At 41.2% G+C, this 72,089-nt stretch overlaps 2 protein-coding genes across 3 annotated transcripts in view; one reads left to right on the forward strand and one right to left on the reverse strand.

Moving 5' to 3' along the window:
• The first annotated feature begins 4,569 nt into the window (after positions 1 to 4,569).
• On the forward strand, positions 4,570 to 47,908 carry ccm2 (CCM2 scaffold protein). The gene is made up of 10 exons (XM_007904457.2): positions 4,570 to 4,754; positions 29,437 to 29,613; positions 30,582 to 30,665; positions 31,724 to 31,907; positions 35,898 to 36,031; positions 38,972 to 39,107; positions 41,529 to 41,586; positions 41,896 to 42,028; positions 42,701 to 42,839; positions 45,366 to 47,908. Exons 1-10 carry the CDS (start codon positions 4,725 to 4,727, stop codon positions 45,644 to 45,646), a joined length of 1,356 nt encoding a protein of 451 aa, XP_007902648.1. The 5' UTR covers positions 4,570 to 4,724; the 3' UTR covers positions 45,647 to 47,908.
• Positions 47,909 to 71,349: 23,441 nt separating this feature from the next.
• The window catches only part of LOC103185781 (protein FAM167A), a 15,504-nt gene continuing 14,764 nt past the window's right edge, over positions 71,350 to 72,089 (reverse strand). For both annotated transcript variants that reach the window (XM_007904455.2, XM_007904454.2), the window contains exon 3: positions 71,350 to 72,089. This exon is cut by the window's right edge and continues 1,740 nt beyond it. The gene's annotated coding sequence lies outside the window, so the exon portion shown is untranslated.

Consider the following 72,089-nt stretch of genomic DNA (forward strand, 5'->3'; position numbering starts at 1 on the left):
GATGGCGCCAAAGTGAAAGAGCTGGATGCATTTGACATTTTTGTTTCCTTCAAGGGGTTGACAACCATCCAACAGTAGCTCTATTGGCCTCTATCTACCAGGACGATAAAGGATCATCCCTCTATCACCTTCTATACAGCAGATCAGTCACTGGGGGTAGGGACTTTTCCCACTAAGCTCCTGTTAACTCTGCAAGCTACAGCCCTTATGGCAGGATGGTCCTAGCTGAACAAGCAGTGAAAAAGCTTGCCAGACAGTGATATCAATGACAAGCCATGTAATTTTAACTGCTGGATTCTAGTACCCCAACCCACACTCTAGGATCTCCAAACCTTGGGTCTTGCCAACCTGTGCCTACTATCTTCCGGATTAGGTAAGCAGGATCCATCTTTCCAGGGAAAGAGTGCACATTCTAGTCCAATAAAATCTTGTAGATTTCCATGTATAGGTGGGGTGCATGGAACTCAGTTTGGTTTGGTCACCATCCAAGGATGTACACTCCACGTTTCTAAGCCAGTCAGGAACCTTGGTGTCTTGTTTTACCCTCAAATATCCTTCCCACCCCACATCCGTGCCATAATCCACTCTGCCTTCCCCCACTTCTGCAACATTGCTGGGCTCCATCACTGTCTCACATCGCAGGCCCCCGAGACCCTCGTACATGCCTTCATAACATCTAGGTTTGACTACGCAAACTCCCTGCTTGTTGGCCTCACCACCTCCCACCTCCATAGGCTGCATTTCATTCAGAACTCTGCAGCCCATGTCCTCTCCCGCACTAGGCTCCGCGACTCTATCACCCCCATCCTCACCCCACTCCACTGACTTCCCATCACACAGAAGTTACAGTTCAAGATCCTGGTCCTCACTTTCAAAGCCCTCCATGGCCTTGCTCCCCGCTACTCATGTGACCTTCTAACCCCCTACCAACCTACCTGCACCCTCCACTCAGTGGACTCCAGCCTGCTTCACATCCCCCACCTCGCCTGCCCCACGATTGGTGGGCAGGCCTTCTGCCACTCTTCCCCCACCCTCTGGAACTCCATCCCGCAGTCCCTCCGCCTCGCTCCCTCTCTTGCTTCGTTCAACCATCTCCACTGTTTCTACGCCTTGCCCATCCTCTCCTCAAACTCCAACTGTAGGAGATGCTGGACTTCCTCAAATCCAAAATCGAGGGGATACGTTCAGCCACCTCTGCCCCATCCACCGCCAGCCCCACATCACCTCTCCCTCATGATCCACCTCCCACCCATCCCTCTCTATACTCCTTTGACCCTATCTCTCTCTCCTCCCTCACCGCGATTGTTAGCAAACTCAAACCCACCATCTGCTCCCTGGATTCCATCCCCACCTCTCTCCTCATCTCTCAGCTCCACGTTCTGGCCCCTCTCCTGTCCGATGTCATCAATCTCTCCTTGTCCATCGGTTCAGTACCCACCAGCCGTTATCACCCCCATCCTGAAAAAACCTTCCCTGGACCCATTTCTCCTCTCCAGCTACCGCCCCATCTCTAACCTCCCATTCCTCTCCAAGGTCCTGGAATGAGTCATCCGGTCCCAGCTCCACTTCTTTCTCTCTCGCCATTCCCTCTTTGAACCCCTCCAATCCGGCTTCCGCGCTGCCTACAGCACAGAAACAGCCCTGGTCAAAGTCACTAATGACATTCTGAACATCTGTAATCAAGGCTCCCTCTGCCTCCTTGTCCTTCTCGACCTCTCTGCCGCCTTTGACATACTCCATCCCCATACATCGCCTCTCCTCTTTACTTAATCTTCGCGGATCTGCCCTTGCCTGGTTTGATTCCTATCTCTCTCACCGTCTCCACTTTGTTGCCTCTAACGGTTTCTCCTCCAGCCCCCTCACTGTCACGTCTGGCGTCCCCCAGCTCTGCCCTTGGCCCTCTCCTCTTTAATATCTACATGCTCCCCCTTGGTGCTCTGAGATGCCATCCGGTGTGGAGGGTGTTATATAAATCCAAGTTGTTGTTGTTGTTGGTGGTGACATCATCTGCAGATATGGGGTCAACTTCTATAGGTATGACATCCAACTCTATCTTTCTGCCTCCATCCTCAACTCCAGGACGATTGCTGTCCTGACAGACTGCCTGTTGGACATCAAGTCCTGGATGAGGGCAAATTTCCTACAGTTGAATGTGAACAAGACTGAGGGCCTCCTGATTGGCTCGCCTCAGTGCCTCAGCACCTCAGGCTCCGGCAACATCAACCTCCACAGTTGCACACTTCAACTCACCAAACCAGTCAGGAACCTAGGTGTCTTGTCTGACCCTCAACTATCTTTTCTTCCCCACATCCAAGCCATGACCTGCTCTGCCTTCCCTAACCTCCGTAACATCGCCCGACTCCGCCACTACCTCACCCCTCAGGCCACTGAAACTCTTGGTCATGTCTTCATCACCTCCTGGCTCGACTATGCAAACACCCTGCTTGTCGGCCTTCCCAACTCTTCCCTCCACCGGCTGCAGATAATCCAGAACTCTGCGGCCCATGTCCTCTCTCGCACCAAACTCCGTGACCCCATCTCCCCCATTATTGTCTGACTCCATTGGCTCCCTATCCTTCAGAGGATCCAGTTCAAGATCCTGGTCCTCACCTACAAAGCCCTCCATGGCCTCGCCCCACCCTACCTCTGTGACCTCCTAACCCCCTACCAACCCGCCCGCTCCCTCTGCTCAGCCAGCTCTGGCCTGCTCCACGTCCTCCGACCCACCTGCCGCACCATTGGCGGGAGAGCCTTCAGCCATTCTGCCCCAACCTCTGGAATTCCATCCCCCAATCACTCTGCATTGCCTCCTCTACACAACCCTCCTCTTCGACTATGCCAACGGGCCCCCACACCCTTCCTCTCCCCTCCCTCTCCCCACTGACCCCAGCTTGGGTCTGAAATGCTGTACACTGTCCAGCGCCTTGGAAGGTCCTCCCGAAGTGAAAGGCGCTATACAAATGTAATCTTGCTGTTGTTGTTGTTCAAGTCCCGCCTCAAGACTCTCCTCTTTGACTGTGCCTTCGGTCTCCCTCCTTCCCCCCCACCCTCCCTGATCCCGACCCCCAGCTAGGATCTGAAATACTGATGGTCCAGCTCCTTGGGACGTCCTCCCAATGTGAAAGGCACTATTTCAATGTAAATTTGTTGTTGTTGGTTTGGATACTCCTAAGCATGGTGATGATTTTCCGCATGTGTCAGCTGACTTAAATAAAGTCATTCCCTGTACCCCAGGAGGATAACGATCTATTTGGCCTTTATAGAATAAGATGAAAATCACTTTCCTGTATCGCCCTTGAAAGACTGAAATGCGAATCAGTCCTCTCTTTTGCAAATGACAGATTATTTGTCTTGTCATATAAACTGAGAATCATTCCCCTCTGTCACCTTCTGTAGACTGGGATGAGAATCAGTTGCCACTGAAATCCACTTGATAATCCCCTCTCTTATCTTTATCACCCCCATAGACTGAGATGATAATCACCCCCTCTATTGCCTCCTATAGAGTGAGATGATAATACCCCTTCTACAGAATATTTTCTTTATGGGAAGAAATTAAGAACTGTGGAGATCAAAGAGATTTGGGTGTCCAAATCCACAAATCACTAAAAACTAGTTCCCAGGTGCAAAAAGTAATCAAAAAGGTGATTGGGATGTTGGCCTTTACCTGAAGGGGCCTGGAATACAAAGGGGAGGAAATGATGCTTCAGCTGTAAAGAGCATTAGTCAGACCCCATCTGGAGACTGCGTTCAGTTTTGGGCACCACACCTCAGGGAAGATATATTGGCCCTGAAGGGGGTACTGCGCAGGTTCACCATAATGTTACCAGGCCTAAAAGGGTTAAGTTACGAGGAAAGGCTGTGTAAACTTGGATTGTATTCCCTTGAGTTTAAAAAATTGAGGGGTGATTTGATTGAGGTATTTAAGATGATAAAGGGATTTGATAGGGTAGATACAGAGAAGCTATTTTCTCTGGTGGGGGAATCCAAATCAAGGGGCATAGTCTTAAAATTAGAACCAGGCCATTTAAGAGTGAAATCAGGAAGCATTATTTTCACTCAGAGTGTGGTAGAAATCTGGAATTCTCTCCCTCAAAAGGCCGTGGATCCATCCATACCTTCAAGAGTAAGGTTGATAGGTTTTTGGTAAGTCAGGGTATTAAGGGATATGGGGAGAAAGCAGGAAATTGGAATTGAAGGGATTAGTTGAGGTACAGATCAGCCATGATCTAATTAAATGGCGGAACAGGCTCGAAGGGCTGAATGGCCTCCTCCTGTTGCTATTGCCCCTCTAGACTGAGGTGATAATCACCCCCTCTATTGCCCCCTATAGACTGGGATGAGAAGCGCTGTCCTCTGTCGCCCCCTGGTGTTCGGATGGCGGAGTTCCCCCCCCCCCCCCCGGGGGGTTGGCTGGTCAGCGCAGGCGCGGTACAGGCTGGGTAGACACGCCCAAGATGGCGGCGGGATTGAATGGTGTCGCAGAGCGGGCGGCGCTCTGAGCAGAGAGACTCAGCGTGTGGTGAAGAGCGAGAGAGAGAGAGAGAGACGCTACCGTGAGGCTGGGCTGTGAGCGGAGAGAGAGAGGGGGGGAGGGAGAGAGAGCCGCCGCCGCCGCCTGGCCGCAGGACACCCTGAGCCCGTGAAGCGCGGGCGCTGATGTCGCCGCCGTGAGATGCCCCGGGGGCCGGGAGTCGGGGGCTCGGCCCGTCACTGAGCCGACGATGGAGGAGGATGTGAAGAAAGGCAAAAAGGTGAGAGGACCAAACCCGCGCCCACTTCCCCTCCGGAGGCTGGGGGTGGGGGTGGGGGGGGAGGCAGCCCGTGACCGTTACTCCGGGGAGGAGGGGGTAGTGTCAGAGAGACCGGAGAAGGGACTGGAACTCCCCGTGAACCTGAGGTGAAGGGGAGGCAGAGTCGGGGCCGACGTTTGGTTTCCGAGGGAGAGGGTGAGGGTGAGAGGGTGGGGCGGCCCTGCGCTGCCGTTGTTGACATCCCTCAGCTCTCGCTGTGAGGGGTGGGCACCGCACACGGGCTTCACTGTGACCCCCCCCCAGAGGGTGGCCAGAAATGACTCTGGGTTATATATAGCTTATATATATATATACATATATATAATATAGGTTATATATAGCCCAAAGGCCACCAAACGCGAGTCCCCAAAGTCGCCCACTGTTACCCGTTGCCTCCAACGGGTAACGGAGTGGCCAATTTAGGTTAGTTTTTTTTTAAAAAAAACCTGTTAAGAAAGAGCCTTCAAAGGGGGGGGGAAGAATTTTTTAAAAAAAAACACGATTTGCAGGTTTAAATTTAACCTCCGCCCAAAGTCGTTTCCCTTTCCAACTCCCAACCCCCCCACCCCCACCCCCAACCCCCCCCAACCCCCACCACACAGCACAACAAAAAACACGCCCCATCGGGGCGGATGGCCGTCTGCTGTGCCCACATTGCTGGGGCAGGAGAGGAGGAGCAGTGCGAGTGCGAGTGTTTGCGGTGAGAGAGAGCGAGTGAAGAGCCAGTCAGTTGCTTATGTCGATCTGTGACCTTACTGGGGCACAGGTTATATCCTGAACTCTTCATTTCCCTCCAGGGCCAAAGTAAAGGAGGCGATGGCTGGGCTGGGCATTACCATTTCCAAGCGTACGTTTGAAAACTTTCACAGCGGCGGTAGTTTTTCGTGAATGGTTTTCTAATTTAGGCGGATGACTTAGTTGAGGCGAACATTGTTGCCCATCCTCTTTTCTGTCAAGCAGCTGTCTACGGTAGCAGGGCATGGCTGTTGAAGCTGCATTTCGGGGTCTGGGAATATTTACGTCAGTTCGGTTTTGTAACTTATTGAAGTACAGTTCTAAGATTGGAAATTTTACTCCGATCTGTTAGTCACGACATTCACCTACGATTAGTCATTACATTTTACCACAATTACTTGTGCAGCACGATGAGCTATTTCAACAGCAGGCACTATATTGAATGCAAAGATATGTCACCTATCAGCTCAGTCTGCCACGCAGCTTTTGAAACATTTCAGCGACCAGGAAAAATTGCTGCTAGGTTCATTCTCGCTTGCAGTGCACAAGAACAAATTACATTTGTTTAGTGCCTCAAATCAGGAGAACGTCCCAAGGCGCTGGACAGTCAGGGATAATAATAATAATAATCCTTGCATTTGATATAGCGCTTTTCACGTCGGGAGGACGTCCCAAAGCGCTTCACAGAACACACTGTAAAGTGAATTGACTGTATATTTGTGGGCGAACGCGGCAGCCAATTGCGCACAGCAATGTCCCACAAACAGTCATATGGATTGAAAATGACCAATTTATTATTATTTTTTTTTTGGTTTTGGAGGGATTATTATTAGGCGTGTGGAGTAAGGAAACTTGCCCAAGGTTTCGCCCTGCCTGGAATTGAACTCAGGTCTCTCACTTGCAAAGCGAGTGCTCTAACCACTGAGCTACAGGACTCCCAACCTGAGTAGGTGGTTGGGATCAGGCGGGGTAGAGGGCGCGGAGGGTAGGGCTAAGAGGGTGACCGAAGGTGCGGTCGAAGTGGTGGGTCTTGAGATGGGCCTTGAAGGAGGCAACGGAGGGTGCGAGGCGGAGGGACAGTGGGGTGGAGTTCCAGAGGATGAGGCTGAAGGCCCGCCTGTCAATGGTCACAGAGGTAGGGAGGAGCGAAGACATGGAGTGCTTTGAAGTTGACGACCAAAATCTTGAACTGTATCCTCTGCGTGATGGGGAGCCAGTGGAGCTGGGCAAAGATGGGGGTGATAAGGTCGCCGAGTCTGGTGCGGGAGAGGACACGAGCTGCAGAGTTCTGGATGATCTGCAGCTTGTGGAGGGAGGAGTTGAGGACGCCGACAAGCAGGGAATTTGCGTACTCGAGCCTGGATGTGATGAATGAGTGGATGAGGGTCTTGGTGGCCTGCGGTGAAAGACAGTGGCGGAGCTGAGCAATGTTGCAGAGGTGGGGAAAGGTGGAGCGAGTCATATAACAAATGTGGGGGGTGAAGGATAGTTGAAGGTTCGAACAGGACATTGAGGTTCTGTATTGGCTCCATAAGATGTAGAGTGCATCCATGAAGGGTGATGTTGTTAGCGTCCGAGGTATGGAGGTGTTGATGGAAGACAAGCGTGCTTTGCTGAGTCTCAGTCTGAGCGGCTTTGATCAGGGCTGTTTCCGTGCTGTGGGCAGCACAGAAACCCGATTGGGAGGGTTCATAGAGGGAATGGTGGGAGAGGAAAGAGCAAAGCTGGGATGCAACGACTCGTACCAGGGCCTTTTTTGAGGATGGGGTGATGAAGCTGTTGAGGCTCATCCTGTACCTTCTGCCCTTCTCTGGGGAGAAGCCACGTAAATAGTGGAGCAGCTCCATTTATTTTGTTGGTGGCAATTTATTTGTCTGAATGTGCTGTATTATGCTACTTGTATGTGCTTTTTTTGAGTTGGGCAGTTCTGACTCGTCTGGTTCAGCATTCACCCACAAAATAACCAGTCACCAATCTTTACAGTGTATCTTGTGAAGCACTTTGAATATAAAAATTATTAGTTTTGCCTATCTCTAGTATTACACGGTTAGGCTGTGTGATTTGCCATGTTTGTGAGTTAGTGTATTTCCCCAAGGAGCCTGATAACAGTAATAATAATCCTTCTCTTCGACATGATATCATGTCATCAAGTCGTCTCAAAGTGCTTCATAAGGTTATACTGTAAAGTAGATTACGCTGTGTATTTGTGGGTGAAACATTGCAGCCAATTTGCGCACAACAATGTCCCACAAACAACCATGGGGTGAGTGGCCAATTTTATTGTTGGATTTGTTGGCCAGATCACTGGGAGAAACTCCCTTCTCTTTTCAAATAGTGCCATGGGATTTTTAAAATCTTGTTTTCATGTCTCAACTGAAGAATGGCACCCCTAATGATGCAAAATATCCCCAGAACTGCATTGGATGTTAGACTGTGATTCTAAGTCCTGACGTGGGGCTTGAACTCGCAACCTTCTGACTCAGGCAAGAGTGTTACCACTGCGCCAGGCTCACACTTATATTATGAAAGGGAAGTGCACTCCAAAGCAAAGGAAATCAAATAATTTTAATGAATACACCATAACTTTAAAGCTGTACTGACAGTAACATTTTCACTATTAGAGAACTAACTTTGTTGAAGTTCTTTTTTTACTTTTGTGAATCACATCATTTTACAGTTTGCAGGCAAAATATGTTTACACACTTAAATATTGTGGCCTTTAGTTGTTCTATCTCTACACTGTATAATTTGATGCCTCAAATTATCAGTCCTATTTAATCAAACCTTCTACATTAGGTTATCTTTGCCGTGCACAAGGTGAAAGAATAAAGCTTCCTGTTCTCTAGAGATCTTCATGGGTGTGGTCAAATGCTAAAACTGCATAGCATCTGCCACATTGCAAAAAAAAGTATTGCTTTTTATAGTTCTTTGGAATTTCCCTTGCCAAAGGAAGGGAATCAATTATTTTAAGTATGGGAGTAATTCCCCACCCATCCTTGAATCCTCCCTCATTCAAGATATAACCAATTGTTCATTTTCTCTGGTAGGGGACTGTTTAAAATTCTAGCAATATAAAGTAACCGAATACATAAAAAGAGACATTTTTACATTTATAAAGGAAACGTTATTGCAGCCTCAAAAATGTCTGTATCTCAGACTATTTTTCCATATTATCATAACTTGACCTTAACTGTCCTTCACCTCGCAATGCGCCAGTGGATCTTTATCAATCAGGAAATGATTTGAGATCGCTCACTCATCACCTAAAAATCTTATTGTCAGAGAGAACTTTTTTTTATTTACCCGACTGGATTCAAATTCGGCTCTTCTAAGATTGTAGCCTACTTTACCACTTCATCCATTTTTTGAACAGGGGAATGCCAATTATCTTCTCCGCTTTCAAAACTTTTCGGTTTGTATTTTTAAGTATAGTGTTTATCGTTTTGTGACCTACATAACTTTAAAAGTTTATAGCTTTAACTTCCTGGGAAGTGTTTGATTTGTTATTTTCAAAAAAATATACCAACATTGCATAGATCTACAGTGGAACCTTGATTATCCACCAGGTATTCTCCATTTTGGCTAATTATTTACATTCCACTGTACTATGTTACATAGAATTACTTAGACAGCATAGCACAGAAACACAGGCCATTTGGCCATACTAGTCGTACTGATATTTATGCTCCACATGTGCCTTCATTTCTCTCAGCTCATTCTCCCAAACGCCTCTATTCCCTTCCCACTCATGCATTAAAAATTATGAACCGTTGGAAAAAAAATGGGTTATTTGTTTGCAATGATGATGTTTTCTATTCACATTTAAACACTTTTAAAAATGATTCCCAAAGCACATTTGTTGATACAGCTGCCTTGGGGATTTTTTTCTAGTTTACCCTGTAATACTCTTGGATCAAAATGTATTGCAAATGAGATTTTGGTCTTAACAGGGATATCCTGTTTAAATCTTTGAAAAAATACAATTAATGAGACCACATTTCATTATTTGGCTATCAAGAGCTTACAGGATCTGAATCAGTCACTTTACAAGTACATTTGGACTAGTCAAGTGTACATTATTCCTGGTGAAACTGTAGGCCAAAGGTGCTGTTAAAATTTAATCTCACTGGGAGACTAAATTTTCTGACCAGCTAAGACAGGGAGTTTCTGACCAGCTAAGACTTCTAGTAATAAACTGCATAATGGAAACTGACAACTGTACATCAGAACACAGATACGTTTCTTTTTTGTGGCAGGGAATCAGCACCAGATATTATAGGTAATATTACTACTCGGTATATTCCTTCTTTAAAGGCTGGCAGTTTTTCTTATGCAAAGTGGTAAGGATAGGATTTTGGTTTCGTGGGAACAGCAGCAAATTGTTAGCTTTACAATGTATGAAAGTGTTTCATCATATATAATTTGGAACAATCTTGCCTCTGGATCAAAATATTGAGTTCAAGCCATATATTTGGACTTTGAGCTCTGATTCCATTGCAGAACTGGGCATAAGTGCTGCATTGTTGGTGATTTCCTTCAGGTGAGACTGTATACTGAGATCCTGTCTGTCTATTCAGAATCCATTAAAGATCCACAAAACTATTCGAAAAGGGAGGTTCTCCTGATGTATAACAGTCCTCCAAATAAATTGGTAATTTGCTTCATGATCTGTTTATAGGACATTACTATATGCAAATTTAGTTGCTTTTTGCCCACAAATACACAGTTGCTATGTTTTATAGCAATTGATTACCTGTGAAGTATTTTGTTATGTTTCAACGTTATAGGTGCTATATTGAATTCAAGAATTAGTATTCAAAAAGGGGCAAAGTACTATATTGTAAAAAATCGATATCTGTATGATGATCGTAGGATTCTTATACTCCCATTTATATTTGTAAGGATATTTCATGTTGAAGAAGCTCTGGAATACCAAGCAGTACTGATCTTTTTGGAAAAATCTGTAAAAGTTCAATAGCCAGATTGCGTGTCTGAATTGGCAGATTGAGGCTGTTTGAAAAAACAGTGAACATCGTGCCAGAAGCAGCATGATGCATCCTATGCTAAATACACACGTGTGGTATTCAGTTATATAAATCATAAAAGTCTCATATTTGGTCCTTGACCTGTGCTGAATAATTGATGCGGTACAATGGTTGGGTGCCACATTCCTGTGCTTTTTTTCCCCATGTCCTTCACTATGGGATGGAACAGTGTCAATATTGTTCCTCCTGATCAAATGCTACAGGAAACCTGATGGAAACTGCATAGTTTGGCCATGGTCAAGGTCAGTACTATGCTTGTTTCTGATGGTTCTCTTGCAGTTGAATACTTGCTTATCCATAAACGTGGAGGGCTGCTGGGGTCAGGGCATGACTTTAGGAAAGGAGTGAGAAGAGAAGAATTTTTGGGCTAAAAAAAATTATTTTCTCAATTTGTAATTCTATAAAGCTTAACACTATTTAAGATTTGATAAGGTTGCCATGTGTGAGGAGCTTCTTCTAACACTTCTCTTATACTTCTGCACAGGATACAACATACTTATTAAATTACTGTAATGATTGATCATTCTCTCACTTCCAACATTGTTTCTGTGGGTCTTTCTCTGGCTTTCTTAAGGGGGTTTTTTCGTACGTTTTGTTTTCAGTTTCATAAATACTACTGTCATTGCTCTTCTGAAGTTACTTCTGGTTCTTCATAATACACCATCTTGCATTTTCCTTGGTGCATCCTTAAGACTTAGAATCAACTATGATACATTTCCTAGAATCTCAATATTATGTTGCTTACTTTTTTGAATGAAATTTCATTTGAAATTATATGTAATGGAATTGACTGAAAGATTTTCTCATTGTAATGGAATTTCTCCATTATCATACATTTCCAAAGTTGTTACACATAACACTGATTTCAGACCATTAGTTGACCTTTCCTCCTCCAACTACAGGCTCTTAAAATCCACATTTGAAATACTTGATCAGTTATCTCAGTTTTCTTTGTTACTATGCACCGTGAACCTCAGCCTTTCATTTGAATTTTTCAGAAAATACTTTGTCAGACACAGGTTTTAGACGGTTTAGAACTATGAGAAGTCTCTGTCAAAAATCTGATTGAAGGCTATGAGGCAAGAAAACAAGATTCTATCTGCTTTGAAGGTTGTGCATTACGGGTAATTCACTAAACAAACTTTATTCATTCCGTTGAATGGGTTGGGGGCTAAATAGACACTTTATTTCCTGTCAGAGTATTCTGCGACAACTACCAATTAAATCCTTTGGTTTAGATCAAATAAAGGTCCTTTTTTTAAAAAAAAAGGAGTCTATGGGTATGGATCTGATGTCAGAATTGGGGTGTAACAGTGAAGAAAAGTACTGGGGTAATTTCTGGGAGCAGTGGAACAGTAATAAAGTAATCTTCGCTGCAGGTGGTCATTTGCTGAGGTTACTAACTGAGAATTGCCAAGAATTTTATAGATTGCTGGGATTCAGTACTTATTTCTATTTTGAGAGATGAACCTGTAAAGATCAAAAGTTGCTAAAATTTACGCCAAACATTTTTTTAGCATTGCAAGTAATGTAAAGAAAATGCATATCTTTCAAAGCCAATAGGTGAAAATTCCTGAAACTCGTTTGAATATTGGTGTGAATTGTAGGGCATTGTAGAACATATTTATAGCAAGTTATTTTAAATAGGGAATAGTATGAGCTCTGGTGTTATGGATTAGCTCAACAGATTAGCTCTGAACAGAACTAATTACATGTTTTGAAGATGTAATTTCAATTGGGCTGTTGGGAGTGGCTGACTTGCACATTGAGCATTCAGTGAATTAGTTACAGAAACATATTGTGGAAACGTCATATTATAGATTTTAGAAAAATAGAACATAGTGTTCTATGTATGTTTTAAGAAGTGAGAAATGTTTTTTGTTTGCAGCTGTCAGATAGGAGCACTCCAGTCGAGACTTTACTTTAACTTCTGATAGTTGTCTAAAGTGTTTATTTTATTTATTTTGATTGTTTAAATTCTGTCTATCATTTTAGAAAAAGAGTTGTGTAGAAAAAGCTAGATCCCTTGGTCAGAAGATAGAATAGCAGAATAATAATCTTTACAATTGATATAGCAGCCCCTTAGATTGTCAAGGCATCTCAAAGCTCTTCACAAGATTTGTAAAAGTGTATTCACTGCGTATTTTGTGGGTAAATGTACACCTGAATAGACAGGTAGAACCTTGGTTTAATGTCTCGTCCAAAGGATGAATTAAGTTGGACCTACCAGCATATTTTTGTAATAAACTTAAATCCAGTTTAGATAGTTCTCGCTCAATTGAATAGCAGTATTGAAAATCAGGTAAAAGATCAAAATGTTTAGTGGAGAATAAAGCCAAGGCAAGTTTTTTTTGTGGAAAGCTTTTTAAAAAAATCTGTTCTATGTTTTTGGTTTGAATCTGTATGGATGAGAATTCCTTGCTCCTTTATTTAATTCAGGAAACAAACCTTGTAAAGTTTTCAGAAGTCACAAAAAAGAGATTGATTTGTTGGTACTAATCTGTTTTGTGATCCGCTTATACCCAGATATCTCTCAATCTTTATAAACTATTGTGACAAAAGGCAAACATTGTGGATGCAAACATTGTGGTGCTTCAGTGCATAACGTGTGGCACTTCAGTGGTTAATATAGATCACTGTGAAATGCAATTTAATAAGTCCCAGTAAATTAGCAGACTAATGTGGTAAATAAAAGGTAAATTTGTGAGGGACCAGAAAATGAGAAGTTCTGCATATATCTGAGCAAGAACATATTGATAATGAATAAAATTACAGTAGTAGGAAATTAATTTCCTGGTTGTCCAAAATCCCTTCTTTTTTTGAATGTTGCCTCCTGCCAGTGCGAAAGCTGGTATGTGTGTGTGGGGAGGGGGGCTTAACAACAAGAATAGCTTGCACTTATATAGCTCCCTCCACGCAAGGTAGAGTCTCAGAGTGCTTAACAGTGGTGGAGCCTGGCTCTGAGCCGCAGAAAGGAGAAAGCACTCAAAACAGGAAAGTCTTCAGGCGGGCCTTCAAAGAGGGGAGAGGGGGGGCAAGGCAGAGGGATTGAGGAAGAGTGTTCCAGAGTTTTGGGGTGTAGTGGCTGAAAGTACGACCTCCGATGGTGGGGCAGAGGATGCGAGGGACGAGCAGGAGGCCAGTGCCTGTCGAGCGGCGGCGCCGGGTGGTGGATTGGGGATTGAGGAGGTCGGAGAGGTAGGGAGGTGCCAGAGAGTGAATGGATTTGAACACGAGAGTGAGGATCTTGAAGTCGATCTGTTTGGTGATGGGAAGCCAGTGAAACCTGGCCAGACCTGGTGAGATGTGGGTATGGAGTTTGGTTCGGGTCAGTATGCAGGCTTAGTTTTGAATGAGCTAGATCTTGTGAATGGTGGAGCTGGGGAGACCGGCGAGGAGTGTGTTGGAGTAATCCAAGCGGGAGGTGACAAACGCATGCACGAGGGTTTCGGCTGCATTTGGGGTAAGGTACGGTTGGAGGCGGGCAATGTAGAGGAGTTGGAGGAAGGTGGTCCTGGTCAGGGACTGGACGTGGGGGAGGAAGGACAGTTGGGGGTTGAACCGGATGCCTAGATTGCGCACTGGTTTGGTGAGTTCTGAGGGAGAGCCCAGCGAGGTTGAGGAGTTTAGATCTGCAGGAGTGAAGACGTTGACGGGAGCCAAGGAGTATGGCTTCTGTCTTGTCCATGTTCAGCTTATGCAAGCTTTTCCCATGTTGTTGCTCCTGTCCATCGTGAAGGACTGAAAGACTATGATGAAAAGCTTGCAATGCCTGTGCCAGCATATCGATGATCCAGCGTGCCAAAGACCTTTTCCAAACAGCAGGAGTTGTGCCTACTTAATTGTAAGCAATTGAACCATTTGTATGCGACTACACTTGCTGCATATTCAGTATCTTGGAGAAAAGATTCCGTTTATGTGCTGTTTAGATTTGAACAGTACAGTTGGCCATATACGCTATATTCATGACATAATTTCTGGATGCACTTTGCTGGCTTTATCGTTGAGACCTTTGCTGCTTCTTGGCAAAATAACTTATCCAATGGCTAACTGTTATTGGTTAGTAATGATGTCACCACCATTATAATGTATTGCATTATTTATGAGATTTTTCATTGAATTTCAGGATTTTGCTGCAGTTTGAATGTTGGAAGTTGTATTAATAACATTGGCAGGAAAAATGCTTGCATCATAAACAAATGATGTTTGGGAACTTAAGTTTGGGACACATGGGCAGCAGTGAGAGACTGAGAATATAAGATATTCCCCAGAGGAATATGATGTTTAGTGTTTAAGAAAATTGTTGCAATGGTCCCTTTCCATTTTCGTTGAAAATGATGTTTTCATCAACTTCAACAATTATGAAGCTCAGTGAAGTAAACTTGAAGGGTACAAACTGATCTTTTGGTGCTGCATTTCTTTCAACATGCTGTCCTGAAGCACAGCAATCCCAGGGAAAAGTAACTAAAAATCACTGGCCTCATTTGTTATAAGTGAACAAAAGAAACGACAAGCTTGAGTTTGCTGAAGTCATGTTTGGTGGCGGGGGAGGGATGGAACATCCCAAGGCGTTGGTCAGTTGGATGTGGACCCGAGCAGGGGTTGGGATCAGGAGGGGTGGGGGGCAGAGGTACGAGGGCAGCTGAAGGTGTGGTCGAATAAGAGTCTTGAAGGAGGCCAGGGAGGGAGCAAGGCGAAGGGCCTGTGGGATGGGGGCAGAGAGGCTGAATGCTTGACTGCTGATCATGGGCAGCGTGGGGGACGTGCAACAGGCTGGAACCTGCTCAGCGGAAGCAACAATAACAAAATGACATTTATATTGCGCCTTTCACATTGGGAAGTTGTCCCAAGGCGGTGGACAGTTTTAGACCCGAGCTAGGGGTCGGGATTGGGGAGGATGGAGGGCAGAGGGGGAAGCAGGGTGGATCAAAAGCAAGGTTGAAGAGGAAGGTCTTGAGATGGATCTTGAAGGAGGCAAGGGAGGGGTGAGGCAGAGGGACTGGGGGGCAGAGGTACGAGGGCAGCTGAAGGTGTGGTCGATGGAGTTCCAGAAGGTGGGGGCAGAGTGGCAGAAGGCCCACCTGCCAATAGTGGGGCGAGCAAGGTGGCGGACGTGAAGCAGGCAGAGCCCGCTGAGCGGAGGGGCGAGCAGGATGGTAGTGGGTTAGCAGGTCACAGAGTTGGGAGGAGCAAGGCCGTGGAGGGCTTTCAAGGTGAGGACGAGGATTTTGAACTGTATCTTTTGAGGAATGGAGAGCCCGTGGAGCCGGGCGAGGATTGGGGTGATCAGGTCATGGAACCTAGTGCAGGAGAGGACACAAGAAGGCCCTTTGGTCCATCTGATGTCATTTTTTCAGAACACCCACCCTACCATCTATCTGACGTAGCAGCAGACAATTTATTAAATGAGTCCAGTGTCCTGGCCTCAACCACTGTTCCTGACAATCTGCTCCAGTTGTTAACAACCCTCTGGGTAAATAAAACCTTCTGAAATTGCTCTTTGCGTCTCCAAACCTATGTTTTCTTGTTCTACTTTGTTAGTGCATCCTAAAGTATTGTACTGTGCACAACTGTAAAAGATTTTTTCCATTTTCAAATACCTATCTTGCATACTGTACTTTCTAATCCCCTTCACCATAAAAATGAAGCCAACTCCCTCTTAAAACTGTTGATACTATGCGCCTTCACCACCTCCCAACATGTTAACTACATCCTGCTTAAAGTAGTTAAATCCAATCTGCTTACCCCTCACTCCATCACCTGCTGGCTCCGCTCGGCTAGCTCCAGCCTCCTATTTGTCCCTCGTGCCCTCCGTTCCTCCATCGGTGGCCGTGCCTTCAGCTACTATGCTCTGGAACTCTCTCCCTTAATCCCTCCGCCTTGCCCCCTCCCCATCTTCAAATCCCACCTAAAAATCTTCCTTTTTGATCGTGCTAACGGTCATCAACCCCTCCCTTTGGCTCATTGTCAGACTTTATCATTGTGAAGCGCTCCGGGATCCTCCCCTGCGTGAAGGGCGCTATATAAATGTAATTTGTTGTTCTAAATCTTGATTCACTCTCCCCTTCTGAGTTTGAAACTCCCTATGACCATATTAAATAAGGTATTTTAGTTTAAATTTTTTGGAGTATGGAAGACTTCAGTAAGGTCATTAATCATCTCCAATGTAAACATTCTCAGCTTCTGAAATCTCATGGCTCAGATCCCTCAACTTATTTATTATTTTAATCACCCTGCATACCTTCTCCAGCTCTAAGGTATATTGGACACAATACTCCCAAGGGGTGTGGTAAAATGCTTTGGAGATCCCTGTAATTATATGGAAGGACATGTGACACTTTTTTGCTAAACTGCCCCAAACCTGAGCCAAGTTTTGATCCAAAATAAATATAAATTATCTAATATCCACGGCGTTCCCTTTATCTACCAGAACTAATAAAAGTTCTATATAGCGCTTTTCACATCTTCTAGATGTCTCAAGCCCGCTCCTCGATAACCACAGTCCTTGCCAGACTGCACTGGCTGCCTGTCCCAGAGAGGATCGATTACAAGATCCTCATCCTTGTCTTCAAATCCCTCCACTCCTCCGCACACCCTACCTCTCTGAACTCCTCTCTCCTCACAACAGTGCCCGTTGTCTTCACCTCCACCGGGTCTGGCCTCCTTCTTGTCCCCCGAATCCTCTGCTCCACCATCAATCAGCGGCCGTACCTTCAGCCACTACATCCCGAGGCTCTGGAACTCCTTTCCTCACTCCCTTCACCTCGTCCCCTTTCTTCCTATTTTCAGGTCTTGGCTGAAGATCTTTCTTTTCGACTTTGGTCACCTTCCACCCCCTCCCCCTGGCTCGGCACCGGGATCCGTTACTGTGAAGCGCTTTGAGACGCCGTCCGACGCGGAGGGCGCTATATAAATCCAAGTTGTTGTTTTACTATTGGTAGAGTGCATTACAAGATGTAACCCAGGTTACGTAAATGAAAGTGTCTCATTGTGGGCAAACATCTGAGCTTCCTTCTAACTGAAGCCCAATATTGTATCTTACTTGAAGAGGTAGTAGATGAAACTCCTCTCTTTCCTCTCCTTCCCTTGACTTTGTGTAAAAAGATCATCTACTTTCTGAAGTTAAACCAAGAAAAGTTTTCAAGGTTTACTTTCTATTTTTGGCTAATTCCCAATTCCAGCCCACCATGTTACCACTCCTTATGCTAGTACAAACATTAAAGCGGAAAGGCATATGGCAATCCACCCAACTGAAGGAAAACCACAGGGTTTGACAGGAAGGGCTAAACGTGTATAGTAATGTCTTTAACCCTTATCCTTCTATGCCACCACTACCAGAAAGAAGAAGAATCCATGCATTTGTTATAACGCTTATAGCATCCAAATGTCTGATCAATTTATCTGGAGGATTTTTAGCCGGAGCACTGTGAGAAACTCCTCTCTCAGCCATGGACATCTTGACCATGACTTCTTGGGTTCTGAAGTTAGCTGATTTGTCAGTGTAACCTATTATTCTATTTGCTGTTTGCTGCCGCAGATTGTTTGGAGATGATGAGCAGTGAATCATCTAACAGCTTTCATCTTCCCTTTTTATCAAATTCTATCCCATCCATGGAGTATGTTTCTCTTATTTTACTTCACGCAAGTAGCACCTTGAATTTATTGCCTACGAAATACAGTCACTATACTTTTGTAAATCCTGTGAAGCGCATTTTGAGACATCTTCATGTGAAAAGTTCTATATTAAATATAAGAATTATTATTGAATTTCATTTACTGTAATCAATCTGACTATATAATTCACCTGTGACTTTCCTTTTGCGATTTGGGTTTTCAGTATACTTACCTAATTGATGTTACCAGCTTTGTTTCTTTGATCACCCATGTGCCTTAGGACAGACAGTATGAGAGAATCTGGATCAGTTTGCACTGTTCTTGCTCAGACTTGAATGGTTATAGGGCTCCAATAACTGCTGATAACTAGCACTATTCGAGGTCATGTTGGACGATGGCGCTGTGTACCTGTCAGTGTGTTTGAGCGGTGGCAAGGTAAAATGCCTGCTAAACCGGCAGGCACTCGTCAACTACGTCAATGTGAACGACTGACAGCTATGTATCAGATACTGAGCCGGTGGTCTTGTCAATCAGAAAAGTTATTCGCTCCAAATGCAACGCCATGCGCTTTCTGTGCGGTCTCTTCAAAACCTGTAGTGCAGACACGAGTATGTTCGTTGGCCACATTAGAGTTTTACGGTGTATATTCACAATGCAATGCCATGGTTTCGTCAGAAGGTTGTGGGTTCAAGCCCCACGTCGGGACTTGGAATCAAATAGTCAACGTTGACACTCCAGGGCAGTTTGAGGGAATGCTACATTGTTGTAGGTGCTGTCCTTTGAATGAGATGTTAAACCAAGGTCCTGTCTGCCTGTTTAGGTTGACATGAAAGATCCCAGTGTACGATTCGAAAAGAAAAGGGGAGTGTCTCCTGGTGTCCTGGCCAACAATCCCGCAAATAAAATTGTACTGCTAATCTGTTTGTAAATCTATCAAACAGGTAATATGTTTGATTGCTATTGGGTCCAAATCCCCCATTGTCTGCCTCTTTGGGATGTCCACCCGACGTGAAAAGCACTATACAAATGTAATTTGTTTTTGTAATTTAGTACCAGAATATATAATTGTTTATAATTTTAATTGCCTAATCTGAAATTAAAAAATTAAAATGTATGATAAAAGTCAACAGGATTAATTTAATTTTTTTTCTCCCCTTTGGACTACAGACGTAGTTCCCGGCAGGGCGAAACCTTGGGCAAGTTTCCTTACTCCACACGCCTGATAATATTCCCTCAAGAAAAAGAACAATAATTAATTGGTCACTTCAATTCATGACTGTTTGTGGGACACTGCTGTGCTCAATTGGCTGCCACGTTTCACCCACAAATATACAGTCAATTCACTTTACAGTATATTCTGTGAAGGGATTTGAGATGTCTAGAAGACATGAAAAGCATTATATCAAATGTAAGGATTATTATTATTATAGTATTCAGCTGCAACACAAACATTTCCATGGCAATGTATTCTTTTGGTCATGATGGCATTGCTTTGGAATGAATTTGGTTCCATGAGATGGGAGAGCAGATGGATTATAACTGCAGAAAAGTGCTCCATCTAGTGACCCAGCACAAACTTATAGTACTATAACTGTTTAACTTTCACACATATAAAGGTTTATTTAAGCTATTCTGTTTTTAAGTACTGAACGAACACTGCATTCATTTTGTCTGAAATGAGGGGACTTGTTAGGCATGTGTTGGGTGGAGGCAGGAGGGGAAAGAAGATAACAAAACAGCAGAAATGTGAATTTCCCAGTGGAATTATGACTATCTCAGTGTACCTAGTCAAGCACATTACTTTTCAATGCAAAGTAATTGCAAATGAACAGTTGTATTTGTAGAATTTTGCAGCACAAGAGGAGACCATTTGGTTCCTCCTGCCTGTGCAAGCCTCTGACTCCCATCTGTTTAGTCCCACTCTCCTGCCTGTTTCCCCCTCATGCCCTTTTCCTATTTTTTGCTTTCAAATAATTAATTTCTTTTTGAAAGCTAACATAGATTCTGCTTCCAACTATTGTTATTGGTTGAACATTCTATATAAGCCTCTGTGTGTTTAAAAAGGAAACTAACCTCTTTGGATGATCTTAAATTTGTCCTCCCAGTTACTGACTAGAGGAAACAGTTTCTCCCTATTTTGCCTAATGAAAGGCAAAATTTGATTAGTTGCCTTTTAAGCTAAATGTTAATTTAGCATAGCTGGAAAATTAAATTTGAAAATTCACTGAAAAAAAGAATTATTTTGGAATAGAGTAGAATTCCACAAGAGCCCAGAGTCTGAAATGCTATCAAGTACCATTTTGATGGTGAAAACCTATTAAATATATAAATTAGTGTTCATTTGTAGGCGGTGCAGTTGCAGAGTCTACATGATTTATTGAGGGGAAGTCAACTGATAAAGGAACATTTTGATCTGGATGTGGTCAGATGCTATTAATAATAATAATCCTTGCATTTGATATAGCGCTTTTGATGTCTTCTAGACGTCTCAAAGCACTTCACAGAATGTACTGTAAAGTGAATTGACTGTATATTTGTGGTCAAAACGCTGCAGCCAATTGCGCACAGCAGTGTCCCACATATAGTCATGGATTGAAGTGACCAATTTATTATTGTTTTTTTTTCTTAAGGGATTATTATCAGGTGTGTGGAGTAAGGAAACTTGTATTTGGTTGTATAATCTGTCTTAGAAAAATGAGTCTGTCTGATTAATCTTCCATCCCTAACTAACTATCCCAATAAAACAGCTCTGATCTCCTGTATATATCTGCATCGATCACCTTCCAGACCTTGTGAATCTAGTTTTGAATTTGCAATATGATAGGAATCTTCACTTTAAATAAAGTTCTTTTGTGGACACTACTCACTTGATAAATTATCCCCTTTTCTTTTTGCTTCCCCCTTTTGAAAAAAATTCCAACACAATCTTTATACAAGACGAAACTTCTAGCATCTCCTATTGAGCTATTTCTGTGGAATACAGACAAACATAATCTACCTTTGAGCCTTCGGTCACGTCCCTCCTCATCACACCCTGCTTGGGCTCTGACTCCATCTCTAGTGCTTTGAAATACAAAATGTGCTCTAAATGCAAGTTGTTCTCAGGGCCTTGGGACATCCTCCCAATGTGAAAGGAGCTTTACAAATGTAATATTGTATTGTTACTAATACAATTTTTTAAATAAAGAATGTCCTGAATTTCGGGAATACAAAAATGCTAGTTAAAATCTCACTATTTAGTTAGTCCCTGCTTTCTGTTAGACTCAGTACAAGCTATTCAGATCAGTTTTACAAAGGCTAGAAGCTCTCAAAACCCGCGTTATAATTTATGAACTCCGTGCCTACCATTGTTCCTTTATTTTTCAGTTGTCTCTTTGTATTCAATGCTGATTTAACATATCCTGAATTGCATTATCCACTAATAACTGAAATATATTTAGATTTTGCCAGAATTTTAAAATGTTTGCTATTAAAGTAAGGCACTCAATTTCTCTGGATTATTAATAGTACTTGCATTTGATATTGCGCCTTATGTTGTTGAGGCGCTTCACAGAATATATTGTAAAGCAGATTGACTGTTTATTTTTTTGAGTGAAATGCATCAGCTAATTGCACACAACAATTTTCCACAAACAGTTGTAGGTTGAGCGACCCAATTTTTTTGGAGAAATTATTACCCCCAGAAAGTGATCCACCAATTTACTAACAACCGGGTTCATACTTACTACGAGGTAAACAGAAGCACGTGGAGTAATGAACGTTGCCTAAGGTTTCGCCATACCGCTCCAATGCAGTCTATCGGGTGAGATGTTAAACCAAGGTTCTGTCTGACTGTTCAGGTGGATGATAAAGATCGAATAGCACTAAAAGAATGAAAGAAAACAAAATAATAAGTAATGCTGCCAGCGGTGGTTTGTTCCAACTGCCTCCACGAACACCCTGGACCCTGCGGCTCTTGGAGTACCCTGGGCCCCTGAAACGATCTCATACCCCACACTTTGAAACGTTATCATAGGAAATATTAACTGGCTCACCGTTAAGCATTCGGTTTGCAGGGGTTATTTTTGGTTTCTGAAACAATTGTAAAAATGTGGAATCAAACACAGATTCTCAGAGATTGAGGACCTTGGGACGTCCAAATTGATAGAGTTCCACTTTCTTGGAGTCCTGTAGCTCAGTGGTTAGAGCACTCGCTTTGCAAGCGAGAGACCTGAGTTCAATTCCAGGCAGAGGGCGAAACCTTGGGCAAGTTTCCTTACTCCACACAGAGCCTAATAATAATCCCTCCAAAAACAAAGCAATAATAAATTGGTCATTTTCAATCTACGACTGTTTGTGGGACATTGCTGTGCGCAATTGGCTGCCGCGTTCGCCCACAAATATACAGTCAATTCACTTTACAGTGTGTTCTGTGAAGCGCTTTGGGACGTCCTCCCGACGTGAAAAGCGCTATATCAAATGCAAGGATTATTATTATTGGCTGTCTTTACATGACCCTTTAAATTGGATATTTTCTTTCGCTGCAAGGACATCTTTTCAAAGAGTGCTTCAGTAGACTTTAAGACCATTATCAACTTTTTTTTAAAAGGTACCATCCAAGTTGAACATGTTATTTTTTGTGACAGAGAATGATTTTTAACTAATTGACCAATTTGGAAGGGATAGAATTGCAAACCAGAATGGAATGATATTGAAGTGTGAACATGATGCACAATACATCAAAACTATATAAATTAATATGAAATCCAATACAGTGTCTTCAGTCACTCATTATACATGGAATAGCATTCATGGACAAGTGACCATTATATTTGCTGTATACATCATTCTGTACAAAGTGTCCAATTGGGATTTGATTTGGTTGCAGCACAATGCACTGATGTATTTAAAATTAATTACTTTATAAACTGACTAAAGAATTGTTAGTTGCTTGGTTTCTAAACAAACACAATACTAAAAATTTGTGGATCAAGTGTCTTATATGCATATGTATATTGTGAATTATTTAGATTTTATACTAAGCAGTGACGTTCTGATAAATTTGTGGTAGTACCCAGGTTGTTTGGAACCGTTGAATAGGAAAACGTATTTGGCTGCAAGTTTCTTAATGCTATGTACAATGCAGGTTATTCAGGGTAGGGTTAACCAGCAATCCTCCCGTGCAATGCAATTTGAACAGGTACAATTTATAATAACAATTTCATTACGGCCAGATCTTAATTTTTACAAGTAGATTTTGTGGAGTCCTGTAGCTCAGTAGTTAGAGCACTCGCTTTGCAAGCGGGAGACCTGAGTTCAATTCCAGGCAGGGCGAAACCTTGGGCAAGTTTCCTTACTCCACACGCCTAATAATAGTCCCACCAAAAACAATAATAAATTGGTCATTTTCAATCTACGACTGTTTGTGGGACATTGCTGTGCGCAATTGGATGCCGCGTTCGCCCACAAATATACAGTCAATTCACTTTACAGTGTGTTCTGTGAAGCGCTTTGGGACGTCCTCCCGATGTGAAAAGCGCTATATCAAATGCAAGGATTATTATTATTTTCTATTTAATGGACACTGGCCAAACCACAGTATTCTTTGGGTTGTTATTGTGCGCTAGGGTGGAGTTGAAAACTGTCAATCTTCAGATCCTGTTTGTTCTAAGGAATTTTAAACTGTGTCTACAATCATTTAGTCGCTGGAAACTTTTTCCTATTTTTTTTGTTCAACTATATGAATGTCTGCAGTTTTACTATTGAAGATTCGGGGGTTGTTTATCTCTAAAAGCCATTGAACTTTTGGTTTAATTGATCCCTTTGTAATTGAAAAACATGCTGGAGCATAGCACTAATGTTACTTGTATTTTAGAACTAGCCTTGTTAAGAGGTTAATATGGTTTTAAGTTGTGATAGATAAGTTACAGCATTTAGCGCAGGAATTGCAGGGGATGAGATGAGCATTTGAAGACACTGCTGAAATTTGAAAAACTTTTTTGAAAGCTAATCACTCTTACCTATCCCAGTGTCTCCACTTTGTCTATTCTAATAGCTTCTCCTCCCGTCATGCACATTAACATGCAGTCTTCTTCAGGACTCTGTCCTCAGTCCTCTTCCCATCACTATCTATATGCTCCTACTCGGGTAACATCATCCAAAGACATGGGGTTTCACAGATATGCAGATGACACCCAACTCTTATCTCTGCCTCCTTCCTCAACTCCAGAACCACTGATTGCTATTCTGTGCAATTGCTTTTCAGACATCAAGTCCTGGAACTCTTCCCCTCCCCCACCCCCTCCCAAAAGTTGGTGTCATCTGCAAATATATTACAATGGGTCTGCAAATCAAGGTCATTAACATATCTTGGGAACTGGAGGGTTCCAGACCCCCAAGACATATCACTTAATACCACAACAGCAATAACTTACATTTATATAACAGCCTTTCCACAGGATAGTGTCTCCAGAGTGTTGCACAGTGGTGGGGTTGGTTGCTAAGCAAGGGAGAAGGGGGAAGGGAGAGGTGACCATAGCGTGGTCGAAGAGGTACGTCTTAAAGTGAAATTTAAATGGATAAAATGGTAGTGAGAAGGGTGGATTCAAGCAGCAAGTTTCAGGTGTTAGAGGTGTAGTGGCTGAAGGCATGACCACCAATGGTGGCATGAAGAGAGGGCTGAGCTGCCTATTTCACCTGAGCAGAGGGGGAGAATTGCAGGTTAACTGATGATAGTTGCTGATTTTTAAATGAACTTTTTGAGGATATAATAATAATACTTGCATTTGATATCGCGCTTTTCACGTCTTCTAGATGTCTCAAAACGATTCACAGTATATACTGTAAAGTGAATTGACTGTATTTTGTGGGCGAAATGCAGCAGCTAATTGCGCACAGCAGTGTCCCACAAACAGTTGTGGATTGAAGTGACCAAAATTATTTTTAAGGTTTATTATCCCCGGAAAAGTGATTCACCAATTGACTAAGAACCGGGTTCCTACTTACTGCTAGGTAAACAGAGGCGTGTGGAGTAAGGAAACTTGCCCAAATTTCGCCCTGCATAGGTCTCTCGTTTGCGAGGAGAGTGCTCTAACCATAGAGCTACAGAACTTCACAATTCTACATACACTATAGGGATTTGAACAGGATTCAGTAGAACTGAAAAACATGTAATGTTTGGCCTACAACAATAAAATCAAATGGCCTCGTGACATTTGACAAAGCATAGTCAAAAAGGAGGGTCATAAGACAAGTTTTGAAGGAGTAGAGGGTCTCTGGGATTAAGGTCTGGAGAGCAGGGACAAAAAGTCTGCAAACTCAATTCACTAGTGGTTGGGCAGAACAAGCAGGGGAAACGGTCAGTATGATCCTCTGCCGCAGTCACTCCTGCAGACAGAATAGAGACTTGCAGCAAGAGTATTATGTGGGTTGTGTCAAATCTTCTTTATTACGGGTAGAGATGAATAGCATCTGGATTTTTGCATATAATGGAAATTTTTGCTAAAGAGAGCTTTTTTTAACCTGCCTTCCTCCCCTACCTCATCTGAACATTATATCAATCTATAATATCAATCAATCAATCAATCTATATATATCAATCAATCTGGCTAAGTATGTGCAAACATGACAATTTTAACGGCTTTAGGAGAGTGCTTTCCGTGAGAAACACATGATTATAGAAACTAGTGATCTGCCAAAGAAATAGGGATGGGGTATGTGACCAATATAGATGCACAAGACCTTTGATCATAATTTACATACTTTTAGTATTTCCTGCATAGTCACTTCTGATTTCCATACTTTCCCTCAAAGCATTCATTCTCGTATTTTAAGATGAATGTAGTGCCAATATGTAAATAGGGTAGAGTAACAACAACTTGCATTTATACAGCGCCCTTCACGTGGGGGAGCGCTTGACAGTGACGGAGTCTGACACTGAGCCGAGGGAGGGGGAATCTGACCGTCAGCACAATCTAAAAGGAAGGTCTTTAGGTGGGATTTGAAAGTGGGGGGAGGGGTTGAGGTGGAGGGGTTGAGGTGGAGAGTTCCAGAGTTTCGGGACTGATAGTGGAACGGAGGGGATGAAGGACAAACAGGAGACTGGAGCTAGCCAAGTGCAGACAGTGGGTGGTGGAGTGGGGTGTAAGCAAATCGGATAGGTAGGGATAGAGTAATGTGGATGCGGAAGCTAAGAAATGCTACTGAAGATTGAAGACAATAGATTCAAAGGTTATTCTTGCCCCCTCCAGCTATCCAGTGCCTTGGAACGTCCTTCCGACGTGAAAGGCGCTATACAAATGTAATTGATCTCCGATGTACTCCTGCGTCTAGGAGTCCTGTAGTTCAGTGGTAAGAGCACTCGCCTCACAAGCGAGAGACCCGGGTTCAATTTCCGGCAGGGTGAAACCTTGGGCAAGTTTCCTTACTCCACACGCCTGATAATAATTCTTCAAAAAAAAACAATAATAAATTGGTCACTTCAATCCACGACTGTTTGTGGGACACTGCTGTGCGCAATTGGCTGCCGTGTTTCGCCCACAAATATATACAGTCAATTCACTTTAGTCTATTCCGTGAAGCGCTTTGAGACGTCTAGAAGACGTGAAAAAGCGCTATATCAAATGCAAGGATTATTATTATTATATCATGCTACAATAACATCAAGCTGTTACTGAAATTAATCCAGTGTCCTGGCCTCAACTGCATTTGGTGAAGCCCATTCCAGCTGGTGATTGATCTGTGTAAAGAAGTACTTCCTGATGACTTTCCTAAATGTACTCACAAACCTGAACTTCTTATGTCCTGTGTATATGAAAGTATTAAGCCATATTTAGTTTGTCTAACCCATTAAATATCTTAATTATCTGAAAGATTCCATCTTGGGGGTGTCTTTGAGGCTGAAGAGCACAAGGTATACAGCAGTATCCTTAGTGCTGAAGATCAGCCTCGCTCTCTCTGCGCTGCTCTTAGGTCCTCGGGGAACCTACTTGTATTTAAGTAACCTGAACTGAACCCTGTACTCCAGGTGCAGCCTGACCAGGCACCATATACAGCTTCAGGATATATCTGGTAATTTAAACTGAACTCTAATGAAGCCCTGCATCCTGTTTTTTCTTGCCTCACAAAGTTTGTTTTCTGCAATCTGAATTTTTAGAATGCAGAAATATAATGCATGCTTTTTACATAAGATTTATTTTCAGTTCTGTGATGCTAGATTGGGATAAGATTGAGATTACAGTGTTGTTTTGATTTTTTTCTTAATACTAATTGCTCAGACAAACTGCATCTTAAGTCATTTTCACACACCAACTAACTCAGGGTAGACTTTCAACTTTGTAGATCTGAAGTTCCAAATGTCTCCAGTTATTTGAATATAATTCATATGTCAAAAATGAAATTGCTTCACCCCTTATAGTTGTAGACTTTTAGGAAGCACAAAAATAGAATGATTATTTCTATTCCGGTAGCAGTATAGTGAGCTATAATGCAGTAATTAATTGATATTCAAGTTTGTTTAATGCTTTGGTCTATCCGGCCAGCTGTTTTTAGATGGTTTCACATTTACACGTATCTAGCACTTATTGTCAGCACTGAAGTGTAAGGGTGTTTGTTAGCAAGTTATGGAGGAAACTGTGGTGACTGAATTTCCTGTTCAGTTACTGGTGTTTGAGATTACGACAGAATCTCAGATTCAGTTTTGTACAGTTAATTGAGTTTTTAAAAACAATTTGCTTTTTATCTTTTTATGAAACTAAAATGGATAGATTAAATGACCTATCTGTGCATGCATCATGATCTTTAACATCTTTAATACTGCTATTGCCTTGTTTAAGTTAGTGCTTTTCCCCATTATTCATGCTGCAGCATCTAAGTAATAAAAGCTGCCTCTTACAATTCTAACCAGTTTATTGCAATGGCGAACCCACTTCTGCTTTGAGTAGCAATAAAAACACCTGGTTTCCCACAAGTGTCTTTGCAGTATCTGTTGCCTCAGCTTTCATGACTAACTCCAGCTCGCTTCCATTAGCTATGTGGTTTTACTGTTCTGAGTATAATCGGTTTCAAAGATATGAGAATAGTCAAACTTCAACTGGTTTGGGGTTCTGAAAAAACTATGCACTTGAGGGAGGTGAGTTCTACAGTCTCGGGGGTCTAAGAGTTGGTTTGGTCTTCTAAAATAGTGATATTATTTGTTCCATTGGCTTTATTTTATTGATGTACTTAGAGTAATCTTAAAATGTTGCATTATCTGCATCTATTCTCAATAAGTGGTGGCCTCTATGGTACTGGGGTCACATTTATGGGCTTTTGTGCTACAGGTTTTTGTTTCCGCTTTTGATAACTGCGATGATGAACTGTCCCGTGTATGGTTAAGAGTTCTACTTTCGGATTTGTTTCTACCTCTTCTGAAGGTGGGGTTCAAAAAGGATGATAGTGGTCAGGGCAGTGGGACTATTTCCGAAATTAATAATACATATAATATATATATTCCTTGTGTTTGATATAGCGCTTTATCACGTCATTGAATCTTCACAGAATATACTGTAAATATATGTTCACTATTTTGAGGGTGAAATGTTGCAGCCAATTGCGCGCAACACTGTTCCACAGTCGTAGATTCAGTGACCAAATTGTTATTTTTTAAGAGTTTATTTCCCCCGGAAAGTGATCCACCAATCGACTAACAACCGGGTTCCTACTTACTGCTAGGTAAACAGGCGTGGGGAGTAAGGAACCTTGCCCAAGGTTTTGCCCTGCCTGGGAATCAAACCCGCTTGTGAGGCGAGTGCTCTAACTAATATATTACAGGTAGCTTGATTCTGTAATGCAAAGGTAATAATCCTTGCATTTGGTGTAGCGCCTTATCATGTCATCGGAATGTCTCAAAGTGCTCCTTGAGAATTTGCAGTAAAATGTAGCCAGTTTAGTCATGAAGTGAGTGTCCCACATAATTTGAGAGAATTGTGTGTTAGGACACCAGGAGAAACCCCTTCCTCTTTTCAGATAACGCCAGGGGATCTTTAATGGTCACTTGAATAGGCAGTCAGGACCTTGGTTTAACGTCGCATCCATACAGTAGGACTTCCAACAATGCAGCACATCCCCAGTGCTGCATTCGAGTGTAATCCTAGACTGATCTCAAAGTCTCGACGAGGGGCCTGAGCCTACAATGTTCTCATGAAGAATTCATTTGTTGGAAATTTGAAAATTGACATTTTTTTCTTGAATGGTGTTTCAATATACCGAACCTTGTTTTTTTTGTATTCTAGCCTGGAATCGTGTCACCATTCAGACGGGTTTTCCTGAAAGGAGAAAAGGGGCGTGATAAGAAAGCACCGGAAAAGGTTACAGAAAGAAGACCTTTGCACACAGTTACGTTGGCTTTGCCAGACCACCGGGTTGACCCCGAGATTTTGTTAAATGATTACATTGAAAAGGAAGTGAAGGTATGAACCACAATTTCTTAAAGCTTTACCTTGTGAGATTCTTCACTTAAAACAGTTACTGTAGTCTCAAAAAAAACTAAATATGAGCACTTTCTAGATCAATAAGCATTGCAATTTAAAAATTCAACTGAGTACACATAGTGCGAGCCTTAATTGTTAGTGTTCGTCAAGTTTAGACAGTTATCTGAAGTTACAGGTCTCAGGGGGAAAAGGGTTTGGAAATGTAGTAGAAATGCACCTGGATCTGCAGTAGTCTACAATCTTCTCTTTTTTAATATATATGATATGTATTTGTATATAACTTTGTATTTTCTGAAAAGGAGCAGTTTTAAAATCAAAATAAACTTTAATACAAATTAAATAGCTATTTACCTAGCTGTAAGTAGGAACAAAGTTGTTAGTCAATTGGCGGATCGTTTTTCCGAGGATAATAGTCCCTTGAAATAATAATAATTTGAACCATAGACAATTTTAGACAGTTATCAAATATATGTGAAGTAATTACAACTTGCATTTATATAGCACCACTCACACAGGGTAGCGACCCTGAGCATGTTACCTGTTAGTTCAAACATATTTGTAGTAGATATTTTTAATGTGTGAAAATTATTTTAGAACAAAGGTAAATGATTGATGTTTGCATGTTCTGGAGATTGGCAAAATTCCAGAAAAAGTCTTAGCATGCATCATTTACAACAACAAGATTATAGTTGTACACTTATAATAAAGCATCTGCACAATCACACCATAATGCAGAGTAACTATATAAAAATGTTACTTGAATTATTTATAATGTCCTTATCTATTATCTTTTCCTACTTCAGATATTGTTTTGAATAAGCGCAGTGGGAAGCTACAACGCATGAAAGGCGCTATTTAAATGCAAGTTGTTGTTGAATTGTTTGCATTAGAACGAGTTGATACACTTTTAATGAGCTGGGTTAAGGTATTTTCTTTTTAAAACCCAGTATTTAGGACAGCTCACGTCCGTGCCTGGATACCTGAATCCATCAAGTCGAACTGAGATATTGCACTTATTAGATAATGCAAGGGTGAGTAGTGCTGTATTTGATACTTGTGTGACAAGGGAAGTGGTACAGCTGTGTTCACAATGTATTGGTGAAGGAGAATGAGTAGAGTTTAAGTGTTAATGCCGTAAGGTCAGTACACAATCACAATCTATATCCCTAAAACCAACCAACAGAATAGTCCTGTTAAGATTAGACCCCTGGACTAAGACATTTTATTGTGCACCGAGCTGCAATGGAAAAATATTTGTTGTGGAATGCTAATTAATAAAGCTAAAAATGGTGTCTCTAGATTGTATTAATAATGTCCCCTTAAAAATCCTACAATAACAATAGATTTGAATAATTTATTATTGAAATTTGTTTTGTATAAAACTTACTAATTATAAAACTTTTGAGGGACACAAGTTAATTATTAGGCTTTGCTGTTTGAAAATAAGGATTTAATAGGAATGTTAGTTTTAAAACCTTCAGTGGCTATGGTATTTGCTACTTTTAGGAAATTACGAGATAGTGGACCATGTTTAGAAAGCTATGTCCTTGTTGATCTTTATCAGAAATCCTTTGTAAATTGGTGGGTTTATTACAGTAATATTTCCCTATAAGTATAAAAAATTATTTAATTATTGTGAATGCCCCCTTCTTCCCCAAACTGAAGATAATTTGCGAGATATTCCATCAACTTAGTTTGCAATATGAAACTGGTAACAATGCTGACACATTTTTGCAACAACAAACATTTAGGCCACTGAAAGCAACAGGCGAGAGCTGGACTGAGTGCAGCAATGACAGATTTCCATATACAGCCTCTGAAACACTGAGGATAGTGGCCCCCAGTGAATCCATATCCAACCTGAGAATCCCTGAAAGTGATCCCCGTCACTTCATAATCCAATCTATGAAATGCATTACTGGCCCCAGTCAGGTCCAGTAGATAGTTGTTGAGTATTGGAAATAGAAAATATAGAGCATTTCATTCTTTAACCAGTAAATACATTCTGGGTCCTGTCCTTGGGAGTATTTGTTAAAGGTAGTGTGAAGAAGCTTATAGTGCAAGTGATGTAACTTCACGTAATTTTCAGAGGGCACATCAGCTCCCAGGGCCACTAACACAAGAACAAGATGCAGTGATCAGTGTGTCTGCAACCAATATTAAACTGGTGTGGCGGGACGGAGAAGATATCATCCTCAGAGTTCCAATCCATGACATTGCTGCAGTTTCTTATATCCGAGATGACTCGCTTCACCTGGTCATTTTTAAAACTGGTAAGTTTCAGCATATTGGGAGGGAGCCTCCTAACATACAGCAGCTGGGATACCAAGCGTTTCATTACTGTAGATCTTTATGCTGAAAGAACTTATAATTTATCTCCTTTTTTAGGATTTACATTCTTCTGCTTATATTTGTGGTGTTTTAGCATTAAATTTTCAACTTGAACAATATTGCTTTTGCAAGTATGTTAGGAATTTTTGTGGTCACCAAGATGAAGACTATCCACTGAGGAATAGAACACTTTCCATTCTACGTTCAGTGTCCATGAAGCACTGCAAGGTAAGTATAGCAACATTTAGATGACGGAGAATTCTGGCTGTACACTCCCCTAAGTGTCTCTTAATCTCAACCTCATGGCACCCCTACTACTTCCATTTCACAGAACAGCCATTTTTGTGAGACTGCAAGTTCAGTTTGCCTGTAATTACTGTAAATTGATCTTGATTGAAGTTGCTTCTATTTTGGACAGCAATGTCTGATATTAATCCACAACTTTAGTGCATGATATTATTGTCAGACCCTGTGATAGTTTTATTTTGATCTACTTTAAACACATTGGGGATAGTGGTACCACTGTAAAATCTGCTGCCTTTAATTGTCAGGCCTTCTAAAAATAAATCCGCACAATTGCCATATAGGGTTCACTCCCATAAAAGCAAACTTACTCATCTTGGGTTGAAAATCATGTTCACTTGTATTGCTCTTGTGGAATTTTAAAGTAGATTAGCATGCCCATTTCTCTTACTAATATCATAGAATAGCTCAGAACGATCTTCGTTCTATGTCATTTTTTCCTACTAAAAAGTCATATTCCTCTGCTCTTTAAATCAAGAATTGAAAATGATGATGCACTGTACTAAAGTAGTAGTGCATTCATAAATTGGGAACAGAATAGTTTGTCTTCAGGTTTTGTGTAGAATACCATTTTAACAGTTTGGATTACAATTCCCATTCTGAGCTCTTCCAAAGGGAATAGATTTGGCTTGCCTGCTACCTTTCCACAATAAAATCTGAAATTAGCCTTTCACTTTCCTCTCAATGCTTTTTGCTGTCATTATTGTTTTATAAATATAGTAACCACAGCTTGATGTTCTGCTTTATGTGGTGATCTTACTAATGCCTTCTAAAGTGTTAGGATCACTTTCTTGGGTTCTATATTTAATTTGCCTTTGTGATTTGCTACCCCATACAAATTAATATCTTGTGGAAGAAAACATGAGTGAAGTTGGCCAAAGATTGCAGCTCCTGTGCACCTTGTTCAATTTATACACCTTTGGTTTTCTTCAAAATTCTCAAATGTGGACTTCTCACCAATATGCGCTGTTCTACAGGCAAACTTAGTTTAGTGAATTATTAGAAGTATTTTGTACCGCTTTTCAAGCAGTTTTTAATGGCTTATGCACTATCACTCTTCTCCCCCCCCGTCTCCCCCCCCCACCCCCGTCCCTCACCCGTTTGGTTCTAGAGAACTTAATGTGTATGTGTGTGGAGAGTGGGAGAAGGTGGAATAAAATGCATTTTATGTTTTTCCCCTATATTCTTCAGCTCCTCTTTATAAAACTAGAAGTCGAGGAAGCTAGAAGTTATTTTTCTCTGTTGGTTGAAACAGCCCTGCAGTATACAAATTGTTTATTTTGAATGCATGGAATTAATATTTCTAAATGGTCACCTCGATTCAGACTGGAGCTCTGAGAACAAATAGAATTGTTTAATGCTATGTAGCTTAAATGTTACAATTTGTAAACTAAATCATCAAATAGTTTTCAACAATAAAATAGATTATACTGTTTCACCGCTTTTTTACAATCTTTCTTTGTTACTATCCCCTCAACTATTTCCCTGTGCTGAATTGTTTTCGAAGAAACTAGAAAGGAGAATTATTTTGCCTTCTGAAAAGAGTAGATGTTGTATTGATTATTAAATACAATTTTTTTCACATCGTCTTTTAAGCCTTTTCTATCTTAATACTGTATCTGCATATTGCTTAAGTGCTGAATGAGTGCAATTAAGCAAAATTTGTTGTTCAATATGTCAAATGTTAACTGCAAAGTGTTTCAACATGTTTAATGGTTGGGAGAGAGGAGAAAATAGCAAATAGATGGTTGAAGCAGCTGCCTCTTTGTGGTTCACGTGGAAGTTGGATTTGATTCAATTTTGTCCAGATTTACATAACATAAGAATCAGGAGTAGGCTGTTCGGCCCCTCGAGCCTGCCCCGCCATTCGATAAGATCGTGGCTGATCTTCTGACCAAACTCTAGTTACCTGCCCTTTCCCCATATTCCCCTAATCCCTCTTTTTTAAAAATCTATCTGATTTGCTATAAACATAGGCCCACCATAGACCTTAGTCAGACACCTGGATAGTAAGCAATATGTAGCTTGCATTCTGAAACTTTGGTACCTTTTTTAAGAAGGTTCACCCCTGTTATAGTCAGTATATGCTCTCTGGCTTAACAATTTTGCTTGCTGCATAATATTTTTCCAGTTGATTTGTGCACTGCAGGCAGTGTAGGAAGAACAAGTCACTGCGTGGTATTTTGCCCTCCCTGCTGGTTTGTGAAACTACCCAGGAATGATAGTTTCATAAACCAGCAAGAGCACAGACATGTAGTGCATTCAGGAAGTTGTAGTCCAGACAAGACGATAGCTAAGTAACACATCTGATTTTTTTAAAAAGTGGACAAAGTAATCTACTTATTGCTTTGTAAGTAATCTTTGGAAAGGCTTTCTAAGGAAAGTAGTCTCATTTGCATGATATATATAATACAGTCAGAACTGTTTTCAGCAACCATTCAGGGGACTGGACCAAGGTGGCATTTATGTAAGGATGACCTTTGAGTAAGGGTTTGATGGTTTGTTGACCGGACCAGAACTTTTTTTAAAAATCTGCGGGCCTGCATGTAGTTTCCCACTAGATTCCTAACAATGCTGCATCACCAGTAAAGCAGGAAGCTGTGAGCATCACATGGGCTACTCAGCACGGTGTTGGTAAATGTACTAGGAGTCTACATGCAGGTTCGTGGAAATTGGTAATGCATAAGTACACTTAAATTCACTTAGAAATGGCCCCTGAAAAGGATGTTGGTACACCGACAAAGCTTTTTAAAAAAGTGTGTCCACTGGTTGCATTACATAGGTGTTTGTGAATAGAGGTGGTCAATTATGGAAAAACAGTCGGGACAGTTCCAGGATGGTGGTTGACAGCGTGTGATTGCTAAATAGAGGTGGTTGCTTTAAACAGTTTGAGTCTTATGTATGTGTGTGTGTGTATATTTACATATTTATATTATCTCCATTGTAAGTTTTTCACAAAGATGTCATGATACTAACCGTTTATCCTGTATACAGATGAAACTAGTGGGAAAAACATGTATAGTAACCCCTGGCTTGCCAGAATTTGGGTATCCAGTATTTGACCGTAGGCGAACTAGGCCTGAAATTTATATAATTGTAAAGATTCCACGGGCCCGTGCGATGTAGACTCCCGCTAGCCCACTCCTAGCGGGTATCCCCACCTCACTGTCGTTGCTGGCCAGGGATATTGAGTTTGACTCGGTTTGAATCCCACAAGTAGAAGCAGCTTTTTCACTATCTTCTGCTCGCAGGATTCAAACAATTAGAATGCTAGTACTGCCATTTCTGGCACAGAATAAATCTGGCGCTGATAAAAGCCAGTAAATGCTGGTGCCTGCATTGTAATTACACTTAATGCCAGACTGCATCTCTTCTTCCCCTTCCACCCCCCCCACTTCCCCATTGGTCCGGCTAGCCAGGGTTTAATTGTATAGTCTCTTCTTTCAGGCCCCCACAGATCAGGTGTTAATCCTTGTTTATCCAGCTTTGGGACATCCTACTACCATGAAATGTGCTATATAAATGCAATTTGTTTGTTTTGGTTGCATCTTACAAAATATTTTAAACTATATACAACGGAGTGCTTGTTGTATAAAACATTCAGTGTGTTAATTGTTGTTTGCTTTCAGCCAGTGAACCTGAGAATTCTGCAAATCCAAGCACAGAAGGTACTAACAAAGTACAGACATCAGAGACACTGTCGGAAAGTGGGGCGGGAGCTGTGGATCCCTGCAGCCTGGTGGTGATAGTTGCAGAGAACAAAGTAAGTAAGCACCTAATAAAATTTGCTTTTCATGTGTAAAACATTTGGAATTGAATATTTTTGGAAATGTGAAATAACTAAAAATAAATATCAACTTGAAGTTGCAATATTACAATTGGTTCAAGCAATGTTGTTGTCCCAGAAGTCAGATAATTAGGGTAAAGAATGACATTCTTCATTCATTCAGCCTCTGGCACAAATAGAATTACTATCATGCTTCAGGAGATGCATTAGGACTGCAGATTATTCCCTTTTGGCCTCTTATCACCAAGGTATTTATTAAGCACCTGTATGCATTGGTATTTTTGGGTGAGAATCTTGTCTGCACAAGTGCCTAAGTCACCCAGATCCCCTTGAGCTGACCAACAGGTGCTTTATTGCTAATCTATAGAAATCCTACAGATATTTAACATTTGCAGGACTGTGTGGGGTGTGATCTCACTGCTGCAAATGCATCCACTTGGGAAGTTAAGCACTTGTGAAATGCCTATATTTTGGGCTACCATGCAAATGCTTTCTGTGAAGACTACTTGCAATATTTTGTATTCTTTATCTGACCAGACCTTATGTTGTAGTTCAAGAAAAAAAAACCTTGGTCTTGCTAATTGACCCAACTGGTTGCAATTTTGCCATTCTTTTGTAAGGTTGAATAAAAAGAGAACAACTTTAAGTTACTTGGTATAGGTATGCACAGGATGCATCTTAACTCCCTAATTTTCTTCTTTGGGAGTGTAAAGGATATCCATTGGTTTCTCATGGCGTGCATCCTTTGTCCAAAAATTGAGTGGCTATCTGACCCCTTCCTTAATAGTTCAGATCAGAAAAGTTTTGCTACTTACTTATCTCAAAGAAATAATTTGGGTTGGGTATTATTTTAGCTGGCACACCGCTGATTGTTCTGTGTAGGGTACTACAACAGCTTGCATTTATAAAGCGCCCCTCATGCAGGATAGCATCCCAACGCAGTTGACAGTGGTGGAGCACAACTCTTGTGAAGCAATTGGGGAGGGAGGGAGAGGTAAGCATGCTCTCTTTGAGTTGCCTCCAAGGTGATACAGAATATTGGGAATAATTAGATCCTCTGTGGCAATCTCTTTGTCTGATTCATGAGATGGGCACGTCCACAGTGCTCCACTGTTGATAATGAGCCAACCTGGCTTGTTGGCAGGACTTGGAAGAGCTGACCAGTCACTGGGGACTCAAATTCTTCCAACATTGCTCCTTTTAACTCTGAAAGGCAAGGCCCTAAGGGGTATGGTGGTCCTAGCTGGACAAGCAGCAAGCTTGCCAGTGTTTATAGTGACAATCTGCCATCAGTCCCCCCCAAAGCACACTCTAGGGCTTAGTTCAGATGAGAAAGCACAACTCAATCACCCAGCTTGCCAAAAAAAAGGATATATCTGTCTGATAACTTGCCGAGGTAAGATTGTAGAAAACGTTGCAGTTAAGAAAGCATTGACTGAAGTTGTTCTTTAGTTATTGCTATATCTATTTAGTTATTTGGAGTCCTGTAACTCAGTGGTTAGAGCACTCGCCTCGCAAGCGAGAGACCTGGGTTTGATTCCCGGCAGGGCAAAATGTTCCTTACTCCACTCGCCTTTGTTTACCTAGCAGTAAGTGGGACTCGGTTGTTACTCGATTGGCGCATTGCTTTTCCAGGGGTAATAATCCTTCAAAAAAAACAATAATTATTTGGTCACTCAATCCACGATTGTTTGTGGGACACTACTGTGCTGTGTTTCACCCACAAATATACAGTGAATTCACTTTACAGTATATTCTGAAGCGCTTTGAGACGTCTAGAAGACGTGAAAAGCACTATATCAAATGCAAGGATTATTATGTGGGATGTTCTGGAAACAGGCTTGTTAGCATATTAACTACTTTTCACTACTTGTGCACCCTTTCACCTAAAAGCAGGATGTGATTTTGGCGGTGACCTAATGTCTTGGAAGTCAGCCTGTTCAGCGTGAAAGCAGGAAGTAAGAGGCTGGCTGTGTGCATGGGTGAAGTCAATTGCTTGTGTAGTGCAACTGCATTCTAATCTAATTTGTGTTAAAAATGAAGCACGTATTGTAGCAATAATGTGTAATTCCTGTACTACCAGTGTGCTAAGATCAAGTGTAATATCTGTTCTCATCGGTTACTCCTTGGGCTAGCACCTGCCAGAAATGTTATCCTGTTGAGACTCGCTTATGGTACAATTGAATCTCACCTGTAATTTATGGGCTTTTATGGGAAAGATTGAGCCCCTGGCAACTGCTATGCCTTCGACCCTCTGTTGGTTGGGATCGGTATTGCAGTACTTCCGATCTGAGGAGTTTGATCTGCGCTCATAAAGAGTAAGCGGAGATACTGGAAGCCAGAACTCACTTGAGCACTTGGTTGCTTGGGCTTGCCTTACCGGAGGGGCAATCCGACCACCTGTTTTGCTTGGTGGTCATGGAGACATAGTTCAGGTCCACATTGTCCTTTGATAATTTAGGACCTAGAAGAGTTCGGGGGGCGGGGGCTTATCTGTGGGGACAACCCTCGTTCCCTAGTGGAATGCAATTCAGTCTAATCAGGTTAATGGGGTTGAACATTCTCTTTGCTCACCAATAAAAAAAACGGTTTGTGAAGCAATTGGTTGGTAACATTTCACAGTAGGATCACTGTCCAAATGCTTCAAAAACTATTTCGTTCTTAAAGTGATTCTTAAAGTGCAGGTACCAACAACATCTAATGCATTTTACATCCATAATGTTGATTTTTTTTAAAGTTCAAATATTTCTTCATGGCTACATTAATTTGAATACTTAACTGTTGTGATGACAGGGATGTGATGTACAGCATTAAATACATGCTTGATGTTTGGAAGTATCTTCGATACTCTTACATACTGATAAAATGATTATTTTTGGATGAACATCTGTCCTTTCATAATTTTCCTTCCTTTAGGCAGCAGCAGAAGAACTCTGTTCTCTTCTTAGTCAAGTCTTCCAAGTTGTTTACACAGAATCCACAATAGACTTTTTGGATAGAGCAATATTTGATGGTGCTTCTACTCCAACTAAGCACATGTCCATATATAGTGGTAGGTACCTGTTTAACCACTGTGTTCCACAGTGCTGTAGCAATGTTTTTTTTGAATGTACAGTAATTTCAGTTTGTTGTTGGAATGGTTTATCACTAGAAATTCGCATGCCTGTATGGTACTAAAAACTAGATTTATGTAGCCTAAACCTAAATTTGTAAAGCTCAAATATGAATGAGTGCAAGATTTTGAAATGGTCATTAATGAGCCAAACAATATGCACTTACTTCAGATAATTGATTTTGGATTTGCATCGCCGTGTCTCTTAAGTGATCTGTGTTACATGCTTTATACCCTTTCTTGAGGCCTATTACATTTTCTTCAAAGCTAGTGTCAATGGCTACAAGAAAGTAATTGTAAGGGTTTTTAACATTGGATTGATTGAAGGTTTTTCTCCTTGATGTGTGAATTATGTGGTGGAGATGAAAAGGGGAAACTTTTTGGGTCTCCATTTAAACTGTGAACCTATCTTGAATGTTTTTGAATATAACAACAATACTCTGGGGAAGAAATACAGTCCAAATTACTTTATTTAAAAAAAAGTTCACTCAAAGGAAGCCTTTGAAGTTTTGAAATGGAAAATGCAACCTCATGAAGACCTACCAGATGGAGTCCTAGCTGGTACTGAACTTTATATTTGCATTTCAGCATCAGGATTGGTATCAAGGACAGAGAAGGATGCCGATCCCTGCTGAGATGAATGGCAGCCAACCAGGAGACCCAAAACGGTGAGTCTCCATGAGGTTGCATTTTCCAATGCAAAATAAAAATGATCTGCCCCTGAGTAGGGAAGTTCTTTTAAACTACTTCTAGAGAGTAGCTCACCAAGAGTATTAATCTCACTTTCAAATTCTAGACCATTTAAATATCAGGGCAATCTTAAACTCGATTCAAAATGTTTGTCACTAATCTTTTTGTAAGGAAGTTGCTTGATTTGTATTATTACATAATTCTGACTCCCTTGTTAAATTGAAGGCCTTAGCTGCATTAATAGTTTTCAATTTGGAGAACTACTGTTATTGTTCTGTGACTTTTCTTCCCCAAGTGCTTCAATATGGAGTGGGTTTTTAATGCTTGTTTGGAGTTTGTATTTTGTGTAATTGTTTTAAATAGTGATTTTGTTTTTGTTAATGCCATTCTCTTTCTTTTATTGGTGTAATTCTATCTCAGGTTGTGGTCACTTTTATGGTTTCTTCTTGTGCCTCAGGTGTTTGGTTCCACTTTTGACTGTTGCAATGACAAACTATCCTGTATAGATAATGTTTCTATTTTAAGACTTGTTTTCACATCTGTGTTTAAAGGTGGTGACAGATTACACTTGTATAGCACCTTTCACGTCAAGAGGATGTCCCAATAGCTTAATCAAGTGACACTTCCTCTTGTAGGCGAGCCAGTGATAACATCTGATGATAATCCCTCAAAAAAACAATAATAATAATAAATTGGTCAAATTGGGGGCTGATCAGGTGAAGCCGAGGGAAGGTGAAGGGGTAATGTATTTGTGGAGCTTTGTGCAGAAGAAGATATGGTCTGCAAAGTTCTGGATGGTCTGCTGCTTGGTTAGAGAGAAGATGGGGAGTCTGACGAACGGGGCATTGTAATAATCAAGCCTGGGCTGATGAAGGTTTGGAGAGGGTCTCAACAGCCCCTATCAAGTTCTCGGTGGTCCTGGACCATTCATTTTATCTAGTGGTCCTATATTACTATTCTTCAAGATTCTAATGTATTCTATGCCTTTGCTAAAATAATTGTTCTGTAAAAGTAAGTTTTATGTAGTTCTATATGGTGTGAATATTTGTGCCAGTTCTATGTTTGGTCGAACATTTGGAAATGTATTTTGTTGTAGGTGTCTGTCTGCATTGTTTCTCTTGATGCTGGAAGTAGTGGCAATCAAGCAGTTACGTATGGTCTGATGAGCGAATTTTCATTTGAAACGCTTGTAATTTGTACTTAGGAGATAGGTTTACAGTCGTGTCCATTTTGTTCTATGACCTGCTTAGGGTGCTGGAATGCTGTCTTGGGCTGTATTTCCAAGTTTTGGTTTGTGTGTAATATAGGAGGTATCAATATTGGAAATGTATTCTCCTGATTTTGAAACGTGCATGTCTTGATTCAAACAATAATTTAAAGATCGCGCTACAAGTCAGGTAATCGTTTACTTTGGCATCAGTTGGGAACAATTATAACTAATTGATAAGCTATAGCATGTCAAATTAACAAAAATGTTATATAACTTGGATTGGTAACAATATAATTGTAGGTGTGATTGTTACATCTGCAATCAACTTCTTCCTTCGCGAGATTGGTTTCGTTAAGATCAAAATTGAAGTCTTATTAGGATGCTATTACAGTACTTTTCAATTCACACTATTGGTGTTTCCCCTTTGATTTCACTTAAATTAAGTTTTCTTTTGGAAACAGATGATTCTTCAAGTAAAGCAGATGTTAAAGAGCCCTATGATCCAGAAATTAGTAACTTGTAAGTATCATTGTTGTCACAAGCTTTCATATTTATGGACATGTGCTTTATTTCAAGTTCAATATTAATTTTGTATTAACTATATGAACAATCCAGATATTGTGTGTTGAAGTGGAGTCTTAAACCATCTAAAAATATTAATCTCAGACATTGGCAGACTTACAATAGAGGGTTGTACACTGCATTTTAATTGATAAAATGTGAATCCTTCCTGCATTTTATTTGACCTTTTCTGTTTCACCTTTGTGCTATAACACACTGCTACATCATTAAGGTGTTTTAATATTGCTTTTTTTGGGGTTTATTCAGGTCTTTTCAAGGCTCAGATGCAGGTGGAAATTCACCATCATCTTCTACTCAGCCATCGCCTCAAATAAAAAATGTTAGTGAAGGTGAACTATCTGCATCTGCAGCTGAATTGCTTCAAGATTACATGCTGACAGTAAGTCAGAATTTATTACATCAAAACCCAGACGATTAATGTTTTAGAATGATGATCAGGAGAAATAATGAGCTACTTTTTACTTTGCTCCACAAAGTATTGATCATCACATGGATACTATGGCTAGAACCACTGTGGTTTAACAATTTTGAACAGTGCGGCCCTCTTATAACGGCCGCAAAATTGCCCAACTTCGACAGTACCTGACTGAGTTGTCACCTGCACCCATGGGTCTCTGACCTCCAGCTTGTCTTTTGAAAAGGGAATGTTGATAAACCAGGATTACCATTGGGCTATCAGTCCAATTCTATAATGTCATAGGCTCAGTAATCTATTTGCTACACCTATTTGTGGTTCCTTGACATTTCGGTACTAATGCAGACCCCCGTCCATCAGTTTGTGGAGGATGCTTTCAATTTGCTGATTGAAGATGGTAATATTTCAAACTTACTGGAGGAAAGACTCATGTCTGTTTTAACAGATTTATTGAATAATCCCGGTGTGAGTTTCATGTCTTTGTCAACATGTAAAGTTGATAAATCAGTATTAAAGAGGATCAAATATGCTAATGCTGAAATAACATTGGGGAATTAAAATTATTGAATATTAATTGTGCCTGGACTACAATGTGGTCCATTCCAGGCATTGTAATTGTATATATTTGTCTTTCAGCTGAGAACAAAGCTCACGTCTGAAGAAATCCAAAAGTTTGCTATGCTTTTGCATGAGTATCGAAATGGTGCCTCAATTCACGAGTTTTGCATCAGTCTTCGACAGTTGTATGGAGATGGCAGAAAATTTCTCTTGCTGGGTAGGTTGTAAAAACAGCTGGATGCCTAAGCTTCAATTCCTTTAATTCCAGTGTCTTTGAATTCCTTTAAGGTCATAGATGTATCCAAATCTTCTGCAATTACAAACATTGTGTCTGCCTCCCTCATTGCATTCAACAGTGGTTAGCTGATTGGTGCTGGCTATCCATAATTTACTTTTGAGTGAGTAAAGAGGGTGAAATGTAAGAAATATTTCTAAAGTACCCAACAACTCAAGACATTCTGTATGAAGAGGTTGTAACCTTTCATCCATACTTTGAGGCTTCTGAATCACTTAATGAAACTGAAAAGGTACATCACACAACTTCCCAGCAACAGATTTATCACAACAGTGCTCAGTAGCATTGAGTTAGGTAAACCAGATACTGGTTTGTATTAAAAGGGCAGTACTGAGCCGAAATAGTGGGGTAATCCTGCCATAAATCCCTGGTAAGACCACACTTGGAATAATGAGTGCAGTTCTGGTCACTGCAATATAGAAAGGATATTGCTGCGATTGAGGGTTCAATTCCAGGCAGGGCGAAACCTTGGGCAAGTTTCCTTACTCCACACGCCTAATAATAATCCCTTCAAAACAAAACAATTTTCAGTCCACGACTGTTTGTGGGACACTGCTTTGCGCAATTGGCTGCCGCGTTTCGCCCACAAATATATGGTCAATTCACTTCACAGCATATTCTGCGAAGCGCTTTGAGACATCTAGAAGATGTGAAAAGCGCTATATCAAATGCAAGGATTATTAATAATAATAATCCTTACATTTGATATAGCGCTTTTCACGGAACACACTGTAAAGTGAATTGACTGTATATTTGTGGGCGAACACGGCAGCCAATTGAGCACAGCAATGTCCCACAAACAGTCGTAGATTGAAAATGACCAATTTATTATTGTTTTTGGTTTTGGAGGGATTATTATTAGGCTCTGTGTGGAGTAAGGAAACTTGCCCAAGGTTTCGCCCTGCCTGGAATTGAACTCACTTATTATAGAGGAGGGCAACCAAAATGATTGAGAGAATGGAGGGACTGGACTATGAGGGATTAGATAAACTGGGCATATTCCACTGGAGAAGAGAAGGTTGAGGGGCAACATAATTATGGTCTTTATGATTCTGAAGGCACTAGATAATGTAGACCATGATAAGGTATTTTATCTTGTTCCGAACAGTAGAACCAGATGTTGTTTGTTCTAGAACAAATTAGATAAATTCACCTGGAAAATAATATCTCTGGATACAGTATATAGTTTACGACACAACATGTCAAGCGACCCACTCTACCGTTCATCCTATCCTATAACAGGATAGGATGATGCAGATCTCCAATAGACCAGAGGCCTCTGAGACAGGATAGGACGGGGGGGCTACGGCATGGCTCTCCAGTAGACCAGAAGCCTCCCACATGAGCGCCCACATTTCTGCTGAGTACCTGCACAAGTCACAGCGCCCGTTTTGTGGCCTTGCAGAGCTATGTCTAACTCACCACACCAGATATTATAATAATCCTTGCATTTGATATAGTGCTTTTCACGTCGGGAGGACGTCCCAAAGCGCTTCACAGAACACATTGTAAAGTGAATTGACTGTATATTTGTGGGCGAACGCGGCAGCCAATTGCGCACAGCAATGTCCCACAAACAGTCGTAGATTGAAAATGACCAATTTTTTTTATTATTGGTTTTGGTTTTGGAGGGATTATTATTAGGCGTGTGGAGTAAGGAAACTTGCCCAAGGTTTCACCCTGCCTGGAATTGAACTTGGGCCTCTCGCTTGCAAAGCGAATGCTCTAACCACTGAGCTACAGGACTCCATGATAATTGGATAATTAGATAGTTAGTTTCTGAGCCATTTTTCTTTGGAGTGACCAGTTATCAGGAGTTATTGTATTTCTTTGGGTGAGTTCATATTCCATTCTCTTCCTCTGCATAACTTTTAATCCAATTGTGTTTAATCTAGTTTTGTTGTTTGAAGGTGTTACTATTGAGCTAGCGTTTAAATTTTTAGCAAGTTTGCAGACTGACAAACATGTTCAAGCAAGGACCTGTCTGCCTGTTCACATGGGAATTTAAGATTCCTTGAGACTATTAAAAAAGCGAATAGAATTTTTGCTCGTTGTCTAACCAACACTCCTCTAGAATCATTGGTCTAGCACCCCATATCTGCTGTAGCCATTTGCCTGCAAAAATCATGTCGTTTCACAATAATTACCTGAAAAGTGATTTTAGACCTTTGAACATGATAAATAGCTGTAAAACATTTCATCTCAACTGTGAGCAAATGTAAATTATGTAGTGTTGAGATTTCCTTTAATACACAAATTACTTGAAAGCTTCTAAGGAGATTATATTTTTAAGGATTATTGTTTTGTGTAGTCCTTTATCATGCTGAAACATCTAACAGCTTCACAAATCATTATTGCCTGGCTGATTAACTAAGCAAACTATAAACAATTCTAGTCTTTGTATTTACAAATACTTTCAATTAAGTTTATTCCATTTTCTTCATCTAGGACTTCGACCTTTCATACCTGAAAAGGACAGCTTGTATTTTGAAAACTTCCTAGAAACCATTGGTGTCAAGGATGGAAGGGGCATTATAACAGATAGCTTTGGCAGATACCGGAGGACTTTAAGTAATGCATCCAATTCAACCACGAATGGCAATGGAGCTACTGCAGGTTCAGATGACCAGTCGGTGCCTTCTGAAGGTGATGAATGGGACAGAATGATCTCAGATATCAGTAATGATATTGAAGCCCTTGGCTGCAGCATGGACCATGATTCATCTTGAAACTGAAATATTTGCACATTCTGTTGGTAGCCCACAGACTTTTTTTGTAAACAGATGTGTTCCTAAATGAAGTTTACCACAATGTGAATATTTAAATGGTTTGTCAAAGCATTTCTACAAAGGTGAAGAACATTTAAAAAAAATCATGCATATGGTAACTTTTTGTATTGTAGAAAATAATGCATATTTGTATTCAGACTTTTGTAACGAAAAAACTAGCTGTTACGCTTACTTGTTCCAATAATAGGCAAGATCTTTCTTGTCATATCACATGGTTTTGTATCCCAGCTGCAAAAGGTTACATATTGCAGTATACTGTGATGTCAGGGATGATGTACAGTGAAACCTGTTCAAATGACCAGCCTCGGACAGCCCCCTTCGCACACTTGGCCACTTTGGCTTAGTCCCCTGAGAGGTGGTTAAAGACAGGCTTGACTGTATTTCACTTTTGGGCAAATCTCTCTTTAGCTCCCTGCCTCTAAGAAAGTAGTTTTTATGATGCCAGTTTACCGTCACAAGCTATTACTATCATAGTGGTTTTGTAGCACATCGGAGTCAGTTAGTGCTAGTACGTAATGCTACACACTTAGAATTCCTGTGCATGTTGATCCTTAACCACTCCACTTGCTAAACATGACCAAATAAGGTAGCACGTCTCAAAATTTCCATAGCAGGTCTTGGGAGAGTTTGTTATGAAATGAGAAATTTAGCACACATTTAAATATTTGTAACTTGTTTTACTGTATTGGCATAAATCCAGGTAACTGCTTCAAAGATAACTGATTTCAAATGCAGTACATTGCATTTCAAGTGGATTTTAAAGATGTAGGGCAGAGGAGAGAGCCCTGCCCCAGACTTTGTAGCATGATTTATACTTTTATTCCAGTGCTTTGGGATTTTTGGTAAATCTTTGCTATTTTCCAGCTTTGTCCATTGTCTGTTACCATTTATCATAAGGGAAGCATAATATGGTCAATTGATGAAATAACTTGTTGAAACAAAAAACTTTCATCTATACAAAAGGGTTAGCATTTTAGAGACCATTAACAGATTAATGGTACTCCTTAATGTAATGTATCTTATGTGTTGCAATACCTTTTCAAGCAATTGTACTGTTGATTTCTGCACACCCAATGCAATTTCTTTTAAAAGCAAAGATGCCAATTTAAAGTATGGATTATTCAATCGTATGCCATCCTGTTGCAGATCTTTTGTGCTGCCTTGAGACAATGCTTTGATGGCATCACATTCACTATTGTATTGATAAAACCGAAGTGAAGAAAACAATTTTGCAATCAGTTCTTCAGGAAACTAAAGAGCAGAATGTAATATAAACGATTGCTTTGGATACTGTCCTATTTTGGACCGCTGTATGTAAAACTCCATGTATCCTTCCCCTGCAAAAAAAAACTAAATGTGTATCCATTATATATATACATCTTTTTGTACTGATTCATGTACTGTATTGTATTTGGGTATGACTGCAGTAAGTAAGATGTGTGAAAAATGTGTGCATCATTTGAAAAAAAACAAAAAACCTCATGATCTGCACTGAACTAACAGCATTTATTTGTATCTCCAATGTACCCAGTTTGTGTAGCCACAAAGGAAATCTTTATTTGTATGGTGTCAAAATATGAAAAGATAATTTGGCAGTAACCTGTTGAATGTTAGTTTTGCATTTTTAGTGTAGAAATCAACCCTTGCTATTTGTTCTATTGAACTGTAATTGCAATATCCCAAACACTTTTTACATTGTCGTCTCACCGCTGGTACCATCCTAAATGCACAAGTATTCAAAATCTAGATTTGCTAATTGTGAAACTAACTGGCAACAAAATATAATATTATTTTCCCAATTCAGTTGCTGGGAGTGAAATACCGACCTGGGGAATGCGATGTCGGTTTTAGCAGATTACCTGCTCTCAGTTAACGACAGTGAGAAAGGGTGGAGACAAACTTCTGTAATTACATATGGCTTCAGATACAAGGTAAATATGTGTACCTGGGATACTGCACTAAATTGCAAGAGGAATAATCACATTGTCTACCCCCCTCCCAGTTCAGATAGGATCATTAGAAATACATACCTATGCAGTTTTCTACACTTAAGATGATCAGTACTGACTTACTGGTGTCATGGAAAGGATATCTTTTTGCTGTTTTGTTACTGCATTTATTTTGAGAGTGAGTGGTTATCTTTGTAGGCATTTTCCTCAACCTTGCCCATTTTATGTAAATATACTTTCACTTTACACTCGTGTTGAGTATGGTATCTTTGTTTTGTATTTAACTATTGTGTGAACCTTAGAAACATCCATGATTTTTAAAAAAATTCTTTTTTAACTATATATAGTGCACTCGGGATTCTGGTGGTAGAGTGATTATCTCCAAATCTTAAAGTACCACTAACTATCGTAACTGGTTGGGGTTTAATAATTGGTCAGTGAATCCATGACTCTTGTGGGACACTGCTGTAAGCAATTGACTGCTGAATTTCACCCACAAAATATACAGTCAATTCACTTTACAGTATATTCGGTGAAGCGCTTTGAGACTTTTCGAAGATACTGTAAGGCGCTATATTAAATGCAAGGATTATTATTAACTTATATTAATTTCTGTTGGTCTCTTTGTACCTTATCTCTTCTAGATATGCATTTAGAGCCATTTGAGATTGATTGTCTAACAGGCAGGCTGCATCTGGCCTGGTGGATGATTTCTCCATTTCCAACTTATGGCTGCCCATTCCCTCGCTTCCTGGTGAATCATCGTCTTTTGGCAGAGCAGGTGCCGTTGGTTGGGAGGATGTGGCCTGATTAGTGGAAATAATGCTGGCCGTTACTGCAGTCTGTCAAGAAGTCACGCGGTTCTCATCCACTGCATCCTTACCAACCGTCAGCTTCTGTTGCTGCAGTTAGTGACCCACCTGGCTGATTGAGAGAAAGAGGGTATGAGAGGGGAGGTGGAGAGAGATTCTGTGAGAGAGGAGGGAAGAGAGTGATTGAAAGGAGGAAGATGGAGTGAGAGTGTGAGAGAGTGATTGATGAGAGGAAAAGTGAGGGCAGTGTTTCGTAGTCCACTGTCAGGATAACTAATCAGAGAATCCCTCGGCCACCGAGGGGTGGGGTTGAGGACAGATGTTGAGCAACGTGCCGTGCAGTTTCCTCACAGAAAGCTCCCTCTTTCACCCAGAAAGGAGGGATTTGAAAGGACGGAGGGGGCAAGAAAGGGATTGAGGGAGAGAGTTCCAGAGTTTCAGGGCACAGTGGCTGAAGGTACAGCCACTGATGGTGGAGGAGCGAGGACGAGGGACGAACAGGGGGTTGGAGCCAGCTGAGCGGAGGCAGCGGGTAGTGGAATAGGGGGTAAGCAAATCGAATAGGTAGGGAGGTGCGAGGGCATAAAGCGATTTTAAAATGAGTGAAAGGATCTTGAAATTGATCCGTTTTGTAAATGGGAGCCAGTGCAGCCTAGCAGGGACTGGTGTGATGGGGGTACGGAGTTTTGTGCGGGTGAGTATCAGGCGGCAGAGTTCTGAATTAGTTGAGTTTTGTGTACGATGCAACTGGGGAGACTAGTGAGGAGGGTAATGGAATAGTCTAACCGGGAATGACAAGGGCGTAGATGAGGTTTTTGGCTGCTTTTGTTGTGAAGTACGGACGGAGGCAGTCAATGTGACGGAGGTGGAAAAAAGCAATCCTGGTCAGGGAAGGGATGTGGGTAGAGAGGAAAGCTGATGATGGAACCTGATGCCTAAGTTGTGCACGGGTTCAGTGAGTCTCAGGGAAGAGACCGGGCAGGTTGAGGAATTCAGACCCGCAGGAAAGAACTTGTTGACGGGAGCCAAAGAGTATGGCTTCCGTCTTGCTGACATTCAGCAGCAGGAAATTTGCGTTCATCCATGCCTTGATGACAGGACATCAGCGGACGGAGTCGCAGCTAGAGAATTAGAAGTGGAAGTTGACCCCATGTTTGCAGATGACATCGCTGAGAGGGAGTGTAGATGAGGAAAAGAAGGGGACCAAGGATGGAGTCTTGGGGTACCGTGCAGATGACTGGATAGGGGAGGGAGGAGAAACCATTTGCCGAGATGTATTGTGGATTAGTTAAGTAGGACTCGGAACCATGCAGATCCGTCCCACTAAGGTGGATGAGGGAGTAAAGGTAGTGGAGGACGATGGCGTAATCGACTGTTGAATGCGGTGTAGAAGTCCAGAAGAATGAGGAGACAGAGGAAGCCTTGTTCACAGGGAGAGAGGACGTCATTTATTACTTTGATGAGGGCTGTCTATTGTTTGTGTGCAGGGCGAAAACTGGACTGGAGGGATTCGAATAGGGAGTGGAGCGAAGTTGATTTGCAACAACGCGTTCCATAATTTTGGCCAGGAAGGGCAGGTTTGAGATGGGTTTGAAGTTTGTGATGTTGCAAGGATTGAGGGTTTTTTAAGTAGAGGAGTTTTGAGTGCAGTTTTGAGGGGCGTGGGACAGCCTGAAGAGAGGGACTGGTTGATTGTGTCAACCAGTCCCTCTGATGTGAGACGTCCTTCTAATGTGAAAAGGGCACTGTGTAAATGTTATGTTTCTGGAAAGAAGCATAAAAATATTGCTTATGCGGCTGCGGACATTCTCAAATAGGAAATGCAGCCCTTGGCAGCCAAAAGGTTGGACTACCCTGGTTTTTCAAATTTGGGGTTTGATTGTTAGTCTAGTTCTCTCCCAAGGTAGCAGTTGAATGTGCCTCAAGTGGTCTTAATGCCTTCGGGCGAAGGAGGGAAAAATCAACTGCAACTAGCATTAAAAAGTGATTAGCTTTGTTTTCATTCAAAATATCTGCTTAAATGAAAATAGCACCACCGCCCCCCCAACCTTGATAATTTACTCTCCCCCTTCCCACAAGCAAGAAGTGAGTCCTGCAGTCAGGATGATCTGTTTAGATGAGAAAGGAAGCATCGGGGTTATAGCACTGGAATTCATAGCTGTAAGTACTGGCTAGACATACACATGTACACAGTTCTGGGTACTCTGGTCTTAGGATACTGGCTGCCTTGTGGTACCTTGCCCAACGAGTCAATCTTGATATGAGCCAAAACAGGGCCATCAGAGGATCCCAAGCTGCACTACATCCAATCAACACCAACATGGTGTTTCCTGTAAAATGTATAACATCTTCCCCAGTTATGCAAAAGGAGCCTGTCCTTGGGGATCTGGGTACAAGCTAATTAACACATTTCCAAAGGAATGTACACTGTAGTGATTTGGATAGGTATATCTTGGCTGATTTATCTTCCTCCCCACCCCCAACTGGATACTTTACTCTCACCCCTTCAGCAAGCAAGAATCATGAAATGGGTTCTGTGGTTAACATCTGTCCATTTGTTTGCAAGCTTTTAGAATACCCACACTTACGTTTTCACTCACCCTTCCTGGTGATCCATTCTATTTAATTACCCTTTGAGGAAATAAAAAAATCCTGGTGTCTGTTCTGAAATTGCTCTTTGCAAGCCTAAACCTATGCGTTTGTGTTTTGTTTCAGGGGAATGCAAACTATTGTTCTGTGTATGTGAATCCCAATTTTAAATCAAATGCAATCTATTTTGAAACAAATGCAATCCTGAAAAATATTAGCTGGTGAAGGAGAAAAACTTTGTGAATGCCATTTTTGTGATAATAATAATAATCTTTGCATTTGATATAGCGCTTTTCACGTCTTCTCAACGTTTCAAAGTGCTTCACAGAATAGACTGTAAAGTGAATTGACCGTATATTTGTGGGCGAAACGCCAATTGCGCACAGCAGTGTCCCACAAACAGCCGTGGATTGAAAATGACCAATTTATTATTGTTTTTTATTTTGGAGGGGTTATTATTAGGCGTGTGGAGTGAGGAAACTTGCCCAAGGTGTCGCCCTGCCTGGAATTGAACCCAGGTGTCTCGCTTGCAAGGCGAGTGCTCTAACTACTAAGCTACAGGACTCCGCAGGATAATAAACCAATTGTAATTTGAATTCAATGAGAGCAAATGGTTTATGTACCCACCTATAAAACTGGATGAGAGAACCTGCTCCCTGATCTACAAGGTCATGTTCATATTATATAGCCAGGGAAAATAGATATTTTATAGGAAATACACACAGACTTGATGGGTTCAGATTGACAAAGCTAATAACTGATACTGTGTCAATCTGACTGTATTCAAAGCTGAGGTTCCCGACACAAGCACCTCACAGATTGACAGAATTGCAGTCTCTACACTTTATAGTGAATCCCGTGAAGCGCTTAGAAACATCCTCCCCAAAGGAAAGGCCTTGTATTAAATGCAAGGATTATTTGTCGGCATATAGCACATTCCAAATGTTGATTCTTTTTAAAAAAATTGTGATTGTGCCTGAAAGCTTACAATTAAAAGAGAGATCTATACTAATATCTAATTCTGCTCAGCACTCTGTCGAGCTATTTTTCGCAAAGGCGCACTCGATTTCTGCTCAAAAGTAGCTTTGTGTGATGACAATTGTTCACTTCAGGGCAGGCTGCAGTGTGACAGAACTTCCAGCAGAGAGCAACAGAGGAGCATCTTCATTCATGACTGGCTTTGTGGTGTAAAATATAAAGGCTTCCAATTAGAGGCTGTGTGCTATACAATCTAGTTGAAAACATGTTGGTGAAGATGCTACTAAAAAGTGAACAGTACAAGTTTCTCCAGACCTGTGGTGTGTTGTCTGTTGAATTTGGGGACAGTGAAATGTACTTGGGTGGCCATTAGATTTGCGTTTTTGGTTGGTCTTGGTCAGACCGTAGCTGTATTTAGAAAGGTTTTGCTTTCTATTTTTGGAAGAAAGCTTTGACTCGAATTGGATTTTTAAAATGAGTTCCCTTGTCTAAACACAGTTGTATGATTTCAATCAGGTTGTTAGTGGAATTACCACAAATTACCGTGCATTTAATCTGTTTATACTTGATGTGGGAATACATAATGCTGTGAAGGTGAGAAAAATGATCTATTCCCAAAACACTGACATTTCCCATTTTGGTGAGCACTGCTTTGATTACCTTTGATTGCTTTTAACAATTAGGCCGAACATAAATATTTCTCCTCCGATTTCTCCTGTCTCGTGTCTGACTTGTGTGAGGTACTGTTTCATAGGTTCTTTAGTTCACAAAAAGCTCTAATTCTAATATCAAACAAGTACTATGGGATGCACCGGTGGGATATTATGTTTCCCGCCACTCCACATGGATACTCTCCTGTGGGTTTGACAATATGGTGACAATTCTTTGCTTTCTCCTTACTCACTAAGGAGACACTGAAGCTGTTTGTGAGGAAAATAAATTCTACTTAAGTTGTCATAGACTTAATTTGAATGTAGAGGTGAAAGAACCATTTTCTATCCAGGGCAAGTGGAAATCCACATAAAATTTTGATATATTTAGCTGTTGCTTAAAAATTACATTGAGGGCTAATTTTTCTCCAGACATCATCAGTAACACTAATCTACCAAAAAACACACAGCAGACTAAAAACTGGAGAGCAAATAATACAAATACAAAAAAAAACCTAAACTATATTTGTATAGCATATTTCACGTTGGAGGATGTCCCAAGGCATTGGACAGTCAGGGATTTGGATCCAAGCAGGGGCATTGGGAAGGTGGAGGGAGTCCAGGAGGTGACCAAAGGTGTGGTCGAAGATGAGGGTCTTGGGGCGTGCCTTGAAGGAGCCAAGGGAGGGAGCAAGGAGAACGGAACGTGGGATGGAGTTCCAAAAGGTGGGGGTAGAGGCTGAAGGCCTGACCGCCGATGATGGGGGAGCCCGGCAGGGGAGGAGCAAGCTGGAGCGGACAGGTTGATATGGGGTTAGCAGGTAATAATGTGTTGTTGTGGCGTAGAGGTGTAACACCTACATATGTCACAGTGCAGTATACTGCAGTGTACTCTCCCTTCCCCAACACGCAAACACAATTGAACGGTCTGGGTGAGGTATTTGCTCCACTCCCTTGTAAGAACCTGCTAAATAGAGAGGAAGAAACTAGAGAAAAATATTTTAATATTTTTAAGGAGCTTTTGCTTTTTATTCTGTTGCACATCTGCAATTAAACTATTGAATAGCAGTCACCATCACTAATTGCAAGTTACTGAATGCCAATATCATACATTCAAATGGCAGATTGCTCCACAATCTGGAACTAAACAGCAGCGCTGTACTTGCATACCATTTGAAACCATTTTGAAACCCGCATTGCTCCATATAACATGTGCATATGCGTGTTCAATAACTGCAGATGTACCCTCCAAATAGGTTCAATTATTCTGTGGTAGAAGCAAAATACATCAACTTATTTAAGAAGGAATGTTAAGGGAGAAGGGAATAGAGGTGTATATGAGATGGGGATTAAGAGGGGTGGAGACTTGTATGGATACAAACACTGGCAAGGACTAATTGAGCTGAATAGCCTGTTTCCATGCTCCATCTTGCTCAAGTGGTATTTTCCATGTGTGACCCATGGCCATTCATTGGCCAACTATTCAACAACAAAGGAGAGGGGAGGGGGAATTATATTCCAGCCCCAATCATGTGCTCACCTAACATCCTGACACCTGTCATCAGAGTCACCAAGAATAATAACCCCTTGACTAATACTCCCCACCCCGATGTACTTCCTCAGCTGATGGGTGCGCTAAGCTGGTTCTCGTGTCTGGGTGAGATCAGCTAACTCAACACAGACAAGGATACAAACCTGTCACCTTCAATTGTATATGTTTAATGCTGCGCCAGGCACACAGTCACTGTAGAGCTTGAATCTTCAATGCTAAATGATTAATATGAATAAAAAATATTTATGCTATGCTTCTCGTTGATCCTGTGGGAATATTTTGTGGAATATTTTGAATCTTTTCATCAGACTCGAGTGCACAGAAACTTTCATAAGAAATGCAATTAGTGTTTATGTGAAAAAGTTTCTTATCTCTTGATGCTTTGAAATCTAATTATAATTACATAAAATTACATAGACTGTACAGCACCGAAATAGGTCATTCTGCCCAACTAGACTGTGCCTGTGTTTATACTCCATCTGAGCCTCCACCCATCCTAATCTCTCTCTACCCCGTCCCACATCCCTCTATTCACGGTATTTTTTGCAGTTCACTTTGAAGCAAATCCATCTGAACAAATTAAAAATATTTTTTTAGATTTTTTGATTTTTTGATAGGTGTCAGTCTACCAAATTAAGACTGAAATTAAGATTTTTAAATGTTGAGCCCAAACAATCGATGCCTTGATTGTTTTACATCTCCTCCTCCTTCCCTAGCTCAGAGGAGCTGAGGTAATTGCAGCACCTCATCAACTTGCCTGAGATCAATAAATCAGTGATCAAGGTAACATCTTGCATTTATATAGCACTCTTCATGCCGGTGGTGTCTCAAGGTGCTTAACAGCGGTGTGGTTTGACGCTCAGCTGGAAAGAGAGGGAAGGTGACCAAAGCCACAGTCGAAGAGGAAAGTCTTCAGGTGTGATTTGAAGATGGGCAGAGAGGGGCAAAATGGAGGGATTGAGGCAAGGAGTTCCAAGGATTTTAGGTAGAGCGGTAAAAAGCACAGCTGTCAACGGTGGAGCGGAGGGGACGTGCAGAAGACCCAAGGCAACTGAGTGAAGGTGTAGGTAGTGGCGTGGGATGTGAGTAGATTAAATAGGTAGGGAAGTGCCAGGGTATGAAGTGATTTGAAAGTGAGATTGAGGATCTTGAAATCGATCTATTCTGCAACAGGGAACTGAGTTGGCAAAACCTAGAGTGATGTGGGAGGAGGAGGCTTCTTACCAAGAACCTACAAGAAACTATTTTAATTAGCATGTGTTCCCTCAAACTAACTAGTTTTAAAAGAGTGTTTTGTCCTTCAGGCTCTTATCAACCACTGTGTACTTCAGAGAAAATGTGTTTTATCCACAGAATTACAAAGCCAGGGTCAGCTGATAGAATGTTCTGAGATGCTCTTTATCTGCTACTGTTGATGTTATCTCGTTGCCAATGTTACAGTGTAAACAAGGTAAGATGATAACAAGAATGTACGACTCTGACAATAACCTGACAGGCATTTTTCTTATTTTGTTCCTCGCATTAATCATCAACAATGATTTATTTTTGTTCTTCCTAGTCTCTCGGTGGTACATTCTGTTAAAGTTCTTATAACAGCAGTAAAGTTGGACTACTATCTAATTTGTTTCCAGTTAGCATTTTTTAAATCAAAAGTGTCTGTGTTGTGCATAATGCCATTTAATGAATATCATACAAGGGTAGAATTGCTGCCTAAGTTAACATTTAATGCCATCTTAAAGACATTATTTTGCAGATGCCGATAGCAGTCCAGAATGGATGGTGGTAGATTCCTCTCTAAGTCACATGCTTACTGGGTCCTATTTAAACATAGCTTTGGTAGCCTCCGCCCAACGAGCATTGCTTATGAGCACAAAATTGCAAACAATTTGAATTGTTTCTTGCATCATTTTTAATGCATCTTTCTTTCCGTTCTAGGTAACCCACAACATCCTAGCCAAGAAACCAGGCAGAAGCCCCTGTAGCAAAACCTGAGATGCCAGGAAGCCTTGAAAACAACAAACTGTCCAATTTGAAACAAAAACAGAAGTCGCTGGGAACACTCGGGCAGCATCTATGGAGAAAGGAAAGTGAGTCAACGTTTCAGGTCCATGACCCTTCGTCCTACCTCAGAAGAACATGTCTACTCCACTAATATGAATTCTTCAGTTTCTCTCGCAAGCTGTTGCAATGATATAGCTCAGTAAGTTTGCCAAACTCTAAGATTGGTTCAGATGAAGAAGGCTCTCCAGCACATTTGATTTCGTACCATCCAGAATACTTGCCCTACTGTCTTCCCATCACAGCAACAAACTGTTTTAAATGATTCCAAAAAATTGTTACTGTGCTCAGGAACACTCCCTTATTGGTCGAGAGTGCACAAACTAGTTTTATGTACGATCTTTACAGTCAACTGAGAGAGGAGAGTTTAATTTCTTCATTGAGGGTGTTTTATTCACCCTAGTTCAGGGCTGTCAGTACAGTGCTGGTGATGTCCCTGATGGGAAACTAACCTCTTTTGTTCCATTTACTTTAATGCAGGCAGATGCTTCTGACAACCTTGGGAGCTGATGCAAAGTGCTTTTACACTGGAAAAAAACAGTTCATTTATTCATTGGAAAGTACAAAATTGTATTATTCCAAATGCGTTCCCTTCCTTAGTTATTGCTGGTCATAATTAGGAATGGTATAGTTAATACGATTAAAAATGTGCCATTTTAAATCAGTCTTTAATGCCAACTTTGGGATTGAATGGTTTCTTCACGGTTTTTCAGTCAAATTAACCTCCATCTTTACTTTAAAGTGAAGCAATGTTTCAATTCCTGTACACTAGGCATCATTTTCAAAAGTGACTTTTGAGTACAGTTTCCGATCGATAAAGCATTCCTTGAATTGGTGATAACAGAGGAACAATTGTGACCACATATATCTCTTATCAAATCCTTGTCTGCAATGCCGGGTGATTCCTTTCCTGAAACTGTCTAACTGAAGGTTGCTGTGCACTAAGTTCAAAGCTATCTGTGGGAATAAAGAACTGCCACTTCCATAGAGCAGTGCTTTGCAGGAGTTGTGAAGAACTGCATGTCCTTTCTGTATGTAAGCGTAAGCCCCAGGGTATGTAAATGTGAACAACCTCAACCAAACAGCTCCACTGAAAAAGGGCTGAAACAAGACAGCTCCTGCCACCACTATTGTCGCACAAATACAAGGGGTGCTCATTCAGATAGAATATGTTGCAGTGTCAACTTATCCCATGTGACTAACTTTGAGACAAGACACTGTTTGTTAGTATTCACCCCTGCACAGCTCATTCTGAACAGCCCCAGAGCCCTCGAATGTTTCTGTGATTTGCTGAATTGCAATGAATGAATGAATTAAATCGACTTTAAAAGAAAAAAGGAAACAACCTCAATGAATACAATGTCCAGAATGTAGGCATCCCAATTACATAATTTGTACTTAAACTGGAGGAGAATAATGGAGACGATGAAAGTCAACTGCACTGTTTCAGTGGTCCCATTCCTTCCTATAAATCCGTAGCACCATTTTTTTTGAAAATATATATTTATTTAGAAAATGTTATATTTGGTACAACAAAAAGCACAAGCAAACACCAAATACATTATGTTATCAGTATTCAAACACAAACATGGCGATGTCCCCTGATGTCAGCCCGCGTGGGGTTGGGTAGCAGGTGTTGTGACTGTGTGTTTTGTGTAGACTGTATAGTTTGGGACATGACATGTATGCGATTGCCAGGATGGTGGAAGGTAAACTGGATGAACCTTGGTCTTCTTTTGTCTAGCGATTCTTATGTTCTCGTGTTCTATTTGTAGGCAAACAGAACAGTAAATTGTCACATAGCAATGTCCCACAAACAGCTGTAAAGTCAATGACCAATTTTATCTGGGGGATTGTTGGCCAGGACACCAGGAAAAACTGCCTTCTCTTTCAAATAGTGCCATGAGAATCTTACCACATCAAATGAAAAGATAATTATTATTACTTAATCATTATCTCTGAAAGGTATCAAGTTTAAAGAAGTTGCAACCAGCACCTCACCTTTTTTTACACATCCTTACACATTTTTTTAGGCCTCATTAGGTTCACATCACACATGAGACCCTTAAGGGACCCGCTGCTGGTTAGAATAAAGAGAGGTAATATCAGAAAGAAGGAAAAGTCCCAGGGGTAGGTGACTCAAGGTAGGTAGCAGTTTGTCTGTTACAACAAGAGTTCAGTTATTAACAAGTTATAAAAGAAGTAAAACTTAAAGTAAAAAAAATTCAAAAAGATTCCATTATGTTTAGCTTCTGATTGGGTGTCAATCAGACTGCTGAATTTGGAAAGGGAATTTAATGCGCTTGTACTTTGCATTCTCGTATAATGAGCTTTTAATTTCTGAGGTCTGAGCATGCTGTTGGTTTCAGTTGAGGTGGTAAGAGTTCTTTCATGCAAGCTCTCTTGAGACTAATGTCTAGCGTTCCTGAATTCACTGTTGACAGCTCTTTTGTATACAGCTACTAGTTGGTGCTTGTCACAGTTAAGGTCCGCTGAGGATACTGTTCCAAATTTAGATCAGTTGCTATTTGTTTTCTTTGATTTCTCGTCCATGCTGTTGTTGGGTGGTTTTTCTGTTCCCTGTGTTGCTTTGTACTGCTTTTGGTGTACAGAGATGTGTGCAGGTAATTTACAGAGAAAACAGAAAATGATGGAAATACACAGCAGTTGAAATATTAGGGTGAAAAATTTGATATTCTAACAATTATGTACAATTCTATATAAACTTGACTGATAACTTGACCCTGGCTTAACTTGCCACTACCACTTACGTTATCATGCTAAAAAATATGCATTGTGTTAAAAATAATAAAAATCCTTGCATTTGATATAGCGCCTTATCACATCTTTGAGGTGTCTCAAAGCGCTTCACAGAATAATAATAATCCTTGCATTTGATATAGCGCTTTTCACGTCGGGAGGACGTCCCAAAGCGCTTCACAGAATATACTGTAAAGTGAATTGACTGTGTATTTTGTGGGTGAAACGCAGCGGCCAATTGTGCACAGCAGTGTCCCACAAACAGCTGAGGATTCAGTGACAAAATTAACGCTCACACTGTCACTGTTAAGAAATATTTTCAGTAAAATATTAATAATGACCCCCCCCCCAAGCCAACCACAAGCCAACCATTGTCATAGGATTTTATTGTCACGGGATTTGTTGTCGTAGGATTTGGTTGTCGGGGGAGCGGCTCAGCTTTGATGTAGGGCCAGCCCTGCAAAACCCTAAGGAGGCGCAACCCATAGTTTGAGAACCTCTGGAATAGAACAGTGCGGGAGAGGGGATCAGAAGGGGTGGAGGTGAACGTGGAACATAAATACTGGCATGGACTCACCATACCAAATGGCCTGTTTCCGTGCTGAACAGTCAATGCAATGCTATGTAATTCACTTCATTGTTCACCCCCGCATCCGAAAGTGAAAGCAGGTTAATGTTTATGGTAGGATACTTCATCAGAACTAACTAACTGGTTGTGATGAAAAGTTATGCCAGAGAAGTTTGTATAATGTTCTATTTCAGAAGCTAATCAATGTGTTGCTCATTTTTAGCATTTTCTGTTTTTGTTGCAGATTTCCACCATCTGCTTGTTTTCTTTCTATCTTTATGTTGCAAGCATGACCTCAGGATTGGTTTAAATCAACTCAAGATGTCTCTTCTCCCTCATTAATTGTATGACAGTACAGTTGCAGCCCTGAATGTCTGATCAGCTTAGTCTTGGACAATTCCGGGCTTTGGAAGACTGCACTCACTGCCTGCTGAGTCAATTCACTTGTATGTTTTTAGAAAATGATTCCAGAAGATATCTTTCCCTCCCTCAGAATAAGGAATAATTTACAAAGTCGGCTTTTGTTCAAACAACCTGAATGAAAATCGGAATCTATGGAGAAGATCTGGAACCTTTTACATTCTATTAATGTTAATTGATCTTGAAGGACACTATTCATGGATGCGCAGTGCCCCTCATTATGTTGCGAACATGCAGATGCGTTACTAATTCATTATATCCCAGATTACTGACCCGAATAATAATCAATTGCAGAGCCACTCCAAGAAATTGAGCTCTCTTTAAACAATACTTGTGTCCTACATAGTGTGGTTATTCCTCTTCAGCCGTGCTTATGACCATCTCCCCCCACCCCCACACCCCGGCTTGGAGTCAGGCTCCGCCACTGTTAAGCACTCTGAGATTGGAGAGCAAGTTAATTCTAATTGCACTGTTTGAACATCATGCAGTAGACTGTTGAAATAATGCTGTATATGTCACAGAAAGTACTAACTTTCGAAAATTGCACCGTGTGTTTCTAATGTTATCTTTAACAAAACTAACCTGATGGAGAGATTAAGAAATATGGTAGCAGTTTACAATGTTGCATGTGGGTTACCCACATTTTATACAAAAAAGAGCAGCAGACTGTTGTCTTTTCTGTTCCAAGGTCTGATGCCCACAGCTCAGTGTTGGGGAAAAACCCAAATTGGCAGTTCCATCTCCTGACCACTGCTACTGGTATTTGAATAGCTGAGAAAAACAAAAACCTTTCTAATGGTAGAACATCATTTGCTTCCATGAGTCTCTGAAGGTTTTGAGACAGTGTAAACAATTGGGCTCCACTTTTCATGCCAGTGTTTGAAACTCTGGATCCACAAGGTATGAAAACAGTATAAAGGGCATCACGGTCTCAGGCAATGCAGAGCTGGATCTTCACAAAACAGATAGAGGCTGAAAAGTTATCTTGTTTATTCAATTTCTTCTCATCCAACAAAAATATCCAGCAAAAGGGGGGATGGTTGCAGGGAGATCGGGGGAGGCAAGGCTGAGCAATGATGGTCAAACTTAAGGCCAGAGGGCTGTAAGGTGGCCGTAAAAAACAAACAAGGCATCCATCAGAGAAGAAAGTGTCTGTTATAACTTAGCTATTCATGATGATCAGAGAGTGTCTTTTTGAACTGGTGGTATGAGAACTGCACAGAGGTTTACTACCAGGTCAGGTAATTAATTGCTACCATTGACTATGTATTCCATGGTAAGAAGAATGGTCACAACTCTGAACAAATACCTCCTGTGTTCCCATTGGATTGACTGAATAAAGTGCAGTATCAGTGCTTTCCATAATATTAACCAACAGCCCCTTCATCAACTGCTCAACTACTCTAATCTCATCTGTTCAACTGAATTCCCAAAAGCTTTCTGAGACCATTTTTAAAAGTCAGTCACACTCCAGACTTCTTAAATAAAATTAATATTTTTAAATAAAATTAATATTTTAAACAAAATTAATATTTTTAAACAAAATTAATATTTTTAAATAAAATTAATATTTTTAAAATAAAATTAATATTTTTAAAATACAATTAATATTTTTAAAATAAAATTAATATTTTTAAAATAAAATTAATATTTTTAAAATAAAATTAATATTTTTAAAATAAAATTAAAAACTAGCACATGCACAGAACTCCAAAACTGGGATTAAGTGTTTTAATAGCCCCTTGATGGGCAGTGGAATGAAAAATCACACCGCTCTCTGATTGAAAGTGAAGCAACTTTGCCCCCATTAGTATAAACACAGTGTAAAGCTGTTTTGTTGGTCCCACTCATTAACCTACGGTATGAAAAAGAAAACCCCATGTTAACATTTATCCTCACTGAATATCCTAAGGAAAGTTGGGCTGAAAGCATATTTGGTTCTTTGAAGCTGATGCCTATGGTGTATTTACTCTGCCATCCCATACTTTGAAGAACCCCAACGCTTTTTTCTATTTAACTTGCTTAATATATTATTTCCAGCACTCATCACTCTTTAGGCATCAGTCTGGATGAAATATTAGTACTCTCAGAGAAGATTGTGGGTTCAAGCATCACATCGGAACATCATATAGTCTGGGCTGTTACTCCAGTGCAGTGCTATAAATGGAATCTTGTTGTTGTTGTTGTTGCTGTGGGATGAGCTACATTGTTCCAGGTGATGTGCATCACATAAAATGTAAAAGCCTGATGGATGATAAAGATGTACACGGAAAGAGAAAAGAGAAGGGAGTTTTATACCTCTGTGCCTGATTTGTAAACTCCTGGGCAGGCTGTGAGTGTGAAATTGCCTTCCAATTACTATTTGAGACTGAATTTTGCAAATTAGAAACACAGATAATTAAAATTTCTTGAATTGATAAGTGTTTGTACCTGACTAGGCTTATCTGATCTGCAGAGACTGAGTTCTGGAGCTGTCACAAAGCTCTCAGACATACTCTCAGCACTGTGAGGTGAGATACGTTAGAAAGATTGTGCAGATTGTTGGAATACAATTTGAGTTCTGAATTGGAAAGCAAGTAATATTGGTGGCACGCAATTTGCATCAGAGGAGTTGAAAGTGGTTTTCAGGCAAAATAATAGGAAAGAAAAGACTTAATGTCATGACAATCAGAGTGCATTTGGATTTTAGCTTCAGATCTGACTTTGAGTTGCTAGTACAAAATATAACAAAAATAGCTTGCACTTATATAGCGCCCTCCACGCAGGGTAGTCTCTCAGAGCGCTTAACAGCAACTGAGCCTGACTCCGAGCCAGGGGGAGATGGCCGTAAGCACAGTCGAAGAGGAAAGTTTTCAGGCAGAAAGTAGTCCTGGTCAGGGACTGGATTTGGGGGAGGAAGGACAGTTAGGGGTCAAACTGGATGCTGAGATTGCCCACTATTTCAATGAGTCTGAGGGAAAGCCCAGGGAGGTTCAGGAGTTTAGATCTGCAGGAGTGAAAACGTTGACGGGAGCCAAGGAGTATGCAGGAAGTTGCACTCATCCAGGCCCTGATGTCTGCCAGACAAGCTGATAGAACATCGGTGGACCTGGAGTTGGTACCCTGGAGCTCTGGGGTACCCTGCAGGTGATCGGGCGGGGGCGGGAGGAGAAACCATTTGTTGAGATGAAATGGAGTCGGTTGGTTAAGTAGGACTCGAACCATGCGAGTGGGGTCCCACTAAGGTAAATGACGGAGGAGAACTAATGGAGGGTGATCGCGTGGTCGGCTGTGTTGAACGCAGCAGAGATCCAGGAGGACGAGAAGGCAGAGGGAGCCGTGGTCACAGATAGACTGTCATTTGTGACTTTGACTAGCGCTGTCTCTGTGCTGTGGGCAGTCAGGGTGAAAAACCAGACTGCAGGGCCTTGAGGAGGGAGTGGAAGGAGAGGTGTGACCGAAGTTGACCTGTAACAATATGTTCCCGACTTTGGCAAGGAAAGATAGGTTGGAGATGGGATGGTGTGAGAGATTAGAGCGATCGAGGGTGGGTTTTTTGAGGAGGGATGTAATGACAGCAGTTTTCAGGGGGAGTGGACCAGCAGCTGGGTGGGGAGTGGGGGTCGAGAAAGCAGGTGGTGAACCTCATCTGGGCGATTGTGGTTGAGAGCGAGGAGGGAGAAATGGGGGAAGGGGGTGTAAAGAGGGAGTAGTATCAGGAGCTGTGGTGGAGAGAGAAAGTGAGAAGGAGAAGGTGGATGGTCTGGGTGGGGTGGTGGAGGACGATGCAGCCAAGCAAATATTTTCAATTTTTGAGGCGAAGAAGTCTAGGACCTCTTTGCACTTGGCGTGTGACATGAGGATAGAGGGGGCTTGAGGGGGTGCACGGAGGAGGTGATGATGGTGGAAAACAGTGTCTTTGGATTGTTGTTTGCCTCCAGGATGACTTTGGAGTAAAAGTCAGTTTTGGCCTGTGAAAGCTAGAGGCGATAAGTGCGCAGGTGCTCGAGCAGCAACTGGCGGTGAATCATGAAAATATATGTATTAATGGAGTGAATTTTCAACTCAATATCCAATATTTTGAACTTCACAACCCAAAATGTTAATTCTTCTAATCCATGCTCTTTTAAGTAATTGTGATGTTTGTTGGTATAAAATGTGAGCAAAATTTGTGTACAAATTTGGCTTCCCTGTTTAGGAATGGAATATCATGAATTAAAATATTAAATGGGGTTTCATCTTGTGACTGAACATCTTTCATCCTGTAATTGTGTGGTTCCAGTGGCTGACAATTAATCCCCGACATATTTCATTGCTTGACCTGACACAGAGAGTAAGTGGAACAAAAGGGTTTGGGTTTGGCAATTGACTGACGTGACGTCAAGGGTTTATAATAATAATAATAATAATCCTTGCATTTGATATAGCGCTTTTCATGTCGGGAGGACGTCCCAAAGCGCTTCACAGAACACACTGTAAAGTGAATTGACTGTATATTTGTGGGCGAACGCGGCAGCCAATTGCGCACAGCAATGTCCCACAAACAGTCGTAGATTGAAAGTGACCAATTTATTATTGTTTTTTTGTTTTGGAGGGATTATTATTAGGCTCTGTGTGGAGTAAGGAAACTTGCCCAAGGTTTCGCCCTCTGCCTGGAATTGAACTCAGGTCTCTCACTTGCAAAGCGAGTGCTCTAACCACTGAGCTACAGGACTCCACAAGGGCCATCAATCAACTGAAGAAGTCAGCAACCTAACTCATCAAGTAGATTTGAGGCTAGAACATTCACAATTCACTCTGGGAGGAACAATTAAAAGACTTCAGCCAAGTTTAGGATCAGGCAATATTTTCTTGATAACTTGACTGCAGAGACGCACTTGCTTGTGCAGACAAATATGCAGTGTAAAGGTGGTGTAAAAGAAGGGAAGGAACTTATTCATTTATTATTATTATGTGAATAGACCACCTTCAGAGGCTAAATATTATCAGATATTGGAAACAAATGAATGGCAATTCCTTCATAGAGAATAAAATGCATCTTTGATACGATGTGATGAGGCAAATGAGTGCCAATTTTGTTCAGTTAGCAGCAGTTCCACTTTCAGCTCAGAAGTTCGAAAGTTCCTGTTTACTGCTGCCTAATACTATTTTGACATAATAATAATAATCCTTGCATTTGATATATTGCCTTATCACATCTTAGGGATGTCTCAAAGCGCTTCACAGAATATACTGTAAAGTGAATTGACTGTATATTTTGTGGGCACGGCAGCCAATTGCGCACAGTAGTGACAAAAGTTTTATTTTTTAAGGAATTATTACCCCGGAAAAGCAATCCACCAATTGACTAACAAGTGGGTTCCTACTTACTGCTAGGTAAACAGAGGCATGTGAAGTAAGGAAACTTACCCAACATTTAGCCCTGCTGGAATCAAACCCAGGTTTCTTGCTTGTGAGTCGAGTGCTCTAACCACTGAGCTACAAGACCCCATGATGAGCGATGAGTCAACTAAAATTCCTAAATCTCCTTCAGCTTTCCCCTGGGCAAGGTGTGTCCCATCCACGGAATGTGCTTGCCTCCTATTTTTACATCCTTTATGCAGTAACTTGCATTGATCTATAATGAACTTCATTTGCTAGTCATCAGTCCACATACAAACTCTATCAGGCTTTCTTTCTAAAACCATAGCGAAGGTTGACTTACACCCTCTTTTGTTGCCCAGAGTTTATTTGAAGGATTGATCTGCATAGAATTCGAATGGGTGAAAGCCAGGTCTACCAAGCGATGAACATAAAACTTTCTGGTGCCTGAGCTACCGAGGATAGCCTTGATCTATTTCAGGATTTTAAGATGAAACACTTGGCTATAGGGATCCTAATACAAAAACAAACAGCAAATTGCATTTTTATAGCACATTTCACATCAGGAACATGTCCCAAGGTGCTGGCTATAATAGCATTGAAATAGTTTGGTTGTAAATGCCCTGCTCTCACATGCTCTTTGCACCAGCCAGTTGCAGAGATCCATAAGCAGGTTGCTAAGGTCTTGACTCTTTGTTCTAGGAATTATAACATAATAGTCCTTTGAAAAGGAATGAGAAATTAAATATTACAATGTATCTGCCAGAAAAAATAGGAAGTTTACTTCATCTCATTTTATATGGATAACATTTATACAAGATGTAATGTGAATAATTACATTTCTTATTTTTTTGTTATGAATTGAATCTTGGCAAAGAACCACATTACAAACAGACCAAATGGACAATGTAAACTTGTAAGCTTTTCACCTACAAGGCCATTCACGGCCTTGCTCCCTCCTACCTCTCCGACCTACTATCCCCCTACCTACCTGCCCGTACCCTCCGTTCCTCTGGCTCCGGTCTGCTCCACGTCCCCCGCCCCAACCGCCCTACCATCGGTGGTCGGGCCTTCAGCCCCCAGGCTCTGGAACTCCATCCCCAGTGCCTTCGCCTTGCTTCCTCCCTTTCCTCCTTCAAGGCCGGTCTCAAAACCTTTCTCTTTGACCGAGCCTTCAGCTCCCCTCTCGACTCTCTTCCCCCTCCTCGCTCCCTCCCTTCCCTCCCCTCACCCTGACCATTTCCCCCCTCCTCGCTCCCTCCCTTCCCTCCCCTCACCCTGACCATTTCCCCCCTGCTCGGGTCATGACCCAACTGTGCAGCGCCTTGGGACGTTCTCCTGACGTGAAAGGCGCTTTATAAATGGAATCTTGTTGTTGTTGTTGTTGTATATTGTAGCCTGCTTGCTACTAATCTATTATCAGGAGAAGGGGATGTGGGGGGAATGAGTGGGAGGAGATTACTGAAGAGTATAAACATTGGCATGGATGTAAACCTATGTAAATTATCAGCTATGTTAATTATTAGTGTTAGAACACCACTTTGGGATTATCGGTCTCTGCTGAAAGAGATTTGGGTTGCTAGGCTGCAAAGGATTAATTTGTGAAGGAAAATCTTAGTTTTCACTTGGCCTCTGTCATTCTGCTGTTGTGTAGGGAATTATAAGTTTGAACTTGTCATGGCTGACAGGTCAGAGAAACTGAGATTAGGAATGATTAAAAAGGATAGATTCAGAAAGTATCTTGGATATTATCTACAACAGAATGTGCAGCAAATAATTTTGAAAATTGCTAGAAGCATTTGGGAAAAGTTCAATTCAAAAAATTGTCTGTGTGTATTGTCCAAGGAATTGAGTTTTTTCTCCCTCAAAAATATTGCCTTGAGCTTCATCTTATTATGAATTGGGAATTAAAGAGAAAAAAAAAGTTATATATACAATACAGTTTTATACAGTGCCTTTCACGTTGGGAGGATGCCTCAAAGTTCTTGACACTCCTGTTTGGGCACCGAGCTGGGGGAAAGGAGCAGCAGGGTGTGGGGTAGGGAAAGGTGACAGAAAGTGTGGTCAAAGAGGTACATCTTGAGATGGGCCTTGTACAAAGGGAGGGAGCAAGAGAGTTGGAGGGACTCCTGGATGGAGTTCCATAAAATGGCAGCAGAATAGTTGAAAGCCCACTTGACAATGATAGGGCGTGGGACGTAAAACTGGCCAGGGTTTGCTGTATAAAGGGAGTGATTGGGTCAGTGGGGTTAGAGGAGGTCTCAGAGATAGGGTGGGGCAAGACTGTGGAGGAATTTGAAAGTGAGAACAAGGATCTTGAATTTGATTTGCTGGGGATGGGGAGCTATTGGAGCTAAGTAAGGATGGATGTTCTCTCCCACAATAGGCTCGAGGAACCTGGTGTGGGAGAGAACATAGGCTGCAGAAGTCTGGATTGTCTACAGCTTGTGTACGGAAGAGCTAAAGAGTCTGACGAGCAAGAGGTTAGCGCAGGTAAAACCTGGTGGTGATGTCCTCCTGACAAGAAAGGCGCTATACAAATGTAATTTTGTATTGTATTGTAAGGCATGTGAGAAAATATGTGTATTGAACCAGCTAGGCCAGCTTCCTGCTATTTGTCCAGATAAGACCATCCTACCCATTAGGCATTGGCTTACAGAGTTAATAGGAGCTGAATGGGAAAAATCCACTGCCTCCAGTGACCCTGCCTCCGAGTCCTGCCAATGAGCCAGACTGACTGTGTTGTCATCAGCAGTGCCCTGGAATACTTCGGATCTGCCTGGCTCAGGAACCAGACTACCGAGACCACCACAGTGGTTTAACTCAATTCCAACATTCTGTTATCTAGCTTAGCTCCAAGGAGATCTGCTTACCTTCCCCCGCCCACCCTCCAGGAGGATATTCATTGAGGTAGTTTGTGATATCCTCCACAGTCAAGATTAGCCTTTAATGTCTAGGCTCCCACATGACAAATAGCCTCCTCGTGTGTGGTACTGAAGGCTTTCAAAACCCTTTGGAACTGTACCCTATAAAGAATCAACACCTTGAGCAGGGGAAGAAAAACAGGGGACTTTTGTAGAATCATTCCATCTTCATTACTTCATTTCTAGGTTCAACAGATTCTCTGAACTTTTAACAAACTCATGCACACACACGCACACAGCATTGATTTTCACAGACTGTAGAATGTCATATGAATCATCATGAATACATGCTGTTCTCGCTCACACTCCCCAAGGCGATGACTCACACTGAGGCACGAAAGGGCCTTCCAGTATTTCACCTGTGACTGTGGTTTGGCTATGTTTGTAGGGCTCTTTGCCCTTGGGACATCCTTTTGACTTGAAAGGCACTATCCAAATGTAATTTGTTGCTGTTGCTGTAACTAAGTTTAGTTAACTCAGCAAAAATAGATTTACATATGGCACCACATCATTTGAGTGAACTAGTCGGTGTTTATGCTCCACACTAGCCTCCACCCCTCTTATTCCCTTCTCCCGTACCTTCTATTCCTTTCTCCCTCATTTTGCAGCAAGTTTCCTCAAATAGGTTGATTTTTTTTTNACTTCAACTACAGCTTCTGGCGCCGAGTCCACATTCTCACCAGCTTCAGCATAAAGAAGTTCCTCCTAAACTCTTTTTTGATCTACTGTTATTATGCTCTTATATTGACGGCTCCTCATTTTAGACTCACCAACAAGTGAAAACAAACTATGAAAGACAACCTTATCGAATCCTTTCATAATCTTAAATGCCTCTATCAGATCCCCTCTCAATTGTGTCAATTCCAGAAAAAATAGCTTCAACCTATCCAATCTTTTGACATCACATGTGACCTTCCAGATCCACATAAGGTGAAATTTATGATGTTTTATAATGCAACTTTCACAAGAAGTGTGTTTTTGAAGGTTCCAATTTACCGCCCTATGATCTCTCCTCTGATTGTCAATATCGCACTTTAGATCCCATTACAAAGAAACTGGCACAACACCAGACACTGCAACTTAAAGCTAACCGTTATAAGTTGAATTTTTTCCTTCTTTAGTCAACTCAGTGACCTGATTTCTTTTTCAAATCTGTGGAGTTTTGCAGTTTGAGCAAACAACTGCAATTCAATGTGGAGGACAGACAAGCATATTCTTTATAACTTTCTAGTTTTCTATAAGCCTTTTAGACATTGATCTACATCTGAAATGCCACGATATTAACTTGGGACAAGCAAAGTCTTGTAATTCTGCATAATGAAGGTTTACTTTCTCAAGCCTAAGTAAATATATAAATAAATCTTATATATTTACTTAAGCTTGTGTATTATAAGTAAATCTTTGTAGAAGTAAATCTTTGAACGTGGCAGGACAGGTAGATAAAGCTGTTAAAAAAGCATACGGGAGACTAAGCTTTATAAATAGGGGCATAGAATACAAAAGTCAAGAAGTTATGATGAACCTTTATAAAACACTGCTTAGGCCTCAGCGAGAGACTGTGTTCCGTTCTGGGCCCCACACTTTAGGAAGGATGTCAAGGCATTGGGGAGGGTGCAAAGGAGATTTACCAGGATGGTACCAGGAATGAGGAACTTCAGTTATCAGGAGAGGCTAGAGAGCCAGGATTATTCTCCTAGGAGCAGAGGTTAAGTGGAGACTTAATGGAAGTTTTCAAAATTATGAAGGGATTCGATAGGGTGAAAAAGGAGAAACTATTTCCACTGGCGGGTGGGTCGGTAACCCGAAGACACCAATTTAAAATAGTTGCTGAAAGAAACAGAGGGGAGGAGAGGAGAAATGTCTTTGCACAGTGAATTGTTCAGATCTGGAATGCATTGCCTGAAAGGGTAGTAGAAGCCGATTCAATAACAACTTTTAAAAGAGAAGTAGATCATTATTTTGGGAGGACAAGTTGGTAGGGCTATGGGGAGAGAGCGGGGGTGTGGGATTGATTTGATAGATCTTTTCAAAGAGCCAGCATGGACACAATGGGCCGAATGGCCTCCTTCTGCTCGGTATAAATCTATGATTCTATGAAGCTTGCCTGTTTTAATTAATGTGAGTTTGATTTTCTTTACGGGAAGATCACTGACCCAATTAGACTTGCAGTTTTTAATAATAATAATATTGGTTTACTTTTTTAGTCTCATTTAAAATTTTGTGCACCTCTATAAAGTCTTTCTGAGACATCTTCTCACAAGACTGAAGAGCCCTAACTTGTCCAATTGTTGTTCATACCTCATTCCTCTAACACTGGAGATCCATCTTTGTTGCTCTCCTCTGCTCTGCCTCTAGAGCCTGGCCAGTTCCCTTATGCGTAAAATTGCATCAGCATTTGTCACAGATTCCGTGTGGCACTCTCAGGAGTCACCTTTTGTAGCTCAGCTTGACAGTGAATATCAGCAGACTATCTGATATGGGGCTTCAGCCAGACTTTAGCTCAATTTGACATATGCGCACCTCAATACCACTTGTAGGGCTGGTGATATTGGAGTGAAATTCTGCTGTGAATTTCCCGTCCCTGACCCAGGGTACTAACACTAACTCAGCATACACCAGGGATCAAACCTGGGAATTTCCTCCATTTGTACAGCTCAGGTCTTCACCGGATAAACTCACAAAACCATTTTTCCCCACATGCCCCTCGGCTCCCACCCCGAGCTCAGGTGTAAATCCAGTACCCTGGGGCATCTTCCCGATGTGAAAGGCATTATATAAATGTAAAGCTGTTGTGTTTTTATGGGAAGCTGTCAAAATTCTGAGTACATTACTCAACTTTCATTCACTTGGTATTTTTGCTTTTTGATCTGAATACAAATTACTGCCTTCATAGGAATTTGATGACCTATTTATCTTTTGAATTGCTTCTTTGACTGAGGTTTCATTCATCTTCACCCCACCGCAGCTAGCTGTGTAAAACGCTTTGAGACTTCCTGCTGTGAAAGGCGCAATATAAATGTAGACAACATTGATTTAAATTTTCTTCAAAATGTTTTTTTTAATTAATTTTGAACCTGGCACAACAAAGCAATTGCAACTGAGGAAAATTATATTTGCTGGGTGGGACTCACTGACAATTAGTCTGGAGATTTATCAACCAATTTACAAACTTTCTTACTCTTGAATGGGCATTACATCAGGTTGTTCCTTATTTGGCCCCAAACCCCAAAGAATTAAAAGCAGGTACAATGCACAAGGTCCAGATGTTTCAACATCCCCCAGGCATTTTATATATTTTCAGTTGCAAACAAAAAAACTTTCAATCTGGCACTAAGATGTTCCCAATGAACATCAGCATTCATGTCACCCTTGGTACATTACCAGCAGTGTATCTTGGCTTAGTGTACTATAGTTATGTCACTTATTGGATGCTACTACTGGATCCAGTCAAGTATCTTTTGGAGGTTTTCCTGTTTTGCGTTAATTCTGCCAACTATTACTTTAAACCTGCACAATTAATTTTGCATGTAGCTTCATTCATGTCAACATTCAAAGTATTCTTAGCATTTTTATATAGGCAATCCACAACAAAACATCAAATATTTCTATGCATTGAAGATCTTTCTTCAGAGTGGGAAATACAGTTGCCTAACAAGTTTGGACATTGTTCAGAGTCAATGCTCTGGTTACTAGATCACTGTGGTAATAACCTCGTGGATGGGATTAGCACTTTAAAAGGAAAATGCCTCCAGCCAAGTTTTGTTTGTGTCCCTCTAATTTTAC

This window comes from Callorhinchus milii, unplaced genomic scaffold (genome assembly GCF_018977255.1).
Source record: "Callorhinchus milii isolate IMCB2004 unplaced genomic scaffold, IMCB_Cmil_1.0 Scaffold3, whole genome shotgun sequence".
Classification (NCBI taxonomy): Eukaryota; Metazoa; Chordata; class Chondrichthyes; order Chimaeriformes; family Callorhinchidae; genus Callorhinchus; species Callorhinchus milii.

What these genes read in the sequence shown, in the direction of transcription:
- ccm2 (XM_007904457.2), top strand. Translation starts at nt 4,725, where the DNA reads ATGGAGGAGGATGTGAAGAAAGGCAAAAAG. An exon ending in GCACATGTCCATATATAGTG is followed by an intron (nt 39,108 to 41,528) that starts GTAGGTACCTGT and finishes TTTTGGAAACAG; the next exon opens with ATGATTCTTCAAGTAAAGCA. An exon ending in GATCCAGAAATTAGTAACTT is followed by an intron (nt 41,587 to 41,895) that starts GTAAGTATCATT and finishes GGGTTTATTCAG; the next exon opens with GTCTTTTCAAGGCTCAGATG.